The sequence below is a fragment of the Podarcis liolepis genome (genome assembly GCF_965112155.1).
Source record: "Podarcis liolepis genome assembly, chromosome: 7".
Classification (NCBI taxonomy): domain Eukaryota; kingdom Metazoa; phylum Chordata; class Lepidosauria; order Squamata; family Lacertidae; genus Podarcis; species Podarcis liolepis.
This window is the reverse complement of record NC_139561.1, coordinates 7,751,555-7,812,502: the sequence shown is the minus strand read 5'-3', so window position 1 is coordinate 7,812,502 and position 60,948 is coordinate 7,751,555. Positions and strand designations below refer to the sequence as shown.

Genomic DNA, 60,948 nt, shown 5'->3' with positions numbered 1-60,948 from the left:
CACAGCTGTCCATGGAGGCACAGGTCAATTCTGTGTCCAGGGTACCTGTTTTCCAGCTCCATTTGGTACGCAGGCTGAGACCCTACCTGCCCGCAGACTGTCTCGCCAGAGTGGTGCATGCTCTGGTTATCTCTCGCTTGGACTACTGCAATGTGCTCTACGTGGGACTACCTTTGAAGGTGACCCAGAAACTACAACTAATCCAGAAGGCGGCAGCTAGACTGGTGACTGGGAGTGGCTGCCAAGACCATATAACACCGGTCTTGAAAGACCTACACTGGCTCCCAGTACGTTTCTGAGCACAATTCAAAGTGTTGGTGCTGACCTTTAAAGCCCTAAACGGCCTTGGTCCTGTATACCTGAAGGAACGTTTCCACCTCCGTTGTTCTGCCCAGACACTGAGGTCCAGCGCCAAGGGCCTTCTGGCGGTTCCCTCCCTGCGAGAAGCCAAGTTACAGGGAACCAGGCAGAGGGCCTTCTCGGTAGTGGCACCCGCCCTGTGGAACGCCCTCCCACCAGATGTCAAAGAGAAAAATAACTACCAAACTTTTAGAAGACATCTAAAGGCAGCCCTGTTTAGGGAAGCTTTTAATGTTTAATAGGTTATTGTATTTTAGTGTTTTGTTGGAGTGGCTGGGGGGACCCAGCCAGATGGGCGGGGTATAAATAATAAATTATTTTTATTATCTGTTCCGGAGCCTTGTTCGTATCCTGAAGCGAACGCAACCCATGTCTGCGTGGGTTCTGATTCGCCGCTTCCGCACATGCACGTGACATCATTTTGACCGTCTGCGTGAGCTGCGAAACCTGGAAGTAACGCGTTCCGTTACTTCTGGGTCGCTGCGGAGTGCAACCCGAAAGCACTCAACCTCAACCCGAGGTATGACTGTAGTGAAATGCTTGAGGCAGGGGATCCTGGGGGGAGAATTGAGCAGGTGCTGGGTGCTGGGGCAGAGTCCGCCAGGTGTTCCATCTTACCTGAAGAGGACCATCCGTCTTTGGAGGGGCCATGGTGGGGAGTTCTGGGCAACCAGGATGCGGTGGGGTGTGTTAGGCAGCTTATAGCTTGCCTGTTTCAATGCCAGTACAGTGCTACCTCGGGTTACATACGCTTCAGGTTACAGACTCCGCTAACCCAGAAATAGTACCCCGGTTTAGAACTTTGGTTCAGGATGAGAACAGAAATCGTGCTCCGGCAGCAGGAGGCCCCATTAGCTAAAGTGGTGCTTCAGGTTAAGAACAGTTTCAGGTTAAGTTCGGACCTCCGGTACGAATTAAGCGCTTAACCTGAGGTACCACTGTATACCAAATCTGGTTCAACTGCATTTGGGATACTGTGTGCAGTTTTGGTCGCTACGCTTTAATAAGGATATTGTGGAGCTGGAAGACGATCCCAAATGGCCAACCCAAATGATCAAAGGGATGGAGCGACTCGCCTACAAGGAAAGGTTGCAGCATTTCGGACATTTTAGTTTAGCGAAAAGGTAAAGAGGCAGCATAATGTACATTTGTAAAATAATGCACAGCATGGATAAAATGGAGAGAGAAGTTTATCGCCTCTCATAATGCTAGGACTTGTGGGCGTCCAGTGCAACTGAAAGTTGGAAGATTCGGGATGGATAAAAGGAAGTCCTTGATGCCCTGCACAGTTGTTGTTTTTTAAAGGTATATATGTTTTAATTTAGATTTGCCATCACATGGTTTAAGAGGTCACATTTGTTTTTAAACAGCTGCCTGTGCAGACTTTGACAATGCCTTTAGGTCCAAGATACACTTAGCAATGCCCCCCCCCCTCTTGTTGGGCTGTAATACTCTGCCTAATGTTCTGCTCAACCCAGATGATCATGTGATTTTGTTCCATATTCCGCTTGAGATGCTGTATTGCCACATAATAATCCAGCCGCTTCTTCACTTCTCTGTACAGTGGTGCCCCGCAAGACGAATGCCTCGCAAGACGGAAAACCCGCTAGACGAAAGGGTTTTCCGTTTTTGAGCTGCTTCACAAGACGATTTTCCTTATGGGCTTGCTTTGCAAGACGAAAACGTCTTGCGAGTGTTCCGATTTTCCCCCGCTCCCCCCCTTTTTCTAAGCCGCTAAGCCGCTAATAGCCTTTTAGCCGCTAATCTGCTAAGCCTTTAATAGCCGCAAAACCGCTAATAGCCGTTAACCCCTAATAGCGCTAAGCCGCTAATAGGGTTGCTTCGCAAGACGAAAAAACTGCTAGACAAAGAGACTCGCGGAACGGATTAATTTCGTCTTGCGAGGCACCACTGTATACAGTAAACAGCCTCTCTCTGTAGTTTGTCTCAAGCATTATAGCAAAGAGATAGTAAAGGTAAAGGGAACCCCTGACCATTAGGTCCAGTCGTGACCGACTCTGGGGTTGCGCGCTCATCTCGCTTTACTGGCCGAGGGAGCCGGTGTACAGCTTCCGGGTCATGTGGCCAGCATAACTAAGCCACTTCTGGCAAACCAGAGCAGCGCACGGAAACGCCGTTTACCTTCCTGCCGGAGCGGTTCCTATTTATCTACTTGCACTTTGAGGTGCTTTCGAACTGCTAGGTTGGCAGGAACTGGGACCGAGCAACGGGAGCTCACCCCGTCACAGGGATTCGAACCGCCGACCTTCTGATCGGCAAGTCCTAGGCTCTGTGGTTTAACCCACAGCGCCACGACCCTCAACTCTCCACTGCTCTTTCTTCTCTTCAATAGCTGTAGTGTGGTCAGCTATCATCACATTTTCCCCAGATGTTGCTTGTGCAATAGTATCCTCATTGAGCTTGTCAGCAAAAGCTGCTACATCTGCACTGTACTTCTTAATTATGTAGATGAGAATTCCCGCCATAACACCTCCAACTATTGTTTCATGGTTATCTATGTAAAGTTCCTTAGAGACCATGTAGAGCAGAAGCCCAGTCCCATATATATAGGGGACTGCGACTCCTGTTTTAGGGTATAAGAATTGGAAAATTTATTCAGGGAATATTCCATCGCAGAATTTTCTTCCTGACTCTGGAAGAGGTGGCACAGGAGCGAAGCGTTGCTGACTTGTGTGAAGTGGTCTTAATATTTGCACTGCCCCCACGGGCAGAGCGGGCACCAAGCTCTTCAGGCCACCAGCGCGCACGGCCAAATGAGACAACATCGCTGCTGCTGCCACTGCCGCCACCCTCTCCGTCCCTGTGACCCTCCTGGCAAAGAGAACTCAAGATGGCAGCTCCATGGAGAAGGCAGGAGGCAATGATGGCCACCAACTTGCATGGCTTTAAAAGAAGGTTGGACAAATTCATGGAGGAGGAGAGAGCTATCCATGGCTGCCGGCCATGAGGGCTATGCTTCCACAGCTGGAGGCAGCCATACCTCTGGATCCCAGTTGCTGGAAGCCACAGGATGGGAGGGTTCTGGTGTGCCAATCTGGCCACTGTGAGGACAGGATGCTGGACTAGATGGGCCTGATCCAGCAGGATTTTCTTACGTTCTTGTGACTGAAGAGCATACAACAGGTAGGTCTCCCCGAAGCAAATCAGAAGAACCTCAGCTCCACTTTCAGGTTAATGATAGCAGGGCTTTTACAGCCTTGGCGCAGCCTGATTGGCTCCACAGATGTCAGACCAGGTCTGCTAATAACTGGGCGTCGGGTGGACTCGGGACAGGCACCTTGGCACAGCAAGTCCTGGGCACTCCCTCCTTTCTGAAGCTTCTGTCTGGGACTGAGGACAAGCTGCCAGGATGCTGAGCGCCATCCTGCTTGCCTTGGTGCTTTCCAGGGCCGGGCTGGGCCTGGTGAGTGAGGTCAGGAGCCTGGTGGGGGTGGATGATGGAGGGAAGGGCAAGAGGGCTTCAGGAGGCAACAGCCTTCGAAGGGCCTTGGGCAACCGAGCTGTTTCTTAGGGGAGCAGGGTGAGATGGAACTAAATGGGCAGTCCAAGTCCATCTCTGTCCGGTTTCAGCTGCCCACAGAAAATGGGCCCTATATCTGGACTGCCAGGGAACAACAGACAGGCCTTGTACAACTTTCCTTTCCTAAGACGTTCACACTGGTTTACGAAGGCAGAAATCATAACAGTTGGGAAGGACCGCAAGGGTCATCTAGTCCAAATCCTTGCACGGCAGGAATTGCAGCTAAAGTATCCCTGGCAGATGGCTATTCAACATCTGCTTTAAAATCGCCAGTGGTGTCTGTCACCTTCCAAGGGAGTCTGTCGTGCTGTCAAACAGCTCTTACTGTCAGAAAGGTTTAGCTGGAATCTCTTTTCTTGTCACTGGAATCCAGTGGTTTGGGTCCTACCGTCCAGAGCTGTGGAAAAGCAGCTTCCTCTATCAGTAACAAAATAGGATAGCAGATACATAGGAGACAATACAGCAAGCAATATTGACAGCCTTGTGGAAGAGGTGCCTCCCCCGTCTCAAAGAGTCCGAGTTCTTGCAAATTCCAAATCAGTCTGATGAGATCCACCCTCCTGGACGGATCAGAATTCAGTTGTACTTTCACAGTTCCCCACAGTTCCAGTGCAGTTCTTGGCTCAAAAACAAGGCCTCCAAATATATTTTAATGTGCGCGTTTTGAGAGGAAACAGGGATTTTAGTGCGGATTCTCACAGCCAAGGGGAAACCTAGTGGGCCGGTGAGACACAATTATCTATGGATGCAAACGCAATAGGAAGAATAGGGCAGAGGGCTTTCTGGAGGTGGGTCTTGCACTGTGTCAAAGAGGACACAGAGCAGCATCGCTCCGAATAATCGTTGTGTGCGGTAATGCTGGGTCCCAAGAGTAACTTTGTACTGGGGACATGTTATCCCCTTGGCGAAAATGCTCAGGGAGATATTCAGATGGAGAACGAAATCAAGGAAACATTCAAAAGAGGAAATGCTATAGTAATAGGCAACTTCAGTTACACACATCTAAGGCCCAGGTGTGGCCCAATCGCCTTCTCAATCCGGCCCGCGGACGGTCCAGGAATCAGCGTGTTTTTACATGAGTAGAATGTGTGCTTTTATTTAAAATGCATCTCTGGGTTATTTGTGGGTCCTGCCTGGTGTTTTTACATGAGTAGAATGTGTGCTTTTATTTAAAATGCATCTCTGGGTTATTTGTGGGGCATAGGAATTCGTTCATTTTTTTCTTTTTCAAAATATAGTCTGGCCCCCCACATGGTCTGGGGGACGGTGGACCGGCCCCCTGCTGAAAAAGGTTGCTGACCCCTGGTCTAGGCTGTTGCGTACACATCACACGTAGGGGTAGCATTTCTAGATGCCCTCAATGTCTGTGCCCTAGGAACAGAGCAGGGTGCCTGGGACTTCATCTTAAGTGGCACCAGAACTTGGTGCAAGTGATCTTGAACCAACTGGGAACAGTGACCATAGTGCTATCTGATTCAGTGTATGTGCAAATAGACAATTGCAAAGAAAATCTAGCGGTCACATTTGAAATTTCCTAAACCGGAGAGGACTGGGACAAAAAGGAAGTTGCAAGGGTCAAAGTCAAGAGGGTCAATTCGCTCCAAATATTGGGGGGGGGGGTGTTGTTTAAAACGACAGTATTAGCGAGAATGTATGCACTGTAGATCAAATGAGGTACTGGCAGGGTGCCAATGTGGTCAAATAAGCTGTTAGAGAGGCAAGAAAATTTCCATTAGAAAATGGAAGTCTTGTTCAAATGAGACCAAAAAGGAACATGAAAATGCAGAGAGAAGTATGCAGACAGTAAGGAATGCAAAAAGAAGAAGAAAAGTATTTGAGGAGCAAATTGCTAAAAACAGAAAGACCACGAGCAATGAAAGCTCTCAGGTATGTTGCTAGCAGACAGCCAGTTAGTGAGGCAGTGGGGTGTCTTTGGGTGATGAGGGGGGGGGGGAATTGTGCCAAAGGAGAATAAGGCGACTGCAGAAAATAATAATAATAATAATAATAATAATAATAATAATAATAACAACAACAACAACAACAACAACAACAACAACAACAACAACAACAACAATTTATTATTTATACCCCGCCCATCTTGCTGAGTTTCCCCAGCCACTCTGGGCGGCTCCCAATCAAGTGTTAAAAACAATACAGCATTAAATATTAAAAACTTCCCTGAACAGGGCTGCCTTCAGATGTCTTTTAAAGATAGGATAGCTGCTTATTTCCTTCACATCTGATGGGAGGGCGTTCCACAGGACGGGTGCCACTACCGAGAAGGCCCTCTGCCTGGTTCCCTATAACCTCACTTCTCGCAGTGAGGGAACCACCAGAAGGCCCTCGGTGCTGGATCTCAGTGTCCGGGCTGAACGATGGGGGTGGAGACGCTCCTTCAGGTCCACTTCTGTCTTCACAATAGAAGAGACTTTGACGGGAAGGAAGTTTGAGGAATTGAAGCACAATAGCGGTGACAAAAAAGTCTAGACCTAACTGACAAAATAAATACTAAGAAATGACCGGTTCTGTATGACATCTCTCCCTCCCCCTCCTATGGGACCAAGGCTGCTGCCCTCACACCAATCCATCAGGCAAAATACTGTTCCTTCTACGGAGTGTGCGGCAAGAACCCCGAAATCAGTTCCAGTCTTCTCCCAGCAGTTGTCCCTTGCATCTCCAACACGCCGGCCCAGAAAGTCAATGGCTCCCACCTCAACCTCCTCCAGACCATCTGCCCGATGCTGTTCACGGGGGCCAATGACACCTTCGCCTGCTGCTCCGAGGCCCAGCTGCGAGACCTGCAGACCAGCCTGTCCATGTCCCAGGCGATTCTGTCTCGCTGCCCGTCCTGCTCGGAGAACTTTGCCAGCATCTACTGCCAGAGCATTTGCAGCCCAGACCAGAGCCTCTTCACCAACATCACCCGCTATTTCAACCGCACCATCCAAGGGGAGGAGAAGCAAGGGGTCTTGGAGTACCAGTGCTACTACAGCCAGCGCTTTGCTCAGGAGTCCTTCGACTCTTGCAAAGGGGTGAGGATGCCAGCCACGGGCGGCTACGCCATCAGCGCCATGTGTGGCAAATATGGGGCCACCTTGTGCAACAGCCAGAGGTGGCTGGATTTCCAGGGGGACATAAGCAATGGGGTGGCCCCTTTGGCCATCTCCTTCCATCTGGTGCCCGAAGGCTCTGCCCCAATTCAGGGTGGCATCGTGCCCTTCAACGGAACGGCCTGGAAGTGCAGCGAGGCAGTGGGCAATGGGACCAAGGAGAGGTGTTCCTGCCAGGACTGTTCCCAGGCATGTCCTGCAGCCCTGGACCCTCACCCTGCCCAGAAGCCCTTCCAAGTGGCGGGAATGAGTGGGGTCCTGTTCCTGTGCATCTTCCTCTTCTGCCTCCTCATGGTGCTGTTTGTGGCCTTCCTGATCCAGCGAGGGTGCTCCTGCTCGTGTCGGAAACAGAAGGACAAAGGCCCCAAGAAAGCCATGCCCAAGCCAACCTGTTCTCAGAAAGTGAGCCAGGCCACCCATGACTTCCTGGCCAGGATATTCAGCTTCTGGGGCACACTGGTGGCCTCCTACCCCATCCAGGTGATCGCCATCTCGGTGGTGGTGGTGATAGGGCTCTCCAGCGGGCTGGTCTTTATCCAGCTGACTACAGACCCTGTGGAGCTGTGGTCCAAACCTGACAGCCAGGCCCGGAAGGAGAAGACCTTCTATGACGAGAACTTTGGGCCCTTCTTCAGGACTAACCAGGTCATCATGACCGCCAAGGACCGTCCCAGCTACACCTACGACTCCCTCATCCTCGGCAATAAGAATTTCAGCGGCATCCTCTCCATGGAGGTTCTATTGGACCTGCTGGACCTGCAGCAGAGGCTGCAAGCCATCGAGGTCTGGTCTGCGGAGCATGGCAGGAACATCTCTCTGAAGGACATCTGCTATGCCCCCCTGAACCCTGAGAATTCTACCCTCTCTGACTGCTGCGTCAACAGCCTGTTGCAGTATTTTCAGAACAACGTGACCCGCTTGAATATGACGGCCAACCAGACGATGAGGGGCAAGAATGGCACCGTGGACTGGCGGGACCACTTCCTCTATTGCGTCAAGTAAGCCCTGGCCCCCAGGGGACCCCTTTTTTAAATATACACTTTAGTGGGACAGCGGCCTTTGTTTTGATCAGACTGAGCTGGAGCAGGGGGTGTGCGTCTGGCTGAGTCCTATGTTTGGAGTCAGGAACAAATTACCTCCTGTGCCAGCTTGGCACAGCCCTCGAGGCAGGAGGTGAGGCTGGGCCTTCCCGGGAGCCTGGTTTTGTTGGCAGCGCCCAGAGGCGGCCTTCAAAGTGGAGGGTTGGCAACCAACTGCTGGCTCTGAGTCTCTGCTCATGCTTCGCTACAGTCCAGCAAGAGCAGGGTCCTTCCTCCCACAAGTGCCATTGCCCATGGCTCAGGCTTAGAGCCCCTAATCGGCAAGCGGAACGTCCTCTGTTCGTCCCCATCATCATCCCTAGGTAGGATTGAGAAAGGTCTTGGCACCTGGAGAGCCGCTGCAAACTGAGGTTGACTGAGGGGGGGGGGAACGTTTTGGCTCTGTGGCCCCCACCCCTCCATGCCAACGTGGACAGGTGGTGAGACCAATCAGAACACAGCATGAAAATAGGGATATCCTATTCCATAATGATGATATTCTGTTTTATAGCCCACCCATCTGACTGGGTAGCCCCAGCCACTCTGGGCGGCTTCCAACACATATAAAAACATAAAGGTAAAGGGACCCCCTGACCATTAGGTCCAGTCGTGACTGACACTGGGGTTGCGACGCTCATCTCGCTTTACTGGCCAAGGGAGCTGGCGTACAGCTTCCGGGTCATGTGGGCAGCATGACTAAGCCGCTTCTGGCAAACCAGAGCAGCGCATGGAAACGCCGTTTACCTTCCCGCCGGAGCGATACCTATTGATCTACTTGCACTTTCGAACCGCTAGGTTGGCAGGAGCAGGGACTGAGCAATGGGAGCTCACCCTGTAGCGGGGATTCGAACCGCCAATCTTCTGATCGGCAAGCCCTAGGCTCTGTGGTTTAACCCACAGCGCCACCCGCATCCCCTATAAAAACATAAGTGAACATTAAAAAACTTCCTTATACAAGCTGTCTTCAGATGTCTTCTAAAGGTTGTACAGTGGAATTCGTTCCGGAAGACTGTTCAACTTCCGAAACGTTCAAAAACTGAGGAGTAACTGGCGGTGGGCAAAATCCATTTAGAAAAAAAGAAAAACACGCAGCGGAAGCCGTTCGGCTTCCAAGGCATGTTCAAAAACGGAAGCAATTACTTCTGGGTTTTTGGCGTCCAATACGTTTGGCTTCTGAGACGCTTGAAAACTGAGGTTCCACTCTATAGTTATCTCCTTGGCTCAGGGGTGGCATAACTCCATAACCTCCAGCACTTTTCTGATGAAAATAGGGACGTCCTAAGGAAAAGCGGGACATTCCGGGATCAAATGAGGAACTGGGATGATGGCTTCTGTAAATCCGGGACTGGCCCTGGGAAATAGCGTCTGGCGCAAAGCACCTTACAAAGCACGTGGGTGGTGCTGTGGGTTAAACCACAGAGCCTAGGACTTGCCGATCAGAAGGTCGGCGGTTTGAATCCCCGTGACGGGGTGAGCTCCCATTGCTTGGTCCCTGCTCCTGCCAACATAGTAGTTCAAAAGCACGTCAAAGTGCAAGTAGATAAATAGGTACCGCTCCAGCGGGAAGGTAAACGGCGTTTCCGTGAGCTGCTCTGGTTCGCCAGAAGCGGCTTAGTCATGCTGGCCACATGACCTGGAAGCTGTACGCCGGCTCCCTTGGCCAATAAAGCGAGATGAGCACCGCAACCCCAGAGTCGGCCACGTCTGGACCTAATGGTCAGGGGTACCTTTACCTTTAAGGAAAAGAGGGACATTCTGGGATCAAGTGAGGAACTGGGATGATGCCTTCTGTAAATCCAGGACTGGCAATGGGAAACAGGGTCTGGCGCAAAGCACCTTGCAAGCCCCACGCCTCTGCCCCAGCCAGTGACTCTTCATTTTTCAGACACTGGCTGCTCAAGCGAGTTCCTGGTGTGTGCAGCTGATTCAGCAGGCTTTGGCCCTCCTGTCCTTGAGCAGTTTAAGGCTCCTAGTTGTGCCCTGCCCGCAGCTTCTCTTCCCGCCCCACCTGCAATTTCAGGTGTGGGGAAGTCAGTGGCGTAGCGTGGGGGGTGCAGGTGGGGCCGGCCGCACCGGGCGCAACATCTGGGGGTTAGGGTTAGGGGGCGCAAATCCACGGGTTAGGGGGCGCAAATTACTTGCCTTGCCCCGGGTGCTGACAACCCACGCTACGCCACTGGGGGAAGTGACTGCATATGGGGGGCCATAGCTGAACTCCTGGTGGGGCAATTTTGGCTTGTGGGCAGGAGGTTCTCCCTGCCTGAAGCAGACAGTGCAGACCTTGATGGGCTGCTACTGGCAAAGGCAGCCTCCTCTGCTGTCCCTGGTGAACGAGGCGGCTCCCTTCCACTGAAATCAGGAGGGTCCTTAATGCCGATTTCTCACTGGGCGCTCAATTCCTTTGCCTTCACAGCTCACCTCTCTCTTTCCAAGACATCACCTCGCTGGAGCTGAGCTGCATGGCAGAGTATGGAGGGCCTGTCTTCCCTTTCCTGGCCGTGGGGGGGTATCCAGGTAAGAGGCATGCCCACCCCCTGGGAGGAAAGATTGGGTCTTTTGTGTCTTGCACAGATTGGGCTGCCCAGGCCGCAAGGGGCTGTGGTATAAGTGGTATTAAGACATTTTTTAAGGTAAGGGCGGTGTGTGTGTGCACATGCACATGTGCTATTTTGGTACTGTGGCAACCACCAGAGCTTTTTTTTTTAATGCTTTTTATTAAGTTTTTGTTGCAACACATAAACACACACACTAACATGTAAGGACAATTAAGAAACAAACTAAAAAGAAAACAAACAACAAACATATAACCATAAATCCGTATGCTCTTGCACATGGACTTATGTTACCCTATTTTATATTTCACATTCTTATTCTTTTTTAGTATTACTTCTTTCCTTCCTCAAAGCGGGTCTATTTTCCTGTTTGTTCATCTGTTTCTTTCTCATTTCATCATTCCTACCCTTCTCCATCTACTGGACTTAGTTTTCCTACCCTTCTCCATCTACTGGACTTAGTTATAGACCATATTGTGGTTTGCGAAAATTGCTCAATGCAAGTTCAGTTTTGATTTGAGGACACTGGTTTTTTAGGTAACCTCTATACACTCCCCACTCTTTTTGGAACCTTTAGTTAGACTGCCCCCTAATTGTATCCGTCAGTTTTGCCATTTCAAAATATTCAAATAGTCTGTCCTCCCACTCTTTTTTTTGTTGGTACTATTTCACTTTTCCAATGTTTAGCTATTACTATTTTTGTTGCCATTGTTGCGTATAAGAATGTGCTCTTATTTTCATTTGGAGTATTTGAATCTAATATGCCCAATAGGAAAGCTTCTGGTTTCTTTATAAAAAGTTTGTTTAAATAAAAGTTCCGCATTTCAACTTTGCAGGGTGTCAAGGACTTGCTTTTATCTATTCCAAATCTTCCAGTGTTCAGCTTCATTGGACGTCCACAAGTTCTAGCACCACAGCTTATGTGTCCCCCCCTTTGCCCCCCATTGCTCCTTTCTAAAAAAGAAAGAAAATTGAAAGAAAATAGCTTATTCCCATTTTTTCCTGTTTTTTCTTTCTTTCCCCCTTCCTTTCTTTTTTTGAAATGAGTGGTGGTGAAAACACAAATGAAAATGAAAATAAAAGAAATTACATTTCCGCACATTTGTATCCAGATGTGCATAATCTTTATCCATCACCTGATATATTCTGTATAAACTCGTTCCAAGCACTGTAATAATAATAATAATAATAATAATAATAATAATAATAATAATAATAATAATAATAATAATTTATTTATACCCTGCCCATCTGGCTGGGTTTCCCCAGCCATTCTGGGCGGCTTCCAACAAAACACTAAAATACAATAACCTATTAAACATTAAAAGCTTCCCTAAACAGGGCTGCCTTCAGATGTCTTCTAAAAGTTTGGTAGTTATTTTTCTCTTTGACATCTGGTGGGAGGGCGTTCACAGGGCGGGTGCCACTACCAAGAAGGCCCTCTATCATTATACTTATCCAGAGAGGAAATTCCTGAGGGTCTCAAGATGCCCCACCTCGTCAGGCCCAGCAGGGGCACCTGAGAGGCCTGGAGAAACCACATACCTGTGGTTTGAGGGAGAAGATGGGGGGCTGTGTGTGAGGGAACTGGGGCTATCGTGGGGGAGAGGGCTCGCTGCCTTGCGGATGTGCCACCCCCAACCTGTCTCTCTGTGACCTCCTTCTTCTCTGCCTGACAGAGGAGGAGTACTCGGAAGGCCAAGCCCTCATCCTGACCTTCTCCTTGAACAACTTCCCTCCCAGTGACCCTCGATTCGACTTCGCCATGTTGTGGGAGAAGCAGTTCCTGGAGATTGTACAGGAATTCCAGCGGGAACATGAAGACAGCTACACGGTCGCCTACATGGCAGAGGTGGGTGTTGCTGCTGCCCCACCAAGGACCCCCGTGCCTCCCATTTGCCATTGGGAGCTGGGGCTACTGGCAGGGGCCACCTCACACCACTGCGGTCCGCCGTGCCCAACATCTGCCGGCCAGAACCAGCCCATTCCACTGACCAGTGGACGCCAGATTTGAAATGAAGGCACAGGTGCCCGGCCAGCCCCAAAGTGACCTGCTAGGCTAGTTGGAGAAGGTTATATTCCATCCCTGCTCCCCTTCTGTACTGTGTCTACTTTCTTCTTCTTCTTTTTTTGCCTTCGCTGCCCAAATCAGTCAAGTCGTTGGCGGAGGAGAGGAGAAAAACCTGCCCAGAGAGCCTGATGTTCATCATTTTTAAACTTTTGGATTTTTCAATTTTCAGTGGTATCTCAGGTTAAGTACTTAATTCGTTCCGGATGTCCGTACTTAACCTGAAACTGTTCTTAACCTGAAGCAGCACTTTAGCTAATGGGGCCTCCTGCTGCCGCCGTGCCGCCGGAGCCCGATTTCTGTTCTCATCCTGAAGCAAAGTTCTTAACCTGAAGCACTATTTCTGGGTTAGCGGAGTCTGTAACCTGAAGTGTATGTAACCTGAGGTACCACTGTACAGTGGTACCTCGGGTTACTGACGCTACAGTTTACAGACACTTCAGGTTACAGACTCCGCTAACCCAGAAATAGTACCTCGGGTTAAAAACTTTACCTCAGGATCAGAACAGAAATTGTGCGGCGGCGGCAGGAGGCCCCATTAGCTAAAGTGGTACCTCAGGTTAAGAACAGTTTCAGGTTAAGAACAGACCTCCAGAACTAATTAAGTTCTTAACCCCAGGTACCACTGTATGTCCCTCTCATCCCTGTGTGCCTGGAGAGCTTCAGCCGAGCGGGCACAGAGTCAGGGGCATCTCTCGGCTGGTGCAAGGAATGTGGAGGGCCGGCCTGAATTATGCGCTTTGAGCATCTTATGTGCCTGAGAAGCCAATCCTGAGCTGGCCTTTCCCATTGGTTGTCCTTCCCCGGCTGCTTTTCCATGCTCAAGGTGCAGTATTCAAAACTCCCATTGTTTTGCGACAGGTAATTTCATTAGCGCGAGCTCTGGGCACAGTGCTGCGCCTGAGATTTCAGATTAAAACTGCAGGGTGGAAGGAAAGGAGGACTTTTTTCTGCCTCCCCACTTCCAGCTGCTCTCTGAAGACTGGAGAAGGGACCCTCTTAAGAAGATTATGGGGGGCAGGCAGGGGAAGGACTAGACCTTGTGAAAAATGAACATAATATTTTAGCTGCAGTTTGTTCATTTTCAGCTTTGTATTCTTGTTATATAAAAAAGTGTGCCTAGACATTCCGTTGTTGAGCTCATAACCTCGGTTTAAGGTGCCATCCAGCTCCTAGCTTTCCTATCTCAGTTTCTAACACTGTTAAGGTGGCTCACATCAACGTACAAAATAAATATATAAAAACATTTCGAGATAATGCATTAACAGTTGTGGAACAAGGCACGATTGAACCAAAAAGTCAGGCGTAATATCATTAGGGCAAACATCTCATGCTAATAAACACTGAAACAATAAAATGCAAACATCCAAATAAAATGCAAACATCCAAATTGCAGCAAAAGCAATATCTGCCCCACACCTGCCAGGAAGGGGGTGGGGAAGGCAGGTGGAAAGTCTTCCCCTTGATGGCTCCAGCAGACTCTCCCCTTGATGGCTCCAGCAGACTCTCCAGGCTGGGCATGTTTAGCCTGGAGAAGAGGAGGTTAAGGGGTGATATGATAGCCATGTTCAAATATATAAAAGGATGTCACATAGAGGAGGGAGAAAGGTTGTTTTCTGCTGCTCCAGACAAGCGTACACGGAGCAATGGATCCAAACTACAAGAAAGAAGATTCCACCTAAACATTAGGAAGAACTTCCTGCCAGTAAGAGCTGTTTGACAGTGGAATTTGCTGCCAAGGAGTGTGGTGGAGTCTCCTTCTCTGGAGGTCTTTAAGCAGAGGCTTGACAACCATATGTCAGGAGTGCTCTGATGGTGTTTCCTGCTTGGCAGGGGGTTGGACTCGATGGCCCTTGTGGTCTCTTCCAACTCTATGATTCTATGATTCTATAGACTCTAAGGCCCTCTTATCCCCCCCCCCCATAATACCTGCAGCGTTCACTGGAGGATGAGATCAACCGCACCACCTGGGAGGACCTCCCCATCTTTGCTGTCAGCTACCTGGTGATCTTTGTGTACATTGCACTGGCCTTGGGCGAGTACTCCAGCTGGAAGCGCATCCTGGTATGAAGGGGCTGCCCCACGGCAAGGCGGGTGGAGGTGGCCAGACCCAAGAGGAGGAGGAGAAGCAGGGGGGCAGAGGAGCTCCAGTCCCTCCTGCAGCATCAAGGCTTCCAGTACTTAAGGAGCAGCTGCTTTCCGAGTGCTTCCAGAGTTTGGTGCCACCACGGAGAGAGCCCTGCTCTTCTCCTGGACCCAGCACAACACCTGGAAGAGGCTTCACGCCTCTCTGGGTGTAGAAGCAGGTGCAAGGACTGGGCTTGCCTCCGTGCGTCCTCGCTGCTGAGGAGCATCCTCTCGTCACCACGCCTTGCCTCATCTTTTCAGGTGGACTCCAAGGTGACGCTGGGCTTCGGAGGAATCCTGGTGGTCCTGGGGGCTGTGCTGTCCTCCCTGGGCTTCTACTCCTACATAGGGCTGCCCTCCTCCCTCATCATCATCGAGGTCGTCCCCTTCCTGGTGCTGGCGGTCGGTGCTGACAACATCTTCATCTTCGTGCTGGAGTACCAGGTGCGAGAAATGCCGGGAGGGCTCCCAAGGCTTGGCATGTCCAGAACAAAGGTGTTTTTGCCGCTTGAGCGGGAGGAGGAACGGAAGCTAAAGAGGCACAAGCAGTGGCAGCCATAGCCCTGCTCTTGTTAGGCAAGCAGCGGCAAGCAGCATGCTGCTTGGGGGTCCAGATCTACCACTCCTCCCAACAGTCCCCAGCCTGCTGCCCAAGGCAACTGCCTCATCCAGCCTCATGGATAGGCTGGCCCTGTCCAGAACAGAGCAGCTCTCCTACTTCAGGACTGCTGGGCCTTGGGGAAGGAGAAGGGGTCTGAGAGAGCCCAGATTGGAGGGACACCTTTGCACACAGCTGAGGCCAGACCACCCCTGTTTGAGAACCTCAGCAGACACCTCGACTTCTCCGCCTTGCTGCTCTGTGGGTGAGGACCCCCCCCGTTTCTCAGACCCCCTTCCTCTGCCTCCCACTGCAGCGGTGTGAGCCACGGCCTGGGGAGACGACGGAGCAACACATCGGGCGGGTTTTGGGTGACGTGGCGCCCAGCATGCTCCTTTGCAGCCTCTCTGAAGTCATCTGCTTCTTCCTGGGTAAGCAAAGCCACTGCTTCTCTGAGGATGGAGTCGGGTACAGAACCCGGGTGGCCAAATGCAGCCAGGTTTGGGCAGAGAAGGGTGGCAGGGCTCGCGGGGCTCACCTAGACTTCTGCTCATCCTGCCACTTCTCTCCGGAAAAAGCCCGTCTTTGCTTTTCAATCTCAGAGCAAACGTCAATTTGCAGGTTTTCTGCAGATGGATGTTTGCACTGATTCGGTGCTAAAGAGCAGGTTTTCCTGGGGAAAGGGCAGGGCTGATAGAAAACTGCATAGAATGCAGAAATGTGACGATCCCTCAGTTAAAGGTAAAGGGACTCCTGACCATTAGGTCCAGTTGTGACCGACTCTGGGGTTGCGGCGCTCATCTCGCTTTATTGGCCGAGGGAGCCGGCGTACAGCTTCCGGGTCACATGGCCAGCATGACTAAGCCACTTCTGGCGAACCAGAGCAGCGCACGGAAACACTGTTTACCTTCCTGCCGGAGTGGTACCTATTTATCTACTTGCACTTTGAAGTGCTTTTGAACTGCTAGGTTGGCAGGAGCAGGGACCGAGCAATGGGAGCTCACCCCGTTGCGGGGATTCGAACCACCGACCTTCTGATCGGCAAGCCCTAGGCTCTGTTGTTTCACCCACAGCTCCACCCATGTCCCTCAGTTAGAATGGGCCAAAGGCTTTCTTGCAGGGATGCCCTCATCCCAGCTTGTGACAAGCCCTGCCTGCCTGGGGGTGAGCGAGCGCTGGAACAGGCAAAGCTGGAAGGGGATTGGGGTCCTGAAAAGCCAGGAGAACCCCGATGTGGGCTCAGCCCTGAGAGATGAAAAGAAGAAAACAAGGCAGTGGCAGTAACCCAAAGCTTAAAGCTGACCCTGACTCGCCCTGTGGCCAGAGAGCCCAGGAGGTCCACCCTGTACCTTTTTTTTCATGGACATCTAATGGAGCTGAATGTTGGAAGATTCAGCACAGGTAAAAGCTAGGACTTTCATGCAGCGCATAGCCAAATAGTGGGTCTCCCTCTCAAAGATGGCAGTGATGGCTCCCAACCTGGATGGAGGTAAAAGAGGCTGGAGGAGGAGAGGGCTGTTGATGGCAACTGGCCAGGGTGGCTCTGTTTTGCTGCCACAGTCAGAGGCAGTAGCGCTTCTGATTCCCAGTTACTGGAAGCCACAGTTGGGGAGAGGCCCCTTGTGCTTGGATCGTGCTTATGGGTTTCCCAACAGGGCAGCTCGTTGGCCACTGTGAGGACAGGATGGACCTCTGCCTTTGGCCTGATCCAGCAGCCAGGATCTGCTGCTGGACCTTACGCCTCCCTTGCTGCTTCTAGGTGGCTTGTCGGAGATGCCGGCTGTCCGGACTTTTGCCTTGAACGCTGCCCTGGCCGTCCTCTTTGACTTCTTGCTCCAGGTGTCCATGTTTGTGGCCTTGCTGTCTCTGGATGCCCGCAGGCAGAAGGTGGGTGGGGCCTTTCTTTTAAAGTGCGTTTTTGAGGCGGGAGGGTTTCCTTACTGACTGGGGTTGCAGGCTTCCACAACCACCCCTCCTCCTCCTCCCCAGCCCCACACTCCAATGGGGTCCTCAGCTGGCGCCCCTTTTGCCCACAGGCCTCTCGCTTTGACCTGTGTTGCTGCGTCCAGCTGGAGGAGAAGAGCCCAGAGAAGGAGCAAAGAAGCCTCCTTCGCACCTTCATCAAACGCTTCTATGCTCCCTTCTTGCTCAACAACTTCGTCCGGTTCATGGTGGTGAGTGTTGCTGGCTAGGTGGCAGAGGGTGGTTTTCTGGTGTGTGTGTGAATCCAAGGTGGAGAGCAGGCAAGGTGGCAAGAGAGAGACAGGAGAGAACATAGGGTACGGGGAGAAGAATCCTTCTTTCTGAGCCTTCTTAACCAACTCCCCCTCGGTGGCTGTTAGTCTTGGAAGCCATATCTAATATAATAATGATAATTTATACCCCACCCATCTGACTGGGTCTCCCCAGCCACTCTGGGCGGCTTCCAACCAAATATCAGAAACAATACAGCGTCAGACAGTAAAAACTTCCCTACTTCTTTTAAAAGTAAAATAGTAGTTTATTGCCTTGACATCTGCTGGGAGGGCGTTCCACAGGGCAGGCGCCACTACCAAGAAGGCCCTCTGCCTGGTTCCCTGTAACCTCACTTCTCGCAATGAGGGAACCGCCAGAAGGCCCTCGGTGCTGGATCTCAGTGTCTGGGCTGAACGATGGGGGTGGAGACGCTCCTTCAGGTATACAGGACCGAGGCCGATAAGGGCTTTAAAGGTCAGCACCAACACTTTGAATTGTGCTCGGAAACGTACTGGGAGCCAATGCAGATCTTTCAGGACCGGTGTTATGTGGTCCCGGCGGCCACTCCCAGTCACCAGTCTAGCTGCCGCTTTCTGGATTAATTGCAGTTTCCGGGTCACCTTCAAAGGTAGCCCCACGTAGAGCGCATTGCAGTAGTCCAAGCTAATGTAGTCCATAGCTACCTCCTCCAGGATCAGAGGTGGGAGAGGGTGTGACTTGAAGGTCCAGGGGAGCCACCACTAAGCAGGCCCTGGTCAGGATGAGACACCACCTGGGAAGCCCACAGACCCACCCATGACGGGTGGAGAGAATGGGGGTGGGAATCCATCTAACACATAAAATAAAGGCCTTCAGGTGAGACTTGTGTGTTTCCTGGGAGCCTCTGGTTGGTCCCTGGTTGCGGGCAAGGCAGGACTGGGATGCCGAACTAGACTCTTTGGCCTGATCCTGCTGCTTCACCTGCAGAGAACCTCTTGCGTTCTTACCTTCAGATGCTGATCTTCATTTTCATGTTCTGCGCTGGAATCTTCCTGATGTTGCATGTCGAAGTGGGGCTGAATCAGGAGCTGGCCATGCCCACGGTAAGAGCTGGCTGACTTGCTGGTCTTCTGGGGCAGCGATGATGATGGTTCCCCAAGGGGCTTCTCCACAAGGAAGTTCCTTCAGGGGACTTGAGGACTTGGCTGAGTCTGAGTGCTCTGCACCTTAAAGAAGGAAGCTGCTTAATTCCACCTAGCTTCCTCCAGTAGCTTTGTTAACTAAATTATTTGCAGTATTTATAGCTCACTCTTCATAGAATGTTTTCAGTCCCAGAGCAGTGGACGGAGTAATAAAAAGAAACAGAAAAGCACGAATACAAAAAAAATGACAATATAAACAGGTCCAATGAACAACAGTTCTATCGTACGGCAAGCAAGCAAAATGACAGCAACATTAAAAATAGTATTTCCCGTTTAATGAAGTATGGGTCAGCAGGGCTGCCAGTTAGTGATGTGCTGGTAGGTTTGCTGACCTCCCCCATCTCTTTCCTACATACCAGCCTTCCCAGGTAGCATCCAGGATCTTCCAGGGTCTTTGAGCCCCCCTCCCTCTACCCCTTTTCAAGATCTCCAGTGGCTGAGCCAATGGGGACAGTTTTTTTAAATGTCCACCTCCGGTTCTCCATTCTCTGTTTAATTTCCAGTAGCGAAGGGCAAAGAGCCTTCATTGAGGGATGAAAGAGGCAGGGAGGGTGATGTTAAGGGCTGGCCTGGGCTCAGGGAGGGCAGAGCAGCTCAGAGTCTGCTGGGGCTCTGCTCTCGGGCTGCTCCTTCAAGGCAAAGGTAGCAAGGAGAGGGAAGGAGATGGACCCAATTTTTCCCCCATTTTATCACATGTCCTAGGTGGTTCTTCTGTTCTTATGCTTTGCTTTCCCCAGGACTCCTACATGTTGCAGTACTTCCAGTACCTGAACACGTACTTCATGGTGGGGGCCCCAACTTACTTCGTCACCACGCCGGGCTACAACTTCTCCACGGTGGAAGGGATGAACGGTGTCTGCTCCAGCTCAGGCTGCGATGACAACTCCCTGACGCAGAAGATCCAGTCCGCCGTGCAGTTCCCCAACGTGTAAGTTGCTTGGAGGCACCGTTCTGCTCCTGTAAAAAAGGGGTGGGTGGGTGGGTGTACAAAAGCGCCCGCCCCCCAGTTTTGCCCTCAAATACGCCAGAATATTATTGCATGCTCTTCCCTCCACAAACCTGCCAGGAAATGTAAGAAAAAATAGAGAGAGGGAGGGTTCCTGGGGGGTTCGTCCTACAGGGGCAGAGAGAAAGATGCTTTGACCGGGGAGGGCATGGTGGTAAAAGAGCAGTTGCAGAAGCTCTTTTGCCCGGACCCTTCCTGGGGGAGAAGGAGCCGCAGACCCCCAGGCAGATGCTAGAAAGCAGCCTGGAGTTTGCTTCATACCAGGCACAGGGCCTTCTCGGTAGTGGCGCCCGCCCTGTGGAATGCCCTCCCACCAGATGTCAAAGAGATAAACAACTACCTGACATTTAGAAAACATCTGCCCTGTTCAGGGAAGTTTTAAATGTGTGACATTTTGATGTATTTTTAATCTTTGTTGGGTACAAATAAAAAATTATTATTATTATTATTATTATCAAGATCTCAGAGGAGAACAGACCAATTCATGGAGGAGATGGCTATTGATGGCTACTAGCCACAACATCTATGTTCTGCCTCCACAATCAGAGGCGGGGTACAAATAATAATAATATATTATTATTATTATTATTATTATTATTATTATTATTATTATTATTCATACAGGAAAGGTAGTGTGGTCTGGCCCTCCAGCCTCTAGAAGAGGCACAGGAGATTCTTCATGGTCTGTGGGGCTCCAGCGGGCAATAAGCTCAAAATCAAGGCAGCCCCCAACCAGCTGAGGACCAGTCAAGCATTGAGCAGCTTCTCCTGATATTTTGAGGTTCAGCATCGGGCCCAGGATCAGGTGCCTGGCACCCCACGCCCTTCTCAGGCAGGATGAGCCCAGCTTCCTGCATCCGATCACTGCAAGATCAACTCCACCCCTCCTCGTTCCACCTCACCAGTGGCACCTCAGGCTGGGCTTGGCAAGCCAGTCCATGAAAGCCACTGCAGCTTTTCATTTTGCCCCTTCCTCCAAGGGCAGCCCCCACCCCGCAGACCACAGGTGGTGCTCCTGGAGGGGCCTAAGGCCTGGAAGACGGCCGAGGCAGCCCGGGACGAGCAAGTGCCCTGTGCCTGCCTCCTGCTCTCTTGCCAGTCTCTTGGACTGTCTGGCCAGAGTGGTGCATGCTCTGGTTATCTCCCGCTTGGACTACTGCAATGCGCTCTACGTGGGGCTACCTTTGAAGGTGATCCGGAAACTACAACTAATCCAGAATGCGGCAGCTAGACTGGTGACTGGGGGCGGCCGCCGAGACCACACAACACCAGTCTTGAAAGACCTACATTGGCTCCCAGTATGTTTCCGAGCACAATTCCAAGTGTTGGTGCTGACTTTTAAAGCCCTAAACGGCCTCGGCCCAGTATACCTGAAGGAGCGTCTCCACCCCCATCGTTCTGCCCGGACGCTGAGGTCTAGCGCCGAGGGCCTTCTGGTGGTTCCCTCATTGCGAGAAGCAAAGCTACAGGGAACCAGGCAGAGGGCCTTCTCGGTAGTGGCGCCCGCCCTGTGGAACGCCGTCCCACCAGATGTCAAAGAGATAAACAACTACCTGACATCTTAAGGCAGCCCTTTTCAGGGAAGTTTTTAATATGTGATATTTTAGTGTATTTTTGGTCTCTGGAAGCCGCCCAGAGTGGCTTGGGAAACCCAGCCAGATGGGCGGGGTACAAATAATAAATTATTATTATTATTATTATTGCCCTTCAAGCCTTGCGCTCTCTCTTTGGCCGTGGGCCTTGGCCCCCCTCCATGCTGCTGTCTCTCCCCCCAGGTCCTTCCTGGCCATCCCTGCCTCTTCCTGGGTGGACGACTTCATCGACTGGCTGAGCCCCTTTTCCAGCTGCTGCCGCGTCCACAGCTTTGGCCCAGATAAGGGCCAGTTCTGCCCCTCCACCGACAGTAAGCAGAGAAACCCGCCAGAGATTCTTCAGCTGCGATTCTTGCATTGCAGGGGGTGGGGCTGGATGACCCTTGGGGAGCCCTTTCAACTCTACAGCTCTATCATTCTGTGAAAGTATAGGGGGCGGTGGGACGTCCCCTGGGGGTTTCCCTGCCCGAGGTTGCAGCTGGAGGGGACCAGAGATTCCTGCCTGGACCTGGGGCTCTGCCTCTCCTCTGCCTCTCTCTCCCCCAGCTTCCCTGTCCTGCCTGTTCAACAAGTGCATGGCTCCGACAAGCGGGACCCTCCGGCCAAGTGTCGAGGAGTTCCACCGGTTCCTGCCCTGGTTCCTCCACGACATGCCCAACCTGAAATGCCCCAAGGCGTGAGTACTGCAAGCACCAGGGGGTGTGTATGTGTATGTGTATGTGTGCGGGTCAGGATTTGGGTCTGGGCGATTGTTCCTACAGCAGGGAATGATTTCCCCCCTCCCCAGAGAGGGTCTCCTTGCCTGGCTGTGCATTGTAGAGGCACCCCTACCGAAAGGGGGGGCCAGCTGGAGTGCCGAGGCTGAGGAACGGCCGGATTGAGCCAGTGGAGCCCACGAGGCCAGGCCAGGGTAGGCAGGCTGCAAGTGGACTTTGCAGGACATGGTACACAAGGAGGTTGGAGATTGGTATGGAGCCCATAGTTTTTTCCTGGGGGCAGCTGGACCTCTGTGGGGTAAAAGGTAAAGGGACCCCTGGCCATTAGGTCCAGTCGTAGCCGACTCTGGGGTTGCGGCGCTCATCTCGCTTTATTGGCCGAGGGAGCCGGCGTACAGCTTCCGGGTCATGTGGCCAGCAGGACTAAGCCGCTTCTGGCGAACCAGAGCAGTGCATGGAAATGCCGTTTACCTTCCCGCCGGAGTGGTACCTATTTATCTACTTGCACTTTGACGTGCTTTCGAACTGCTAGGTTGGCAGGAGCAGGGACCGAGCAACGGGAGCTCACCCCATCGCGGAGCAAGTCCTAGGCTCCGTGGTTTAACCCACAGCGCCACCCGTGTCTCTGTGGGGTGAGAGCTCCAAATCCAGGCCCTGAGGAAGGGACATCTGAGGAAGGTCTTGATGTGTGAACCATCCATGGGGCTGGCTATTTCCAAGCCGTTTGGGGAACTGTAGGCAGCAAACAGCTTGGCTGCCTGCTAGCCAGCTGGGATGCCCTAAGCCTTTACTATCCTGGGCTTTGAGCCAGTGTGGTGTTGTGGTTCGAGTGCTGTATTTAAGACCTGAGATAGACCAGGGTTCGAATCCCCCCTCTTGCTGGGTATCCTTGGACCAGTCACAGTGTCTCTTAGCCTAGCCTGCCTTACAGGAAAGCTGTTGTGGTGGTGAGGCTAGAATGCTGCGATGGGGGCGAGGAGTATGTACAGTGGTGCCTCACAAGACGAAATTAATTTGTTCCACGAATTTTTTCGTCTAGCGAATTTTTCGTCTTGCGAAGCACGGTTTCCCAAAGGAATGCATTGAAAATCAATTAATGTGTTCCTATGGTCAAAAAAAGTCCAAACAAAGCCAAATTTGGTACAACAAGAGTTTATTAAGTGCTCTTTAAAGTCACACATAATGTAAAGAGCATTTCAAAATTCAAACCCATAATTTTTTAAAAAAAACAGCAGAGTGGCCCAATGGTCACAGAAAATCATAAAAATGCAGAAAAAAACCCACAAGCTTCCAGATTCTTGCAAACCCCTCCCCAACTGTTCCCCCAGCCACCCAGCACACAGAAATTCAAACCTAGAATTTTTTTAAAAAAACAGCAGAGTGGCCCAATGGTCACAGAAAATCATAAAAATGCAGGGGGGGAAAACAAGCTTCTAGATTTTTGCAAACCCCTTCCCAACACCAAGTCCTTGAATTCCAAACACCCCAACCCAAAATCCAACCCCCCCCTAAAAAGTTTTAAAAGCTTAACTTACCAAATGGCTGCAAAAGATATTTTGGAAAAGCTTCAAAAATCACCAAAGTCTTTAAAAACCTCAAAAAAGGCTACTATGTACACTGCGTTCTATGAGTTGCTCCTTGAAGTCAAGTCGCAACTGTATTAACGGTGTTAAGAAAAAGGAAACAAACTTGCAAGCAGTGGCGTAACGTGGGTTGTCAGCACCCGGGGCAAGGCAAGTAATTTGTGCCCCCTAACCCGTGGATTTGCGCCCCCTAACCTGTGGATTTGCGCCCCCTAACCCTAACCCCCAGATGTTGCGCCCGGTGCGGCCGGCCCCCCCTGCACCCCCCACGCTACGCCACTGCTTGCAAGACGTTTTCGTCTTGCGAAGCAAGCCCATAGGGAAATTTGTCTTGCGAAGCAGCTCAAAAACGGAAAACCCTTTCATCTAGCGAGTTTTCCGTCTTGCGAGGCATTCGTCTTGCGGGGCACCACTGTATACCACCTTGAGCTCCTTGGAAGAAAGGATGCGGGATAATAATCACAATAAATAAATCAATAAAATAAAATAAAAAGGCCTCTGGGGCCATTTCCAGTTTGCACCTGCTGCATTGGGTCTGCCATGGGGAGTGCTTCTCTCTGACACTCAACGTGCCCCCCCATCTTTTTCTCCAGGGGTCGTGGTGCCTATGACACGTCTGTGCGTCTGGGGCCAGATGGGGAAATCATAGGTGAGTGTTTCCCCCCTCCCACCCCCCAGAATAAAAAGAAGCCCCAGGTGCGAATTCTGCTGCCCTGCCAGGAGGGCACCGACTCTCTTGCTGTGGCAACCAGGGTGGATGGAGGGATATGCAGACGGGGAGGTGGGCTTCTGGCTTCATATACTTGCCAGTGCCATCTCCCTGGTCCCCCACTTCAGAGGTGGGAGGCTGCAGGAGTAGGGAGGCGGTTAATGCCCCTCCGAAGGGGTGCAGCCCCTCTGGGTAGCTGGGCCACTGCAGCGCCTGTCTCCTCTTTCCACAGCATCCCGCTTCATGGCATACCACATGCCCCTCAAAAACTCGCAGGAGTACACAGCAGCCTTGAAGGCGGCCCGGGAACTGGCGGCCAACATCACCGCTGCCATGCGGCAGGTGCCAGGAACGGACCCCAACTTCACGGTCTTCCCATACACGTAAGATGTCGGGAGCGGCTGGCGAGGGACCAGAAAGTGCATCTTGTCCTTTTTGGTGGGGAAACTGTCCCTAGTTTCCCTTCTCTTCACCCCTGGGGTCAGCGAGGCTCTGGGGAGAGCGTCAAAGTGGGTCTCTGTGCCTCGCTGGTGTTCCCACCGCCGTTGTGGTTTTTCTGCAGGATCACCTATGTCTTTTACGAGCAGTTCCTGAGCATCGCCCTTGCGGGAGTCATCAACCTGGCCGTCTGCTTGCTCCCCACCTTCCTGGTCTGCTGTGTCCTGCTGGGCATGGACCTGCGCTCAGGACTCATCAACCTGTTCACCATCATCATGATATTGGTGGACACCCAGGGAGCCATGACGCTGTGGGGCATTTCCTTCAACGCCATCTCCCTCATCAACCTGGTGACGGTAAGCCAGCCCTTGTCATACAATGAAACCAAAACACCAAACTGGCTTGCAAATATAAAAGGCAATTTGACTTGTTGTTGTTTAGTTGTTTAGTCGTGTCCGACTCTTCATGACCCCATGGACCAGAGCACACCAGGCACTCCTGTCTTCCACTGCCTCCCGCAGTTTGGTCAAACTCATGTTCGCAGCTTTGAGAACACTGTCCAACCATCTCGTCCTCTGTCGTCCCCTTCTCCTTGGGCCCTCCATCTTTCCCAACATCAGGGTCTTTTCCAGGGAGTCTTCTCTTCTCATGAGGTGGCCAAAGTATTGGAGCCTCAGCTTCAGGATCTGTCCTTCCAGTGAGCACTCAGGGCTGATTTCCTGAAGAATGGATAGGTTTGATCTTCTTGCAGTCCATGGGACTCTCAAGAGTCTCCTCCAGCACCAGAATTCAAAAGCATCAATTCTTCGGCGAACAGCCTTCTTTATGATCCAGCTCTCGCTTCCATACCAGGTGCCCAGGTTAGGTTGGACCATATGTCTCCTTCAGTCGCAACAGAAGCAAGGTGCATTCCCCCCCTCCATTTTTTTTAAAATTAGTTTTCCAAATTTATGACACATAAATCCACAAACATGAAAAGAAAACATTAAACAAACAAACGAACAAACATTTATCCTAACTGTCATAATTCCAGTTTTGTTAACATTGTTGGGTGACTTCCTCGAATCCCCCTGGCTGAGTTTCCATATAAATCATTGTAGCAGTTTTCCAAAACTATTTTTACATAGAATTTACTTGGTTGATTAACATCTTTCTTTCTTTTCATTTTAACAACATAGTATTCTACAACATCACATATTTAAATCCTAGGCCTATCTGATACAGTGGTACCTCAGGTTACATACGCTTCAGGTTACATATGCTTCAGGTTATAGACTCCGCTAACCCAGAAATAGTACCTCGGGTTAAGAACTTTGCTTCAGGATGAGAACAGAAATTGTGCTCCGGTGGCGCAGCGGCAGCGGGAGGCCCCATTAGCTAAAGTGGTGCTTCAGGTTAAGAACAGTTTCAGGTTAAGAACGGACCTCCAGAACGAATTAAGTACTTAACCTGAGGTACCACTGTACTTGCAAGTAATTATATTTAAGTTATCTCAACATATTTAGCTAAATAGACTTTGAATTTCTTCCATTCCTCCTGGTACTCCTCCTCCTTCTGGTCGCGGACTCTTCCGGTCAGGTCAGCTAGCTCCCAAAAGTCCATCATCTTCATCTGCCATTCCTCCACTGTTGGTACTTCTTGTAATTTCCAATTTTTGACCAAAAAAATTATAGTTGCAGTTGTGGCATACAAAAACAATATTTCTTGGGCAATTCCAAACCTGTTATTCCAAGCAGAAAGGCTTCTGGTTTCTTAATAAATGTGTATTTCAACATTTTTTCGATTCATTATAAATCTTTTCCCAGAAGTCTTTCACCTTGGGACAGGTGCACCACATATGTGCAAGGTGCAATTTTTGTGCCCGTTGCTGATCAGGTCGAAATTGCCACACATGGTACAAAAAAAACGACTGGGGCTTTTTGGCCCAGCAAATGCACCAAGTGGGCTTTGCAATAATAATAATAATAATAATAATAATAATAATAATAATAATAATAATAATAATAATAATAATAATATGTTTTAATAATAATAATAAAGCTGCTCATCCTTCTGACAAAGGCTCTGTTCCTCCCGGCAGGCTGTGGGCATTTCGGTGGAGTTTGTCTCCCACATCACCCGCTCCTTCGCTATCAGCACACAGGCCACCAAAGTGGAGAGAGCCAGAGAGGCCACAGTCAACATGGGGAGTGCGGTGAGTCGTGGGGAGAGGGGCACATGCGGGAGGTCTGTGGCTTCGTTTAGGATGCTGCTTGGGTACATTGGAGCAGGGAAGAGAGACCAGGCTTTGGTCTTTCAAATGTCCACGGTGACATACCCCCCTCTTGCCTCTCCACTTCCATTCTGCTCAATTCATTGCATCAGAATTGTGGTGTCCTGCGGTGCCCCCTAGGCTTGGTGCCCAGTGTGGTGTAACTGGTCACGGTGCCCTAAATCCGCCTCTGTAGGGGCCCTGCCCTCATGGGGCCTTTGGAGCTGGTTCGTAGAATCAGTGAATTGTAGAGTGTGATTTGAATCCCAGCGACGGGGTGAGCTCCCGTTGCTCAGTCCCTGCTCCTGCCAACCTAGAAGTCCGAAAGCACATCAAAGTGCAAGTAGATAAATAGGTACCATTCCAGCGGGAAGGTAAACAGCGTTTCCGTGCACTGCTCTGGTTCGCCAGGAGCAGCTTAGTCATGCTGGCCACATGACCCGAAAGCTGTACGCCGGCTCCCTCGGCCTATAGAGCGAGATGAGCGCCCCAACCCCAGAGTCGGCCACGACTGGACCTAATGGTCAGGGGTCCCTCTACCTTTACCTAAGGGACCCCAAGTGTCATCTCCCTGTAATGCAGGTAAGGTAAAGGTAAAGGGAACCCTGATCATTAGGTACAGTCACGGACGACTTTGGGGTTGCGGCGCTCATCTCGCTTTACTGGTTGAGGGAGCCAGCGTTTGTCCACAGACAGTTTTTCTCGGTCATGTGGCCAGCATGACAAAGCCGCTTCTGGCAAACCAGAGCAGTGCCGTTTACCTTCCTGCCGGAGTGGTACCTATTTATCTACTTGCACTTTGATGTGCTTTCGAACTGCTAGGTTGGCAGGAGCAAGGACCAAGCAACGGGAGCTCACCCCGTCGTGGGGATTCAAACCGCTGACCTTTTGATTTACAAGCCGTAGGCTCAGTGGTTTAGACCACAGCGCCACCTGCGTTGCAGGTATCACAGCTAAAAAATCCGATGGATGGCTGTCCAAACCTCTGCTCCCCCTCTCCAGAATTACTTGTGCCCCCCTGCCCCCCCAAATAAACACATTGCTTTTGGTCATCCAGAACCAGCTCCAAATTGGCACAAGAGCTCCTCAGCCTCTCCCTCCACTTTCCAACTTCCACTCTTGGGAGCTGTTTATGTCTATCTGGTGGGCAGCCAACTGGGCGTTGGGCTATGTTGGTGAGGCTGCCAAGGCCATAGCACTCCTCACCTGCCTGCAGAGGCAGTCCCTGCTTTGTGAGCCAACTCTGCCCCTTCTCCCCCATTTGGAGATTTCTGGGTATAACCAGCCTGTGCTGTCTGCTTGCTCTCCCTCCAGGTGTTTGCTGGCGTGGCCATGACTAACCTCCCGGGCATCGTAGTCCTGGCCTTTGCCAAAGCCCAGCTGATCCAGATCTTCTTCTTCCGCCTCAACCTCATCATCACACTGCTGGGGATGCTCCACGGACTCGTCTTCCTGCCTGTGGCCCTCAGTTATTTCGGTGAGCCAGTTTGCCTTCCCAAGCCGGACCCCTACAAAGAGGGGCAATTGCTGAGGCAGCCTGTAAAATGGACCCCTGACCATTAGGTCCCGTTGTGGCCGATTCTGGGGTTGTGGCGCTCATCTCGCTTAATTGGCCGAAGGAGCCGGCGTACAGCTTCCGGGTCATGTGGCCAGCATGACTCAGCTGCTTCTGGCGAACCAGAGCAGCGCACAGAAACGCCGTTTACCTTCCCGCTGGAGTGGTACCTATTTATCTACTTGCACTTTGACGGGCTTTCGAACTTCTAGGTTGGCAGGAGCAGGGACCGAGCAATGGGAGCTCACCCCGCCGTGGGGATTCAAACCGCCGACCTTCTGATTGGCATGTCCTAGGCTCTGTGGTTTAACCCACAGCGCGACCCGCGTCCCAAGACAGCCTGTAATGAGGGGCAAAGAGGACAGGAGCACAGGGGGACGGAGGCACAGTTTAAGCCGCCTGTGACAGGAAGGGGAAGTGGGTGCCCACCATTGCTCAGGTGGGGTGAGGTGGGAGAGAACTGCTCTTTCCTGAATTACTCTAAGGAAGTGCTCTGCAGAGGTAGTTTGCTTGCTGCAGGGGGTTCCTCTCTCCATGAGACCTCACTCTGGGTTCTCCTCCTGTCGAACGGGCCCATCTCTTCCTCTCTTCTCCAGCGTTTCGGAAAGATGCAAATCCAGCTGAGCTTTCATTCATTCGCTTTTTTCCCCATGTCACTTTCTCACACCCACACGAAAAGATGCTCAGAGTGGCTTGCAGCAAAGAAAACAATGCATTTCAAAACCAAACTGTGCAAAAAGAATTTCCTAATAGCACAGCAAAACACATGTAAGCTGTTTAATCCAGTTTAATCTTCAGTGCCAGCTTTAACTTGCTTATTTAGAATACACCCCACTTTTGAAGAGTTGGCAGCACTGCTCTGTACCAAGTCCTCACTCGCCCAGCACAGTGCCTGTCTCTCTGCATGTTTCCGAGCACAATTCAAAGTGTTGGTGCTGACCTTGAAAGCCCTAAACGGCCTCGGCCCAGTATACCTGAAGGAGCGTCTCCACCCCCATTGTTCAGCCTGGACACTGAGGTTCAGTGCTGAGGGCCTTCTGGCGGTTCCCTCCCTGCGAGAAGCAAAGCTACAGGGAACCAGGCAGAGGGCCTTCTCGGTAGTGGCGCCCGCCCTGTGGAACACCCTCCCATCAGATGTCAAAGAGATAAACAACTACCTGACATTTAGAAGACATCTGAAGTTTTTAATGTGTGACATTTTAATGTATTTGTAACCTTTGTTGGAAGCCACCCAGGGTGGCTGGGGAACAAATTATTATTATTATTATTATTATTATTATTATTATTATTATTAAGGCCCCCCACGCCATGCAGGACAGAGCTAAACTATGGAACTTGCTCCTACAGGAGGCAGCAATGGTCGTCCAACTTGGTGATGGCCTCCCACTCAGATTGCTTTAAAAGACAAGTTCACAGAGGAGAGGGCTATCAAGGGCTCCCAGCCACAATGGCTCTGCTCTGCCTCCACGGATGAAGCCAGCAATGCTTCTGAATCCCAGTTGCTGGAAACTGGGAAGAGGTCTCTTGTGCTCAGATCCTATTTGCTGGTCTCCCAAAAGAGGCATCTGGGACGGTCACATAAGAGGCTGGACTAGATGGGCCATGATCCAGCAGACTCTTCGTATATTCTTATGAGCTCCCTCCTTCCCAGCAATTAGACCAGAGCTATGACCAAATCATGGCGGTCAGCGCTTCTCTTCTGTGCATGCTCCTTGACCGAGACAACAACTGTCCTCCGGAATAGCTGCTATTAAGTAGTGGGTTGACAAAGCAGACGACACAGAGATTTCTCCAAGTGGTTCTTTATAGTAAGCTGGAACTGAACTGAACTGAACACCTCAGCTGGCCTGCTTTTATAGGCTGCCGGCTGTCAACATTATAACAACACCCCCAAGGGTTTCCTGCCTAAATTAACTGATGTGGACCTGAGTGAAAACTATACAGTCATACCTTGGGTTGAAGTAGCTTCAGGATGAGTATTTTTGGGTTGCGCTCTGCGGCAAACCGGAAGTAACGGAGCGCATTACTTCCGGGTTTTGCCACTCGCGCATGCGCAGACGCTCAAAATGACGTCACGCGCATGCGAGGAAGCGGCGAATCGCGACCCGCGCAGACACAGGTTGCGTTCGCTTCAGGATGCGAACAGGGCTCCGGAACAGATCCCGTTCGCATCCAGAGGTACCACTGTATACACAATACCCCTGGTGGCCAGGGTAAGCACTTCAATACATAACACCTGTCATGCGGTGGGGGTGCTTCATGTGAGGTTAGGGAGCCTGGTGGCTGACTTTACCTCTTTCTCTCTCCCTCCCACCAACTAGGGCCTGATAGCATCCACTTGAGTGTGCAGCAGAAGACAAAAAGCAGCCTGGTCATCGCCAACAGCCTTGCTCTTGAAAGCAGCAACGGGATCCAGAACCAAGCCTTCAGTGGCTGCAGCGAGGCTCCAAAGGACAGGCCCAAGCAGGAGGGATCTGAAGGAGTGGGTGGCAGCTGCCCAGAAGGAGCGGGCATCTAGGCAGACACAGGACAGAGGCTCTGGGCAAGCAAGGATGCTGGCCAGTCTGGGGAGCAACCACAGCAGCCCCCGCAAGCGAGTGCCGTGTGTGTGCATGATTGTGCGCACACCCCAAATAATAATTATTCTCCAGCCCGCATCCCTGTGAGCAAGAGCGCAACAGTACAGTGTTATCTGTAAGAACCTGGTTCCTAACTGCAAGAATCTGCCGAATGTGGGCGCTTTGCAAACCAGAGTTCTGGCCTTGTCCCAGCCAACCAAGAAGAGCTGGAGGACCCCACAAACTGGTCGCCTGTGGTCCCCCACTTTCTGCAGCCACCAGCCTGGTGGAGGATGTGATTCCAGGTGTTTCTTCCTCCACAAGATGCTCCTCTGAAGAGGAAGGAGAACCAGGACATAAGACTGGGACAGATGTGCGATGGGGCCGCCTTGCCAATGCTTCTGCGCTTCTGGTGGTTGGGGCCTGTCTGAGAACCCCATGGACGTTCCCTTGAGTTCCGTGTGCGAAAGATGGGGTGGAAATGGAATAAAGATCAAAAGCAGCACAAACACATTTCTTTGTGTTCCTCGGCAATTCTCTGGTGGTTTGTCTCTTGGTCAAAGCTGCCCTTCCCTCTAACGATGGGGCTTCAGAGGTTGCACAGGGTTGCAGAGCTGTGGCTCTAGGCGGGAGGGGGAATAATAATGGCCCACCCCCAACACCCGGTTTTGACCCTGTCCTATTGAAGCCACTCTCTGGTGCCAACCTGCCAACCTACCAAATAAAGGTAGAGGTAAAGGTAAAGGGACCCCTGACCATTAGGTCCAGTCGTGGCCGACTCTGGGGTTGCGGCGCTCATCTCGCTTTATTGGCCGAGGGAGCCGGCGTACAGCTTCCGGGTCATGTGGCCAGCATGACTAAGCCACTTCTGGTGAACCAGAGCAGCGCACGGAAACGCCGTTTACCTTCCCGCCGGAGCGGTACCTATTTATCTACTTGCACTTTGACGTGCTTTCGAACTGCTAGGTTGGCAGGAGCAGGGACCGAGCAACAGGAGCTCACCCCGTTGCGGGGATTCGAACCGCCGACCTTCTGATCGGCAAGTCCTAGGCTCTGTGGTTTAACCCACAGCGCCACCCGCATCCCATAACTTACCAAATAGCTTTCACCTTAGTCGGCCTGCCTGGGGCAACAGAGAGCAAAGGGTGACCTTGAGTCACAAGCTTCTGTGGACTGGTTGGTTTTGTCAGAAGCATCTGGTGCCATCAGAACTTGGCATAACCCCATATAAAACAGGGCAGGTATGGAGGAGGGAGGTAAATGGCTAATTGCTCCAGCAAATGGGTCCTTCACTAAGACGTCACCGTACCTTCTTTCCTCCAGAACACAGGAGGAGACATAGAGACCCCTCTTCCCCTGTTTTACTCTCTCCTCCACAAAATAAAATAAAATATTATTTTGCTTTAGTGATTTCCCCCCTTTCCATATGGTGTATCCAGGGTGTGTGTGAAAGCAATCCTATAGACACCAGCCATGGGCTAATCAGGCCTGCAGAACAACACCTGCTTGCCCAACTTCGGGTGTCATGGGTGATGCTGGGGTCATTTTCATTTTCAATATGGCTGGGCTGGAAGGCAAGGCTGATCACTGGCTGATTGATAGGGCTTGCAAAGGAACCATTTGGTGTCAACGTTCCTGGATGTCAAAAACAGGGCACTAGACAACAAGCCCATGAGGAGGGGACAGAACATATGCTACCATCAGGCCGGCATTCAGCAGCTGCCCCATCTTACATCTGAGGGTGGTGGGGGGGCGTAAAGATGAATATGAAACTCATAACACTAGAACCCATGGACATCCAATGAAACTGAATGCTGGAAGAAGCAAGACAGGTAAGAGAAAGTCCTTCATGCAGTGCAGTTAAACTATGGAACTCGCTGCCACAGGAGAGAGTGATGACCAATAACCTGGATGGCTTCCAAAGAGGGCTGGACAAATTTGGGGAGGAGAGGGCCATCAATGGGTACTAGCCGGCACGGCTATGCTCTACCTCCACAGTCAGAGGCAGAAATAATGGTTCTGAATCCCAGTTGCGGAGAGCGCTCTTGTACTCGGGTCCTGTTTATGAGATTCTCCACAGGCATCTGGTTGGTCACTGTGAGAATGGGAGAAGGCTCTTTTTATGTTCTTTACCCATACAAGAATTCCAACTGAGAAAATCACACGACCTTTTCCCTCTTGTTTTAACAACTGATAGCTCACTCCGTAGACTCTTAATCTCAAGGACGTGGGTTCAAGCCCCAAATTGGGCAAAACATTCCCGCATTGCAGGGGGCTGGACTAGATGATCCTCGCGATCCCTTCCAACTATACAATTCTGTGATTCCAAGTTTTATATTTTGCTGTTCGACTGGATTTCGTTTTTAAATTACAAAAAAACCCAAGAAGAGCCCATTTTCTCTCTGGATATAGCCATCCTTGCCAGACAGCTTTCTGGACAAATCCCCCCCCCCCCCCGCAACTTGCGGGTGAAATCGCATCAGCTCCGATCACCCCTGGAATAGTCACTGAGAGACTGGATGCCCGTTTTAAATCTAGATGAAGTCCCTGGAATTCAGAACTGGCACGCTCCAGGAGGTGTCGCACTGCGACCGGAAGTTGTGAGGCAGCACGTGCTCGGCTTCTCTCTTTGGACTCGACCCATAACGTGCTGGGGCTCGGGTTCTCCCCTCCCCCCCCAGTCTCCGAGTACATCCGGGCACCTTCGCCCTCCTCTCTTCTCGCGAGACTTGGCCGGTTCATCCTTCTTCCCTACGTCGCGTCCCAAGATGGCGGCCCCCTGGTGGAGGACGGCGGTGGCGGCTCGGCGGGGCCTTGAGGCGAGTCTGAGGGCGGTCAGGAAGTCGTTTTTTGGGGGGTGGGGCTGGAAGGGGCTCCACGCGCTACCGCGGAGGGTTCAGACGCCCCCACTCGGCCAGAAAGCTCCCCGCATGTGACTTGGGGGGGGGGGCGTCGCTGCCTCTCGGCCTACCTCGCAGGGTTGTTGTTGTGGTGGGATTTATGGAGGGAAGTGGGGCGAGCCTTGCGCGCCACTCTGAGCTCCTTGGAGGAGAAAAGGCGGGATATAAACGTGACAAATTACGTTTAAGGGGCCTTCGCTTAAAAGCCTCCAACGAAGCCTGGAAGAGGCGCGGTGAACCTTCAGCTGCTTTCACCATCAGGAAGTTTTTCCCGAAGTTCAGTCTAAATCTCTTCACCTTCAGTTCCTGCCCTGCCCAACTTCATGTGCGTCAGGGGCAGCTAGGGTGGTGGCCTGCAGATGTTGGGCCACAGCAGCCATCAGACCCAGCTAGGGATGAGGGAAATTGTGGTCCAACAACCGCCACCTTGAAGGTGACCTGTTGTTGTTGTTGTTTAGTCGTTTAGTCGCATCCGACTCTTTGTGACCCCCTGGACCAGAGCACGCCAGGCACTTCTGTCTTCCACTGCCTCCCGCAGTTTGCTCAAACTCATGCTGGTAGCTTCGAGAACACTGTCCCACCATCTCGTCCTCTGTCTTCCCCTTCTCCTTGTGCCCTCCATCTTTCCCAACATCAGGGTCTTTTCCAGGGAGTCTTCTCTTCTCCTGAGGTGGCCAAAGTATTGGAGCCTCAGCTTCAGGATCTTTCCTTCCAGTGAGCACTCAGGGCAGATTTCCTTCAGAATGGATGGGTTTGATCTTCTTGCAGTCCATGGGACTCTCAAGAGTCTCCTCCAGCACCATAATTCAAAAGCATCCATTCTTCGGCGATCAGCCTTCTTGATGGTCCAGCTCTCACTTCCATACATCACTACTGGGAAAACCATAGCTTTAACTATACAGACCTTTGTTGGCAAGGTGATGTCTCTGCTTTTTAAGATGCTGTCTAGACATAAAGGTGACCTTTATGTCTCCTAATTGTCTCTGTATGTTGCACATGCCCAATGCCTTCAACTTTTCCTCATAGCACCTTCACCATCTTTGTTCCTCCTCTCCTGGGCATCTCTCACTATGTCAACATCATCCTTAAACTGTACGTGGCCCAGAATTGGGCACTCCAGGTGAGACCTTGCTTCTCACAGTCTAAACACTGTATGATTTCTGGTGGTACAACTTAGAATTGCATTAGCCTTTTTAGCTACTCCACAGTGCACTCCTGACTCCTTTTTATTTTTTAAAAATATTTATTAAAAGTTTAAGAATTAAGGAAAAAAGTAAAAAAGAAAGAGAAAAAAATAAACAATACAAATCAATACATTACAATACAGTGGTGCCTCGCAAGACGAAATTAATTCGTTCCGCAAGTTCTTTCTTCTTGCGAGTTTTTCGTCTTGCGAAGCACGGTTTCCCATAGGAATGCATTGAAAATCAATTAATGCGTTCCTAGGGAAACCGCTTGCCAGGCTGGCGGTGCGGAGAAGGGCTTTTCTCCACACCGCAAGCCTTCAGGACAGGTACGGGAACAGAGGGGAAGGCGCGCAGCGCTTTCCCTCTGTTCCCGTGGCTTGCGTGGGAGGAGGGTTTTTCCTCCCCACCGCCAACATTCAGAACAGCATTCTGAATGTTGGAGGTGGGAAGGAAAACCCTCCTCCCACCCCAAGTCTTCAGGAAAGCCATCCGATGCCGGGCGGCGGGAGGAGACGTTCCCCCCCCCGCCGGGCATCGGAGCTTCGTTCCGATGTCCGGCGGCGGGAGGAGACGTTCCCCCCCCCCGCCGGGCATCAGAGCTTCGTTCCGATGTCCGGCGGCGGGAAGAGACGTTACCCCCCGCCGGGCATCGGAGCTTCGTTCCGATGTCCAGCGGCGGGAGGAGACGTTCCCCCCCCGCCGGGCATCGGAGCTTCGTTCCGATGTCCGGCGGCGGGAGGAGACGTTCCCCCCCCCCCGCCGGGCATCGGAGCTTCGTTCCGATGTCCTGCGGCGGGAGGAGACGTTCCCCCCCCGCCGGGCATCGGAGCTTCGTTCCGATGTCTGGCGGCGGGAGGAGACGTTCTCCCCCCCCCCCGCCGGGCATCGGAGCTTCGTTCCGATGTCCGGCGGCGGGAGGAGACGTTCTCCCCCCCCTCCGGGCATCGGAGCTTCGTTCTGATCCCCGGCGGCGGGAGGAGACGTTCTCCCCCCACCCCGCCGGGCATCGGAGCTTCGTTCCGATGCGCGGCGGCGGAAGGAGACGTTCCCCCCCCCCGCCGGGCACCGGAGCTTCGTTCCGATGTCCGGCGGCGGGAGGAGACGTTCCCCCCCCCGCCGCCGGGCACCGGAGCTTCGTTCCGATGTCCGGCGGCGGGAAGAGACGTTCTCCCCCCCCCGCCGGGCATCGGAGCTTCGTTCCGATGTCCGGCGGCGGGAGGAGACGTTCTCCCCCCCCGCCGGGCATCGGAGCTTCGTTCCGATGTCCGGCGGCGGGAGGAGACGTTCTCCCCCCCCCCCCGCCGCCGGGCACCGGAGCTTCGTTCCGATCCTCGGCGGCGGGAGGAGACGTTCTCCCCCCCCCCCGCCGGGCATCGGAGCTTCGTTCCGATGTCCGGCGGCGGGAGGAGACGTTCCCCCCCCCGCCTCCGGACACCGGAGCTTCGTTCTGATCCCCGGCGGCGGGAGGAGACGTTCCCCCCCCCCGCCGGGCATCGGAGCTTCGTTCCGATCCCCGGCGGCGGGAGGAGACGTTCTCCCCCCCCCCGCCGGGCATCGGAGCTTCGTTCCGATGTCCGGCGGCGGGAGGAGACGTTCTCCCCCCCCCCCCCGCCGGGCATCGGAGCTTCGTTCCGATGTCCGGCGGCGGGAGGAGGTCCAAGGACAGTGGGGAAGACGCGCTGCGCTTCCCCACTGTCCCGGAGATTTCCCTATGGGCTGTCGTCATGCGAAGCAAGCCCATAGGGAAATTCGTTTTGCGAAGCGCCTCCAAAACGGAAAACCCTTTCGTCTAGCGGGTTTTCCGTCTTGCGAGGCGTTCGTCTTGCGGGGTACCACTGTACATATAAAAAAGCAAAAGACACAATACATAAAAACAAAAACAAAAGCAAAAACAGTTAAAAACACATCCAATATTTCCATATCTTTATCTTTCATTAACTTGTTTCATCGACCTCCTTACACCTCCCTTTTTGTGTTCTAGTTATTAATTATTTCAGCAAATCCTTTCCATCTTTCACTGTTTTCTGTCATTTAATTATCTTAATTTATTTTAAGCTTATCTTACCATTAAAACCCTAAAATTTATTTATACTTAACTCCTTATAACATTTCTACTAAAGCCATATAATATCATTCCAACATTTTTCTAACACTCATTAATTTTGCAACATTTCTCTAAATAATTTTTTTTAAACTTTTTTTTTTCAATCTTCTTCCACCGTCTCTTCTCCCTGGTCTCGGATTCTGTCAGTCCTTTCTATCAATACCATATAGTCCATCAACCTGGTGACCTTCTGTCCGAGGCTCTTAACTCTCTTCCATGTCCCTTCTGCAGATCTTCTTCATATTTATACATGCACTTTACTTTATCTTCTGCTGATCTTGTTCTTAATTTCCTTACTTTGGCACTGAGGAGTAGATCTCGGGGAAACTCCAACCTAACAATGTCTTTATTCCTTCTCGACAGGTCAGCCCATTCTCCATAGTCAAAACTAAAGTCCAAAATATATTTCAGAGCGCCACTCTCCCCCTGACCCAAATCCAGATCCCAAAGGCCAGAGCATCCCTGCATAGGAGGATCTATCCAACTTTCCTTCTCCAATCCAAGCAGGGCTCCATTCCACCAAATCTGGCTTTCTCTAGATTCGATCATAAAGGGCAACAGCTTATGTTCATCAAATTGCCTCTGTGAGGCCAGGGCTCTCTCCACTTGAATTACTTGAGGTTCAACAACAACTTTCTCCTTTGTCTTCTCCACAGCTTGCCATGTCAAAACAGATTCCTGGGTCAATTCCTGAGTAATTTCTGTATAGGTATTCCCTTTTAGTCCCAACTCAGTCATTTTTTGTCCCAAATTGTCAATTTTAATAATCATCACATCCGTCTTCTCATGAAGCTGTTCCAATAAAGCACTTGTCTTGCAAAATGCAATCACTAAGGCCTCTTCTGTCAACATTCTTGTCCAAGGTCAGACTCTGATTCTCACGCTCTTTAATCTCTGCAGCTGGAAAATTCCCCAGCTCCATTCCTGCAACAGTTTCAAAAGCTCCCTCTAGGGGAAACAATTTCTATTTGTATCCATCCTTTTAAACACAGATCCAGCGACAGAATTAGTTTCGATTTTCAGTTACTTTTTTTGCTCCTTTTTAAGTGCAAAAGGAAACAATGGAAGCAATATATTTCTCTTATTTAACTATCTGTCAACATACGTTTTATTCACAGTCAATGAACTTTCCCAAAACGTCAATCTTACTGGCAGCCCGTTCCCAGGTTCGAAACGGTGGTGATTTATCTTTCTTCACTCTCTCTCCTGCAGGCATTAAACGATCTAGAATTTCCCCCCTCTTCTCCTGCTTCCAAGGGGGGTTTAGTAATTTTAACTGATGGAGATTTAATCCTTTACAAAAGACTTTCCAGGCTTTAGCTTGCCACGTCTTTGCTTCAATCTATTTACAAAAGAGGAAGGCGGTCTTCCTGTTTGAAACCTTCCCGTTTCGATGCCAAATTAAGAAGTTTAGAAATCCAATTTTCCGTTCTACTCACGGGTAGTTGTTTAGAGTCCAATTGTCCACAGGAAAAAGTCAGCGCTCTCCGGCAACAGCAATGCGGCTTCACTCCGTGAAAGAAGCAGTCGATTCGAAGCACCGCGCCGCTCACCCCACGTCGCTCCGGATCCCTGAAACCGGGTTTCCCCGTGAGTAGGGGAGGCGCAAAAGGTGCCAGCCGAATCCCACGTCCACAGGCTTCTCCCGCCTGTGGTTTTTAGTGGGTCTCCGCCTCTCCGTGGTGGCCAGACCCTGATTTCCACGGAGCGGATTCCTCCCGATCAGAGGAAATCTGCCATTCCCGGAGGCGCTAACCCGGAAGTAGTGCACTCCTGACTCCTGTTTAGTTTGTGTTCTACTAAGACCCCTAGTTCCTTTTCACACGTGCTCCTGCTAAGCCAGGTGTCACCCATCCTGTTCTTCTCCTGTCAGGATAAATATTGCGTCCTTCTCCTGCCTTCAAATGTATCCACTACCCCTCACAGTCTGGTGTCTTCTGCAGATTTAATGAGCATCCTCCATCTAAGTCATAGAGGAATATGTTCAACTATGCCAGGCCCAGAATGGAACCCTAGGGCATCCAACTTGCCTCTTCTCTCCAGGAGCCACTCTTTGGTACGGTCCATCACCTAAAAATAGCCCGTATTATCTAGCCCACGTGCAAGCAGCTTCCAGTGCTTCTGGAAGACGAAGTTGTCAGCCAGGCATCAGGAATTTTAGATTCAGCAAAGCTTGCCTTCTGGTATATATCAGGATAGTTGAAAATGTGCTCATCTGGCTGTGATAGCTCAGTCGGTAGAGCATGAGACTTTTAATCTCAGGGTCCTCAAACAGAAGCCCTGCATTGGATAAAAGATTCCCGCGTTGTAGACAGTTGGACTAGATGACCCTGAGGGTCCTGTGATTCTAGATCTAGGAAGGCATCATTCAAGTCTTCTTTTTGGCATGACAGTCTGCAGCATGCTCCCACAAAGATGTAGCTGTTATTTCCCTCTTTAAAAAACTTTTTACCCAAGTGTTTAGGTTTGTAGATTTCTTCATTCGTGTATGCATCCTTTTAATGATCTGTTCTTTTAAAATAATCTAAGCCCTTCAGTTCCTCCATTCCATTCATGAATCTCATTCCACCAGGTTTCAGTAATGGCTATTGAGTATCGTTGCTTTCCTGTCTTAAGATTTTGAGTCCATCCTCTTTATTTCCCATACGATTCAAACCTTTCCACAATCTCGGTAGCCAGTCCCTTAATTCTAGTTGTTTTTTTCTCTTTTTTGAGGACATAACCTTCTTGGAGGCTATGAGTGCTGCCAAAATTGTTTTTTTTAATAAAATATTTATTAATTTTTTTTTAAATATAACAGTAAAAATGAAAAAGAAAAAAGAAAAATACAAAATAAAAACAGTTAAAAACATACATTTTTTCTTTTACTTATTTTCTTTTAGCTTATTTCCCGGACCTCCTCATACCTCCCTTTTTTGTATTCCACTTCAATTTATTGGTTCAGCAAATCCTTACCATTAGATTTTAACCCATTTATAACCCTTTTTTTCATATTCTCTTAAACCATTACAGCTGGAAACCCCTTAGTTGCTATCCAACATCATTCTAAAATTGTTGGTTCTTGATAACTAAATGGCACCTCTTTGTTCAGAGGCAACAGCATCTCTGAGCAGTGGGTGCTAGAGACCTAGAAAGTGTGGTGTGTGCTTGTGTCCCCTGTACTACAAGGGAGCTATTGAGCTAACCTAAAAATATGCATAGAGGTGTTTGGTTTAGTTCTCCATTGTGTCAGATGAGTACCTGATTTTCATTCTGTTTTCAGGCCTTTGTAGGGAGTCCTGGCAATACTTCTTGGCACCTCTCTACAAGGCGGGATTTCCGGACCAGTGTTGCCTGCTGTAAGGTAAGAGCCTGAGAGATCTAAAAGATACTTGGGTGGCTGCTGTCCTGGGAATGCTGTGGAGCACTCGGCCTTTTTGCAGGAAAGACTGGTTTTTTGTCCTTCTAGGGCCAGGGTTTCAAATGGGGTTCTCTGACTTTGCTTGCTGCAGAAAGCTAACACATACCGTGCTAAAAGGTGTTGGGAGCACCTTTCATTTGGTCTGCAGAGGGATTTTTCTGTATGAATTAGGTCACCTCACATTTAGGCCAGGGACGCGGGTGGCGCTGTGGGTTAAACTACAAAGTCTAGGACTTGCCGATCAGAAGGTCGGCGGTTCGAATCCCCACGACGGGATGAGCTCCCATTGCTCGGTCCCTGCTCCTGCCAACCTAGCAGTTTGAAAGCACCTCAAAGTGCAAGTAGATAAATAGGTACCACTCTGGCGGGAAGGTAAACAGCATTTCCGTGTGCTGCTCTGGTTCGCCAGAAGCAGCTTAGTCATGCTGGCCGCATGACCCGGAAGCTGTATGCCGGCTCCCTCAGCCAATAAAGCGAGATGAGTGCCGCAACCCCAGAGTTGGTCACAACTGGACCTAATGGTCAGGAGTCCCTTTACCTTTCCTTTTAGGCCTGTGAGGGGCCCTGAGCATGCCACAGCTGAGTTGGGTTCAAGGGAGCCTCTACCCCCCACCCCTGTCAGGACCTTTCAATAGAAAGGCCAGGTCAGGAAGGGGATCATAATCAGCACCACAGCGTTCAAGCAGGGGTTGGGGGGTTGAGTCTTCTTTCCCCAAGAGTCTTCTTTCTCTTGTATAAATGTTCCTTGCACAGCAATCTGCATTAGAAAAAAACCACTCCCTTTGGTGCCAGAGTCAAAGGTCTTTGTGGATGTATTGTAAATCACCCAGAGGGCTGTGAGGTTCTGCCCACCCCTGGCTTCCTGTGTATTGTGGCACTACAGGCAAGGGCAAGATGCCTTCCATTATTATAAAGATGGCATAGGATTCTCCTGTGCGCACACATGCTGTTTGTGTGAGAGAGGTCAACACCTCCTGCAACACCTCTCTTGCAGAACCGAGCAGCTCGGGTTCGTGTTGGGAAAGGAGACAAGCCCGTAACCTATGAGGAAGCCCACCCACCCCACTTCATTGCACACCGCAAGGGCTGGCTCTCCCAGCACACAAGTGAGTTGGGGGGCAGTGGGGGGGGGAGGGAATGGGCTGTTCTGACACTTGTATTTGGAAAAGGTGGAGATGTACAAGTGGTCTGCGGCCACTCCTTCCTGCAAGGTTTTGGGTTTGGGGCTGTTGTCATCAAACAGGGCCTAGGACACTATTGTTGGGGAAAGGAGTGGGGGGGGGTCATCACTCCTGACATCTTCCACACTGCTTGTGTCTTGAAAAGAGAAACTCATTCGGTGTTCTTGTCTGCAATGGGTGGTTTTCTTGGCAGGTGTAGATACTCCCTTGGGACTTGTTATGAGCTGCATACAAAGTTCTTCCAAACCTGGCCTCCTTGGAAGGGTATTCAGTCACTTTGATTTGATTTAATATTTGTAATTCTGCTTTTCCAGCAACAGATGCTGAGCTCAAAGCAGCTCACAACAACCACAAGAGCCTTAAATCACAAACATACATTTCAGTCACGATCATATCGAACACAGCGGCATATAAATAAAGCAAAAAGACAACCACTAATTCATCAAAACAATTAATGCAATTCAATAAAGGCATAATAATTCCCCCTGGAATTGACCTAGGTTGAGAGCCATGTCCTCATTGGCTCGGCCATTTTGCCACCCAGTGAAAGTTGTGAACCAAAAGGCTGGTTGAAACCACCAGCGCTAGCTATGACCCTCCTGAATGCAGAGCACAGTGAGGATGGTGTGGTATAGTGGTTAGAGTGTCAGATTAGGACCTGGGAGACCAGGGTTTGAATCCCCACTCAGCCATGAAGCCCATTGGGTGATGTTGGGCTAGTCACTCACACTTGGCCTAACCTACCTCACAGTAAGGATGAAATGGGGAGGATGAGAACTATGTATACTACCTTGAGCTCCTTGGAGGAAAAAGTGGGATCGAAATACAATAATTAATGAATTAATGACCTCCCCCCCCCTTCCCCTTGTCTTGTTGCCTGCCCTGTAGGTAACCTGAGTGGCGAAGGAGGGGCAGCTGAACGCTCTGTGGAGGATGTCTTCATCCGCAAGTTAATCTATGGCACCTTCCATGGCTGCCTGGCCAGCGATATTGTGTTGAAGCGCCGTGCCAACACGCTGATCATCTGCGCCATTTTCCTGCAGAAGCTGCGGCCTTCCAAGTTCTACTTCCTGATTGGCTACACAGAGACGTTGCTCTCCTTCCTGTACAAGTGCCCCGTCAAGATGGAAGTGCAGACGGTTCGTGAGAAGGTGGTCTACAAGTATATTTAGTTCTGGCCGTCCCTGCTGGGGAGAGCTTGTCTTTGAGCCAAGACCCAGCTGGGTCCCCTGCTTCTTGAGCCAGGAGCAGGAGCCGTCCAGCCAGGGACTTCAGAGGGAGTTATGGGCACCTGGGAACTTCTTCTTGGCTGCCATCTTGTAAGGAAGACACTCAGTTTGCTTGTGAAGGCTCAGAGAATGACTGAGCCCTGGACTCTTGCTGTGAAAGGAGCTGGGGTTTTGGGGTTTTTTGTTGAAATCCAAACAAAGAATGTTTGTGCCCCTTATTTGTGGCTCTTTCCAGATCTGTTTTCCTGGACTCCTGACTTATATGCCAGGAGCATCCCAGAAGCTGTTGACATCCACTGGGCTTAGCCCTGCTCCAGGCAGGGGCTTGAAGTATCTTTGTGGCTATAGCAGCCGTGGTGCAGAAACTGCTCAAAGCATCCCCTCCTATATGGCAGTCTCTTTGGGGTGGCCCTGCAGGTTTCCGTTGGGTGCCGATTACAGAATATTAGGGATGTGGGTGGCGCTGTGGGTTAAACCACAGAGCCTAGGACTTGCTGATCAGAAGGTCAGCGGTTCGAATCCCCGTGACAGGGAGAGCTCCCGTTGCTCGGTCCCTGCTCCTGCCAACCTAGCAGTTCAAAAGCACGTCAAAGTGCAAGTAGATAAATAGGTACCGCTCCGGCGGGAAGGTAAACGGTGTTTCCGTGCGCTGCTCTGGTTCGCCAGAAGCGGCTTAGTCCTGCTGGCCACATGACCCGGAAGCTGTACACCGGCTCCCTCGGCCAATAAAGCGAGATGAGCGCCGCAACCCCAGAGTCGGCCACGACTGCACCTAATGGTCAGGGGTCCCTTTACCTTTACCTTTACAGAATATCTGGTTCACACAGGCAGTGGGTGGCAGTGCATTCCTTCTGCAGGGGATAACTTTACTGTTCAGAGAACTGGGCCGCTTTTCTTTCGGAGAAGAAAAGGCTAAGGAGTAAACCCCACCCAAATCCGGAGTGGAGTTCCTAAGACGGTTGTATGGCACCTTGTACGCTTGCTTCCGGCAACTCCTGCAGCCAAGCTGGTGCCAAATGTACTGCTCTGCTTTCCTTTGGACCACATCAGTGAGGCTGAGTGGGGGGGGGGTGTCTTGTCATCTGGACAGCCCAGGACCTCCATACACACTGCCCAGGCTTGCACCCTGGAGAGCTCCCCCACCCACTCTGCTCTTCTGCTAGATGGGTTGTGGACCTTGTCCTTTGTCGTCAGTGACGGTGACATCACTCTTTGCTTGGGGCCACTCATACTTGTGCAGCCAGCACCCAGCTAGCACCAGCACAGCAGAGAATTGTACTTTCCCAGCACAGATACAGGAAATGTAAATTCCCTGGAGCAGAATAAGGCAGCTGGGTCCTGGGCAGTATTATGAGTAATAACTTTCTTTGATGCGCTATAAAGCAATTGTCTTTGGCTCTCCTCCGTAAAAGAAAGAGAGAACGGTCTGGATTATGCCGTCACTTTTGTGCTGGAGTGGTAAATAGGGCAAGTGCCCAGCCACTGACCTTGTTAAAAATTAGGGAGCTGAAAGAATGATGCAAGCAGTTGGCTTGTAGGCCCACATTGCACAAACCGACTGCCTGTTTTCTATGCTGGGTGTGGTGGAAGAGAGGCTTCTTCCTCCCTTCCCAGCTGACAGCTGGGGGGGGGAGGCGGCATTTGGGGGGGGTTAGACCTCACCTGCTTTGTGCTTTTTCCACTGCACCTACTGGTTGTGGATACTCCTGGGGGCATCCTGTCCTCACAATAAAGAAGGTCATAGAATCATTGGAGAGCTGGAAGGGACCCATGAGCTATCTAATAGAACCCCCTGCAAGCAAGAACCACTGCCAAGGAATCACTGACAGATGGCCTTCCAACTTCTGTTTAAAAACCTCCAGTGAAGGGTAGTCCACCACCACTTAAGGGATTCGGTTCCACTGTCAAGCTGCTCTTAACTTCAGAAAGTTTTTCTTAACGTTTAGTCAGAATTTCTTTTATTATAATTTGTATCCATTGGCTTGGGTCCTCCCCTCTGGAGCAGCAGAAAGCAATCTTGCTCCGTCTTCCATGTGACAGCCGTTTAGGTACAGTGGTACGTCAGGTTAAGTACTTAATTCGTTCCGGGGGTCCGTACTTAACCTGAAACTGTTCTTAACCTGAAGCACCACTTTAACTAATGGGGCCTCCCACTGCTGCTGCGCCGCCACCGCGCAATTTCTGTTCTCATCCTGAAGCAAAGTTCTTAACCCAAGGTATTATTTCTTGGTTAGCAGAGTCTGCAACCTGAAGCATATGTAACCTGAAGCGTATATAACCCGAGGTACCACTGTATTTCAGATCTTGTCTTGTCACTCCTGCCATAATGATACCTCCCTGCTGCCATATCCAGGAGGCAGGTCGCTCTGCGCATGCTCAGAAGCTGTTGTGTGTTATTTGATAGGTTTGTGGGCGGAGCCCTGACTCTGCCAAGGGATCCAGGGATCTGTGCCTGAGCTTGAGTTGCATGTGGTGCATGAGCCCCGATTGGATGTGGGTCAATGGAGGGCCTTGAATATGAGCTACACACTCCTTTGGCCTCCGTTTCTCCACCATCTCAACAGCTGCCCTCAGTGACTGGCCAGGCTGGGTGCCAATGGAGGGCAGGTGGCAGCCAGGAAACTGGCTTGAGGCAGTTGCAGAGAGTCAATCATTGACAGGTGGGCAAGTGCGGAAGCTGGTCACTCTTGGCATGGGCTTCCTTGGCTCGAACACTAAGCAAGCTCTCTCCCTCCCCTGCGGGCCGCCCTAAGATGAGGCCAAAACCTAGCAGCTGTGCTTGTGCAACTCTGCTTGTGCAACTCTGCTTGCCCTCTTCCTTCCTTCCTTCCTGGAAACTGGCTGGTTGGCCAGGGAGGGAGCTGGCATACCTGGACAGAGAGCATGTGGAGGGAGTCGTGCTGACTGCAGCCCTATTGCTGTCAAAAGCTCACCTCCAAAAGCAGGAGGAGCTGCCAACCAGCACTGAAGCATTCACAAACACTCATTTTGGAACAGGGAAATGGTTCAGATGAATGGATGATTCCAGATCTGTGGATGAAGGAGGTTTGGATCAGTCGAGGAAGCCTGAATGGCCACTTGCTCATTGTGCTTTGGTTCAGTCTGTGGCGACTGATATTCCTAAAAGTGGGAAACACCACCGGCGTCCTCCCATCCTGATGGATTACAGGCCTAGCAACAAATTGTTCCTCTCAGAAGAGTGTGGACAATTTTCTCAGGCCTGGGTGGGAACTCATCTCAGCAGAGTAAAGGAAACTCAGCAAATTTGTAACCAGCCCCCCCCCCCCGGCAAGAAAATACACATTTAGGTTACCTGTACATAATATCATAGCCATAGGCGCTGACTCCTAGGGGCCAAGACAATTTCCCCCTCATTTAGTTTTTGAGGGAGCCAGCCCCGCCCCATTTTCAGAGGGTGTTCAGCTCTACCCCCTAGTTCCTCATGACAGGTCTGGACATTCTGCACCATCGTGTCAGCTCCCCCCCCCCCAATCCTGTGGAGAAGTTGAGCATAGCATAGGTAAAGGTAAAGGGACCCCTGACCATTAGGTCCAGTTGTAGCCGATTGGGATTGCGGCGCTCATTTCACTTTATTGGCTGAGGGAGCCAGCGTACAGCTTCTGGGTCATGTGGCCAGCATGACTAAGCCACTTCTGGCGAACCAGAGCAGCTCATGGAAACGCCGTTTACCTTCCCGCCAGAGTGGTACCTATTTATCTACTTGCAATATGATGTGCTTTCGAACTGCTGGGTTGGCAGGAGCATAGCATAGAAGCTGCCTTAATACTGAATCAAACCATTTGTCCATCTATACTGACCAACAGCTGCTCTCCAGGGTTTCTGGCAGAAGTGACCTGACTCTGTCAAGCTCAGTGTTTTCCTCATTGGCCGTTGGTGACTGACACTCCATGGTTTGAGTCAGGAGACACGCCCAGCCCCACTGGGAGATTCCATTTGGGATGGAAGCTGGGACCTGTATGCCAGACTGGTCCTCTCCCACTGATCCATGCCTTTGCACATGTAAGCAGACCCTCGCCCACAGTGGGGTATTTTTGCGCTTCCTCCTTCATATCACTCTTCTGCATGTCCTGCGGTGTGCAGGGACATTTTTGACTTTCAGACTGCAGTCCAAAGCCTGCTCATTAACGACAATGAGATCTGACCCTCTGCAGCCCACTGACTGCATCAAAGCAGTTTAGGAAAGCCAGGAGTGCTTGAGCCCCTGGTAGTCCTGTTGCTTCTCTTTTTGCCTCCCTCCTGGCGGAGTAATCTGATGTTTGGCAAATCATGGGTATCCACAAACTCAAATAGGGGGAATTTGAAGAAGAGCCCAGTACCAGCTGGATCAACCTAATGGGGGCACATCTAGACTAGCATCCTGTTCTCACAGCAGCCACCCAGGTGCCCCAATGGAAAGTCGCCCACAAACAACAGGAGCACAGAAGCAACACCCCCATCCCCACATCTGCATCTGGCATTCAAAAGCATACCACCTCTCATCTTCCAGGACAAGGTCTGCAAGCAGTGGGTTCTTGGAGCGGCTGTGTATGGATAATTATCTTGGCTTTAGGTTGGTTGCCTGGCTTCAGTAACTGTCTGGCACCTCTGGATTTCCTTGAATGATGCCCAGCTTCTGACCTCGTGCAGGTGGAAGTCTGTCAAGCGAACTGGCTAGTGTGCACAGGAGAGGTCAAAAGCAGTGCCAAAGGAGGCCTTGTGTTGCTTGCAATGATTTCTTAGCCGCCAGTGGGAGCTCATCCCGGTGGCAAAATTGGCAGGTCCTCTTTGTTGTAGGGGGTGGGGGAATAGAATCGGAACTACAGAGTTGGAAAGGACCCAGAGTCATCTAGTTCAACCCCCTGCGAGGCAGGAATCACAGCTCCTTGAGACCCACTGATGTGTGTTACAAACTTAGAACATGAGTCCATATCCTGAATATCATCGTTAGAGTAAGCAAATCTTTTATCCTGAGCATGTGCTCTTGCTTAAGAGGGTACAAAACAGGCTTTTAAAACAAACAAATTCCAGCAGGCACAAGGCAGTCCAACAACAAATTTTGCTTTGGCTTACTGGGCTTCTGATCAAAACATAAGCTTCCCAGATTCTGCAGGAATTCTGATTGCAAGGACCACAATTCATAGCTGAATTTGAAAATAAGGGATCAGCAGCCTCACCTGTCCCGGGGAAAGCCTATGGGATGTCTAACAATCCGGGATACCAGCGGGAAACAGCACTGGAATAAGGGAATTTCCCACCAAAAAAGGGAAGGTTGACAGCTATGCCACAATTTGATGTGCACATGGGGTTGCTTACTTTCATTTATTCCATAACCAGCAGCGCTTCTTCCAAAACAGCATGGCTGTCATAGGAGGCAGAACTGAAATTCACAGGTCTGCAACCCAGAAGTGAGCTAGAGGAAAGGCAGTCTTTTTGCCACCACAGGTTGGTTGGGTTGCAGCCAGTATTACTCTCTTAGAATGAGAGTAGCACTTTGTTGTAACTTTTTGGTTTTGTGCTTTTATATTTTGTAACCCACGAAATCTCAAGAACAAACCACACATGGTATTGAAAGCTCCACGACTGCATATTGCAATACTGTATTCCGTTTTCAAAAGCAACCTACTGGAAGAGACAATTTGGATCCTGGCCATGCTGCGGGGGAGCAGGGGAAGCAGCCTAACCTCTGTGCCACAGCCCTGGCCAAAATCCTCTCCCAATCCAGACCTCTTAAAGACTTTACTTTTCCTCCTACACATGTTATAGCAGTTGGCAAGGGAAGAGGATTTGCGTTGGGGCAAATGGTTAGATCAGGGGCCAGCAAACTTTTTCAGCAGGGGGCTGGTCCCCTGTTCCTCAGACCTTGGAGGGGGGGCTGGACTATGGTTTTTTTTGGGGGGGGATGAATGAATTCCTAGTATGGTGTAGTGGTTAAGCGCGGTAGTCTCGTAATCTGGGGAACCAGGTTCGCGTCCCCGCTCCTCCACATGCAGCTGCTGGGTGACCTTGGGCCAGTCACACTTCTCTGAAGTCTCTCAGCCCCACTCACCTCACAGAGTGTTTGTTGTGGGGGAGGAAGGGAAAGGAGAATGTTAGCCGCTTTGGGACTCCTTAGGGTAGTGATAAAGGGAGATATCAAATCCAAACTCCTCCTCCTCCTCCTCCTCCTCCTCCTCCTCCTCCTCCTCCTCCTCCTCCTCCTCTTCTTCTTCTTCTTCTTCTTCTTCTTCTTCTTCTTCTTCTTCTTCTTCTATGTCCCACAAATAACCTAGAGATGCAATTGAAATAAAAGCAAAAGCACACATTCTACTCATGTAAAAACACCAGGCAGGCCCCACAGATAACTCAAAGATGCATTTTAAATAAAAGGACACATTCTACTCATGTAAAAACACGCTGATTCCCGGACCATCCGTGGGCCAGACTGAGAAGGCGATTGGGCCGCATCCGGCCCCCCGGGCCTTAGGTTGCCTAGCCCTGAGTTAGATCCTTCCAATCCAAACTTGCTCCCTCCGGTGGCTGCTTTTCTAACTGAAAAAGACTGAACATGTAGTTTGGCCCCAGGCATTCAAACAAAGCTGCCAGTAAGTTTTTCCTTCCTTTCTTCCGTGGAACTTGCTTTGAATATGATGCAAAGCAAAATATATTTTTATCATCATATGCAAAGAGGGGAGAGCCAAGCAAATGTTCCACTGGCTGCTAGTGCCGTTCTGCTGCAATCTTATCACTGCATAGATGTTTGTGCTACTTTATCTTTTAAAAATAGCACTGTATTGTTTTATAGTAGTGTGTTAAAATGTAACCTGCTCTAAGATCATCAAGATGTAAACAGAAGAAACTAATAAATAAACAAACCCATTTCCCTTACTGACTAAAAGGAATTTCTGTGTCAAGCTTCCTCATGAACCATATCCTTGAAACGTTCAGTGGTCTCATGAAAAGTCCTCTGTAGATGCTCTTTTGCATGAGAACAGAAGAAGAACTACTGGATGAGGCCAAGAGCCCATCCAGTCCAGCATCGTATTCTCACAGTGGCCAGCCAAATGCCTGTGGGAAGCTTGCATGCAGGACTCAAGCACAATAACACTCTTTTCCTGTGGTCTCTCGCAACTGGTATTCAGAAGCATGACTGGTGCGCCTTAAGATTGCTTCCTTCCTCCTAGCAAAATTTCATTGGGTGGCTGGTGCCTCTTCCCGCTTGGAAAACTATGGGAGCCCATGCAGAGAAAGGACAAGGTTGCAGAACATGCAAAGGCTAAGGTAGCTTTGGCAAGCCTCTTTGGTCTCTACTAGGGACGCGGGTGGCGCTGTGGGTTAAACCACAGAGCCTAGGACTTGCTGATCAGAAGGTCGGCAGTTCGAATCCCCGCAACCGGGTGAGCTCCCGTTGCTCGGTCCCTGCTCCTGCCTACCTAGCAGTTTGAAAGCACGTCAAAGTGCAAATAGATAAATAGGTACCACTTCGGCGGGAAGGTAAACGGCATATCTGTGCACTGCTCTGGTTTGCCAGAAGCGGCTTAGTCATGCTGGCCACATGACCCGGAAGCTGTATGCCGGCTCCCTCGGCCAATAAAGCGAGATGAGCGCCGCAACCCCAGAGTCGGTCACGACTGGACCTAATGGTCAGGGGTCCCTTTACCTTTAGCCCTCTGGCCACTGGGTCATCCTCACCAGGCATGCTGGCTCAACTGGACATAGTGCAGCGTCTACAATGGGGGGACACAGAAGACCCAGGTTCACGTTTTGTCACTGGTTGGTCCAGGATGCAGATCCCAACCTGAGACTCCCAGGCTGGCCCAACAAGGCTTAAGAAAGCAGCCACCCTCCACACACCCCCAAACCCAATCCTCTCTTGCCTTTGAGCCTAGCAGGCCTCATGGTGTCCGATTCAGCTTTGGTGCATGAGCAGAAAGATTCAGGCTTTGTGGCCGTTCAAGCCTCTCTGCAGCTCGCTAAGCTCAGACTGCTTAAATGTTGGGTTACATCTAAATAAATTCAGTGTTTCCTGCATGATTTGTCTTGCCATTATGTGTGTGTTAAAAGCAACATTCTTTAAGGGTGAGAATCTTCGCTCCAGGGCCTGTTATGCCAGGCACAGCATTATTTTAAAATTGTGGTGTGGAAGAAGAAGCAAGAAGGTCAGGGGCGGCGGCATCTGAACGCACCATGTTTGACGTGCATTCACTGCTTGGTGTTGTGGAGGTGGGTGGCTGATAGCCACCATGATTTTGCTTTAAGTGGTGGTCTGGTTCTGAATTCCAGTTCCTGGGAATCACCAGTGGGGAGGGTGCCATGTTTGCACTCATGTCCTGCTTGGGACGCGAGTGGCACTGTGGGTTAAACCACAGAGCCTAGGACTTGCCGATCAGAAGGTCGGCGGTTCAAATCCCCGTGACGGAGTGAGCTCCCGTTGCTCGGCCCCAGCTCCTGCCAACCTAGCAGTTCGAAAGCACCTCAAAGTGCAAGTAGATAAATAGGTACCACTCTGGCGGGAAGGTAAACGGTGTTTCCGTGCGCTGCTCTGGGTCACCAGAAGCAGCTTAGTCATGTTGGCCACATGACCCGGAAGCTGTACGCCGGCTCCCTCGGCCAATAAAGCGAGATGAGCGCCACAACCCCAGAGTCAGTCACGACTGGCCCTAATGGTCAGGGGTCCTTTACCCTTTACCTTTACCTGCTTGTGGTCTTCCCATTCGGGCATCTAGCTGGCCATGGAGATAAGAGGAAGTGGGCTAGATTCAGCAGGGCTCTTTTTCTTTCCATCTACTTGGTTGTGTTTAGATAGGGATATGTCTCTTCTTTTTATTTAAAAAAATTATTAACAATTTCAGTATAACAAATTATTAAAACAAAATCATCTTCATTATTTCCCCCTTTTTCCCCCTCCCACCTCCCCAGCAAACCCTCCCTCCCTCCCCCAAGACTTCCCTCAGCTCCTCTCTCTGATTTCTTATCTCATGTTATTCTCTGCATATTGTAAAATTTTATACATCCTTATATTATCTATCTACTATATTAACCCTCAATAAATTTGTGTATCTCATAGAATCATAGAGTTGAAAGAGACCACAAGGGCCATCGAGTCCAACCCCCTGCCAAGCAGGAAACACCATCAATTTGTATGTTTATTCAAAACCTGCCAAGGAGTCCAGTTCATTTTGTTATCTTTTAAAATAATTTGCAAAAGGCTCCCATTCTTCTTTAAAGTAACACCTGTCCTTATCTCGCAATTTGCATGCCAATTTCGCCAGTTCATCAATTTCTCTTGCCACTGTTCTTTTGTCGGGGTTTCCTCGTTCTTCCATTCTTGTGCTATCATGACTCTTGCCGCTGTTGTCGCATACATAAATAAGTTCTTTATTTTCCTTGGCAGGTCTTGTCCTACAATCCCTGGGTTGTTTTTTTTTTAACAAATGTCATTTAAAACATTTTCTTCAACTCATTGTATATCACTTCCCAAATTTCTCTACATTCCCACCACAGGGATATGTCTCTTCTTAATGCCACAGCACGCCTTGCTGTCAAATCGCTTAAATGTTCACAATTGCAAATTCGGGTGAGATCCAGGTCCCAGGTGTCTCGCCCAATAGATAAAAAAGAGCCATAAGAACATAACAAGAGCTTGCTGGATCAGGCCAATCGCCCATCCAGTCCCACATCCTGTCCTAACAGTGGCGAACCAGATGCCCCAAAAGAAAACCTGTAAGCAGAGCCCTCTCCCTTCTGGTGGTTTCAGAAGCATTGCTGCCTTCAGCTGTGGAGCAGAGCATAGCCATCCCCAGAGGAGAATGTGTGGCCGGTTCAGTTACACTGGGTGCAGAGACTTGTGTGGTGTAGTGGTTAAGAGCGGTGGACTCGTAATCTGGTGAACCGGGTTCGCTTCCCCACTCCTCCACATGCAGCTGCTGGGTGACCTTGGGCCAGTCACACTTCTCTGAAGTCTCTCAGGCCCACCCACCCCACAGAGTGTCTGTTGTGGGGGAGGAAGGGAAAAGGAGATTGTTAGCCGCTTTGAGACTCCTTAGGGTAGTGATAAAGCAGGATATCAAATCCAAACTCTTCTTCTTCTTCTTGTGGGCACCACAGCGGGCTCCACAGCTGTTATGTAGAATGGAAGGTGAGAGGCGGTGGGCGAATTTTGGCGTTGGAAAAGGGGTCTGCTGAAATTTGAGACCCCAAGGTCCACCACTGCTATCATGGCTAGTAGCCTTGATAACCCCCCCTCTATGAATTTGTCTAATCCTCTTTTAAAGCTACCTGAGCTATTGGGCATCACTGCCTCCTGTTGAAGGTAGTTCCATGGTTTAACTATGCACTGCCTGTAGAAGTCCTTTCTTTTATCTGTCTTGAATCTTCCAACAAAGTCAACAGGCAAGCTCCAAAAGGAAGTACAAATCCTGGTCATCAGCATTGCTCAATACACATACAGTGGTACCTTCAGGTTACAGACGCTTCAGGTTACGGACTCCGCTAACCCAGAAATAGTACCTCGGGTTAAGAACTTTGCTTCAGGATGAGAACAGAAATTGTGCTCCAGCGGCGCGGCAGCAGCAGGAGGCCCCATTAGCTAAAGTGGTGCTTCAGGTTAAGAACAGTTTCAGGTTAAGAACAGACCTCCGGAACTAATTAAGTACTTAACCCAAGGTACCACTGTAATGGAGAAAATAAAACAGCATTTATTAAACAGGGGGAAATTGCTTTTCCTTAAAAGGTCCTTTCCCACCTTTCCTCCAGTCACCCTGATCCTTAGAAACTGTAAACTGCAGGTAGTTAACACATAGTATTAACCATGCAGGATTCCAGTTCAGTTGGTGGGAGCTGTTAGGGCACAGTCACTGCCTTCTGGCTGGTGGAAAACTCCCGAGAGAGCAATATGACACTCCTTTATCCTCCAGGCTTGGCCGCTGGGTCTTGTTTATGCCTCATCCTTTCGGACTGTTGTTATCCTTGGAGAGAGCTCTCGTCTGAGGGCATGGAAGATCTGTGCCTCATGGGTTTTTTCCTCCAGGTTTATGCAATTGTGGCTGACTGGAAAGCCACTCCTGCACTACAGCACAAGAAAAGCAAGACAACAAACAACAACTGGGACATCTGCGATATACAAAAGTTTTAGGACTGTAGCAGAAAGCGAATTGGAGGCGAAGCAAGCTGTCCCCTGCCGGAACTTTTGCAGGGGCCAACAGTGCTGAAAGCGAGACTGCGTATAACCACCCAAACACCATCATGACCACAAGTCATCACGAGGGCACAGTAAACTTGCTGCACTTGTGTGACTCACCTGTTGACTAGTTGCTCAACCCAACAAGGCACTAAGTTCAACACTCCTTGCCAGCTGGCTGGAGCACACAGTCCCACCTCAGGACCTTTCAAAGGTCAGAGCAGCTTCCGCCAATCCTGCTCCTCCCACCCAACCACTCTGGCCCTAGAGCTTTGGATGTCAACACAGCCCAGTTGGGCCATTGGGTTCCTCAAGTGAAAGTCTTTTATCTCTGTCTCACTCTCAGCTTTAGAAGCTAAAGGCCACTCAGGCAAGTCCTTCAGAGGTCCTATTAATACATCATTCTGTTTATTTGCTACATTTACATCTCACTTCCCTTTCACCAGAGACCCCGAGGTGACCCATGCTGGGTTCCCCTGTGGCCTCTTCCATTCTGTGAGGGACTGATGAGGTTCCTCCAGGCTATGATTCAGTCCTCTGGATCCACGAGCACTTCCGGGTCCCAGAACTGGGTACTGAGAAGGATTATTTGATTCCCCCACCTCTCTCTCACACACAGCAACATGTACAATCCATATAGTATTGTATAGCCAAGACTGTAGCATTAAGGAACCAAGAAAAAAGCTCAGGATCTGTTCAAATGATATACCTGATTGGGCACTGTACCCAAGCTCCATAAGTAGCACCTGACCATAAGACGCACCTAGTTTTTAGAGGGGGAATGCAAGGGGGAAAATATTTTTAAAGGGAGCGCTGAGCTGAGCCTGTATGCATCCCAGGCTCTGCTCAGCGCTCCCTTTCACGAGCTGTGTGGAGCGTGTGTGCGGCGCTTGCAGGCTTTTCCCCAGGAGGGAGAAGGGCAATTCCCCCATCTCGTAGAAAAGCCCGCAGTAGCCGCGTACCCTCTAAAGAGCGCACGGCTCCTGCGGGCTTTTCTATGAGGAGGGAGAAGAGACTGACTGGCCGCATCAGTCCCTTCTCCCTCCTCAGGGAAAAGCTCGCAAGAGCCGCGCGGAGTGTGTGTATGGCTCTCGGGGGCTTTTCCCGCCTGCATTCACTCCATAAGACGCACACACATTTCCCCTTACTTTTTAGGAGGGAAAAAGTGCGTCTTGTGGAGCGAAAAATATGTTAAGTTTGTTACAAGGTACATGTCTAGCACTCATATCCTTACATACACTACCAAGAGCTTTAGGACCTTTTGCTAGAGTTATAGTGTGTGTTTGTTATGAAAATGTGTTTCCCCACTTAACCTTACCCCCAAAAGCTTACTCACACAGTTTCACTTATCGCAATTACCTGCTTAGGAGCATTCTCATCAGGGAACTAAGTGAAACTAAGTGAAACTGTACTCCTCCCCCCCCTTTCCCCCCTCTTCTTCCTAATGTCTTAACAAATGAAACTGATCTGTAAAAAAATGTTACTTGGAGAAAAAAGAGAGAGCGAGAGAGACATTGCACATAGTTTTGTAAACCAAGAAAATCTTTAATAAAAATACCTTTTTAAAAAAGTGAAACTGTACTCTCAGAAGCATATATGCATATAGATTTGATTGCCCTGGGCTACTAAAGTAGTAATAATAATAATAATAATAATAATAATAATAATAATAATAATAATAATTATTTATACCCCGCCCATCTGGCTGGGCTTTCCCAGCCACTCTGGGCGGCTTCCAACAAAATATTAAAATACCGTAATAAATCAAACATTAAAAGTTTCCCTAAACAGGGCTGCCTTCAGATAATAGTAGTAGTAGTAGTTGTTGTTGTTTAGTCGTTTAGTCGTGTCCGACTCTTCGTGACCCCCTGGACCAGAGCACGCCAGGCCCTCCTTTCTTCCACTGCCTCCCGCAGTTTGGTCAGACTCATCTTAGTAGCTTCGAGAACACTGTCCAACCATCTCATCCTCTTTCGTCTCCTTCTCCTTGTGCCCTCCATCTTTCCCACCATCAGGGTCTTTTCCAGGGAGTCTTCTCTTCTCATGAGGTGGCCAAAGTATTGGAGCCTCATGGAGTTTCCTTGGCAGGGATACTGGAGTGGCTTGCCAGTTCCTGCTCCAGGTGGATCACGTTTGGTCAAAACTCTCCACTATGACCTGTCCATCTTGGGTGCCCTGCTTGGCATAGCTCATAGCTTCTCTGAGTTATTCAAGCCCCTTCACCACGGCAAGGCAGTGATCCACGAAGGGGAATAATAGTAGTAGTGATGAAATTGACAGCATATATACCGTATTTTTTTGCTCTATAAGATGCACCTAGTTTTTGGAGGAGGAAAACAAGAAAAAAAATATTCTGAATCTCAGAAGCCAGAACAGCAAGATGGATCGCTGCGCAGTGAAAGCAGCAATCCCTCTTGCTGTTCTGGCTTCTGTGATAGCTGCACAGCCTGCATTCACTCCATAAGACGCACACACATTTCCCCTTACTTTTTAGGAGGGAAAAAGTGAGTTATAGAGCAAAAAATACGGTAAATGCTGCTTCAGAGAGCAAAGTTACAGTAGAAGCAGGCAGCAACTTGCACACTACAAACACAGCTTGATCTAAAGAGGACAAGGAGGTTCCTTGTCAAAAGCTTAGACAGAGAATGTGTGACGTTTGACACACTCAATCTAAAAGTAGAGCAAGAAAGGGAGAGGGGAGCGGATACCTGAAGCAAAGCTGTCAGGCTGGTCCTACAGAGCACAGAGTGAAAAGGGGTCCATGCTGGAGCAGCCATTGAAAATCATCATTTTATTTGTATGCCGCCTTTCCACAGTTAAAACAGTGCTGAAGGCGGCTTACAGTATGAAAAGATTTACATAATTACAAGCAAAGTAGTCGTAAAAATAAACAAAACACATTAAAAACTACACAACCAAACTGAACAATTTCCACATAAAGATAAAGATACAAAAAGTTAATATCAGTAATATCAGTTAACATCAATAACAACAGCAAAAGCTTCCAACAAAACTCCCCCCCCAAATACCCCAGTCCTCCAGGTGGAGGAAGGCAGGGGCCAATGTTAGCTTATGGAGAAAGGAAGGGGGTATTTTAGATGAGTAATTCGGTAAGAACACCTTGATTATTCATTTCTTACAAGTTTGTGTCTGCCAGCTACAGTGGTACCTTGGGTTAAGTACTTAATTCGTTCCGGAGGTCCATTCTTAACCTGAAACTGTTCTTAACCTGAAGTACCACTTTAGCTAATGGGGCCTCCCGCTGCTGCCGCGCCACTGAAGCACGATTTCTGTTCTCATCCTGAAGCAAAGTTCTTAACCCGAGGTACTATTTCTGGGTTAGCGGAGTCTGTAACTTGAAGTGTCTGTAACCTGAAGCGTCTGTAACCCGAGGTACCACTGTATTCTGCTTACCTGACTTTGTTGTTGTCGTTTAGTCATTTAGTCATGTCCAACTCTTCGTGACCCCATGGACCAGAGCATGCCAGGCACTCCTGTCTTCCACTGCCTCCCACAGTTTGGTCAAAATTAGTTGTAAGCTGAAATAATATAATGCTAGTGAGAAATGAACTGGTTATCTTTGCTTGTTTCCTAAATTCTAAGTTGCTTTTACTATTGTTTATGTGGAACCCACTCCTTTTACAGGAGGGGCATATTAAACTTTGGTAACTCCATATTGCTGCAGTGTCTTAGATCATGAAGCATTGCAAGCCTGTTCAGAATAAGGACTTGTACCAGGGTGAAGTCCCATGGACTGCAAGAAGATCAAACCTCTCCATTCTGAAGGAAATCAGCCCTGAGTGCTCACTGGAAGGACAGATCCTGAAGCTGAGGCTTCAATACTTTGGCCACCTCATGAGAAGAGAAGACTCCCTGGAAAAGACCCTGGTGTTGGGAGAGATGGAGGGCACAAGGAGAAGGGGAAGACAGAGGACGAGATGGTTGGAGAGTGTTCTCGAAGCTACCAGCATGAGTTTGACCAAACTGCGGGAGGCAGTGGAAGACAGGAGTGCCTGGCGTGCTCTGGTCCAGGGGGTCACGAAGAGTCGGACCCGACTAAACAACAACAACATGGCCTGAGAAGTCTGCCATGGCTGTGAGAGGGTTCCCCTGACTATCCCCACAAGTGAGGAACTGGAGCAAGCGAGGTGAACCCTACGATGCTCAGGAGGCCAGCATCCTCATGGCCGCATTTCCTCTTCCTGGTCATCTGCAGAGTCATTGCTTACAGCCAGATCTTCTCCCTTCTTCCAAGCAGACCCTTCCTCCTGTGCTAGAGCCTTCGGGCAGCCCAGTGAGTGCTTGTAGGCTGACTCCAGGCTTCTGAGGCCTCTGGCTATTGATCTTGAGGCCTGGTGGGTGAAGTGGGAGTGTCAGTGGGGCTCAGGACATGGCTGGATGCATCGTGGGAGAGGGGAGCCCTGAGCTGAAGCCCTCCTTCAGGCTGCCTTAGGACTCTTGCAGGTCCTTCCTCAGTGGCGCTGGGCTCCTCCACAGATCCTCCCGCCTCTTTCCCAAAGGAGGACTCCCCTGGGTCAGGAAAGAGCCTGGCAGAAGGTGGGTGATGCTCACCTGCTGCCCAGCAGCAGGGACAGTTCCCTCCAGCCCAGGCCTGGCCTGGCCCAATACATTTCACCTCTGAAATAAACGGAAACATCATACCTACATCACAGAAGGGGTGTAGCTCAAGACCACCCCACAGATACATCATACCTACATCACAGAAGAGGCGGTCTACAACAGAAATCTGAGTGCGTTGTTTACCTCCTGTCTGGCAGGTCACCTATTAATGCTTACTTGATTGGATACCCTGGGGAGCCTGGCCAGTCTTTTGTAATGACAAATACTTAGTTCCTGAGCCAGGTCACAGGCTCACCCTATTCATACACAGACATACCCTTAAAAGACAGGATTTGTGAGCAAAAAGGCAATGGGGAGGCTCCCCGCTCCTCCCTCCTTGCAGAGAAAACATTTGGTCCGTTTGGAAGTGAAAATGGTTTCAGGGTGGTCCTCCTGTGCTGCTCCAGAAATGTGGTCCACACATCTATGTATGCGCTTGGTTGGTACATTTATGAATATATATATATAGAGAGAGAGAGAGTAAAGGGACCCCTGACCATTAGGTCCAGTCGCGGATGACTCTGGGGTTGCGGCGCTCATCTTGCTTTATTGGCTGAGGAAGCTGGCGTACAGCTTCTGGGTCATGTGGCCAGCATGACTAAGCCGCTTCTGGCGAACCAGAGCAGTGCATGGAAACGCTGTTGACCTTCCCGACGGAGCGGTACCTATTTATCTACTTGCACTTTGAGGTGCTTTCAAACTGCTAGGTTGGCAGGAGCAGGGACCGAGCAACGGGAGCTCACCCCGTCGCGGGGATTCAAACCGCCAACCTTCTGATCGGCAAGTCCTAGGCTCTGTGGTTTAACCCACAGCGCCACCCACGTCCCTATATATATGACCTTAAATTTTTTATTTCACCTCCTTTACCACCACTTGAGTTGACTGCAGGTGGCCTGAGGGGCATGCTGCAGCTTTGGGAGGGGGGGGGGATGAGGCTGGAGAGGAGCAGGAAGTGGCAGAGGGAACTCCCTGCCCTGAGGGATAACTGGGGTGGCGATGGCGACTACTATCTGCAGCCAAAGGAGCATCAAAAGCACATAAGGATGCTCCTTTTTTCCAGATCTGCCACCCCTCCCAGCCATCCCCAGCCTGCTGCCTGAGGCGACTGCCCCCGTGAGGCCAATGGGTGGGCCGGTCCTGCTCCAGCTCCCCTGGGGCAAGAGCCTGGGGCAGTCTGTTCTCAGATAGCTCCACCAATGCACATAGGATCTCCAGGAATGTATGTCTACATGTCCAGGTACCTGGGGGAAACATCAACAGATGAATAGAATGGTGATCACGGTGAGGCAGCAACCTTATCCTGGGCCACTGGGGAAATTGCATGCTGCCTCATTGTGGAAAGGAACAAGAGACATGAACGCACACACTCTGGAATAAGTTTAATCATCTCACTGGAGGGCTTTGGAGATGGGCTGGTAGAAGGGTTGGCTCTGTTAATTCTTAACTTTTTCGCCGGCAGCTGTTGGTACATCTTGGGTGGGGAGGCTTTGGCTTGCAAGAGGGCAACGAGGTCTTTGCAGCCCTTTCCCCCTGGGCAGGCGGAGTCTGTAGGGCTCACCTTGGAAGGACATGCTCACATGCGCTGGGGTTACGCAACTAGGCTCATTAAGCCCTGTGACTCGGGACATGCGAACTCCTTGAGGCTGAACGGTGGAAACCTAAGTACCCAGTTACCCCTCATGTGAGGCATGTCGCCTTTGAAGGAAGGATGGCCACGTACAATCACAACAGGGCAATTTCTGATGACCTCTGGGGATTAAAAAGCTACTGGCAGAGATGGGAGCCAGGAAAATGATTATCACTCCCGTCCTGTGGAATGCTCTGCCAGGAGAGATTCAGCAGTTGCTTTCTGTTTCAACTATGGACTTTTCTATTCCATCAGGATTGTGCAGGCAATTAAGAATGCATCC

General features: G+C 50.4%; 2 protein-coding genes, 1 long non-coding RNA gene and 1 pseudogene across 4 annotated transcripts; 2 read left to right on the top strand and 2 right to left on the bottom strand.

The window, feature by feature from the left end:
• Positions 1–1,655: 1,655 nt before the first annotated feature.
• On the bottom strand, positions 1,656–3,183 carry LOC310710501 (ATP synthase F(0) complex subunit B1, mitochondrial-like; annotated as a pseudogene). Its single transcript, XR_014530091.1, has 3 exons — positions 2,667–3,183; positions 2,270–2,349; positions 1,656–1,914 (listed from the first exon to the last, which is right to left on the bottom strand). The product of XR_014530091.1 is annotated as an ATP synthase F(0) complex subunit B1, mitochondrial-like (transcript).
• Positions 3,184–3,666: 483 nt separating this feature from the next.
• NPC1L1 (NPC1 like intracellular cholesterol transporter 1) lies at positions 3,667–31,773 on the top strand. The gene is made up of 19 exons (XM_083514130.1): positions 3,667–3,784; positions 6,469–8,012; positions 10,507–10,607; positions 12,325–12,497; positions 14,649–14,777; positions 15,102–15,284; positions 15,755–15,869; positions 17,198–17,325; positions 17,475–17,612; positions 18,666–18,755; positions 19,592–19,782; positions 21,636–21,763; positions 21,999–22,128; positions 24,345–24,400; positions 24,693–24,843; positions 25,023–25,254; positions 26,979–27,092; positions 28,464–28,626; positions 31,026–31,773. The coding sequence occupies exons 1-19, from the start codon at positions 3,731–3,733 to the stop codon at positions 31,220–31,222; spliced, it is 4,017 nt and encodes a 1,338-aa protein (XP_083370256.1). The 5' UTR covers positions 3,667–3,730; the 3' UTR covers positions 31,223–31,773.
• A 2,180-nt stretch (positions 31,774–33,953) lies between these two features.
• MRPS24 (mitochondrial ribosomal protein S24) lies at positions 33,954–43,481 on the top strand. Its single transcript, XM_083514486.1, has 4 exons — positions 33,954–34,081; positions 40,716–40,796; positions 41,848–41,959; positions 42,923–43,481. Exons 1-4 carry the CDS (start codon positions 34,031–34,033, stop codon positions 43,204–43,206), a joined length of 528 nt encoding a protein of 175 aa, XP_083370612.1. The 5' UTR covers positions 33,954–34,030; the 3' UTR covers positions 43,207–43,481.
• A 930-nt stretch (positions 43,482–44,411) lies between these two features.
• Positions 44,412–52,293, bottom strand: LOC310712006. The gene is made up of 2 exons (XR_014528720.1): positions 51,563–52,293; positions 44,412–51,415 (listed from the first exon to the last, which is right to left on the bottom strand). It is a non-coding gene; the product is annotated as an uncharacterized lncRNA (long non-coding RNA).
• Positions 52,294–60,948: the final 8,655 nt, after the last annotated feature.

Coding starts and splice junctions, on each gene's coding strand:
- NPC1L1 (XM_083514130.1), top strand. CDS start 3,731: ATGCTGAGCGCCATCCTGCTTGCCTTGGTGCTTTCCAGGGCCGGGCTG. Junction 17,326..17,474: donor TGGATGCCCGCAGGCAGAAG/GTGGGTGGGGCC, acceptor TTTTGCCCACAG/GCCTCTCGCTTTGACCTGTG. Junction 21,764..21,998: donor GTTCTGCCCCTCCACCGACA/GTAAGCAGAGAA, acceptor TCTCTCCCCCAG/CTTCCCTGTCCTGCCTGTTC.
- MRPS24 (XM_083514486.1), top strand. CDS start 34,031: ATGGCGGCCCCCTGGTGGAGGACGGCGGTGGCGGCTCGGCGGGGCCTT. Junction 34,082..40,715: donor CGGCTCGGCGGGGCCTTGAG/GCGAGTCTGAGG, acceptor TTCTGTTTTCAG/GCCTTTGTAGGGAGTCCTGG. Junction 41,960..42,922: donor CTGGCTCTCCCAGCACACAA/GTGAGTTGGGGG, acceptor CCTGCCCTGTAG/GTAACCTGAGTGGCGAAGGA.